The following is a 70,167-nucleotide window of genomic DNA, read 5'->3' on the forward strand; positions in this document are numbered from 1 at the left end:
ATACCAGGCTCTCAGCAAGTCTCTGCACACCAACCACAAGCTTTCCGTACACTGGGGTCATTAACCTTCCTCCTGCTGTGGGCTCCTGGGAGAGGTGGTGGGCATGTAAGCACTTAAAACTCAGACCTGGTTCAGCCCTCCCCTTTCCACAGCTACAGCAGCTCCTGGAGTTGGGGACAGACTGACTGTACAGCCTCTGACAGACCAGTCACATCCTCGGCTTCCCTCAACCTGGGCAAATGCTGAGTTGCCATGGTGACGCTGTAGCCCCTAAGATGCAACGGCTGCAGACAGCATGGGTGGTTGGAGGGCTTGGGGCTGAGGGTGAACAGTCTAGAGCAGGAGGCCAGGCAACTGGGTGGGCTGGGTGGGGGAGGAGGAAAGGGAGGCCTCCTTCAGGCCTGGCTGGTAATTGCTGCTAAGTGAGGGGCTGTCATTGAACCCAACATGTAAGCGGTGAGGGCCCACTCTGCACCCTGTAATTACTGCACCAGACAGCAGTGCCAGCTTGTGTCCTGGAGAAGGGGGCGGTGCGGAGCAGACAGGAAGCTCTCATTCACCTGAGCCAGCCAGCGGGCTGTACCGTGGTGGCCCTCTCTCTCACAGGGGGCCTCCTCAGCCCCTCCTGGCCTGGCTTTCTGCACATCACTGGGTTGGAACAAGAGCACTCTGTAATCCCGACCTCGGAGCTTGCAGAACCCAAGAAGACAGGCAGGAGCCAGATAAGGTAGCTTATGCGGAGGTCCGCAGGGAATCAGGATTCAAGGCTGATCACAGTTCCAGTTCCTTCATGGGCCTCAGGCAGTCATGACTGCTCCTGGGCCTGTCTCCCTGCCAGACTCTCAACTCATAGGAATCCCTCGACAGCAGGGGTGGGCAACAACTCATTTTTGGAAACCAGATTTTACTGGGATGTAGCCACACCCCTTTGTGTCTGTGCCATGCGAGGCTTCTTTCCTGCTTCAAGTTGCAACAGACACCATATGGTCTTCAATGGAAATATTTACTATCTGTCCCTTCCAGAAGTCTGTGGTCCGGCTCATGTTCTGGGCATAACCAAGAGAGCTCTAGTTGCTCCAATTCTACAGAGCCCATTCTGGGTTTTTGCCCAAAGCCACAGACACCACTGCTGTTAGGCACCCTCTGCTGCCAGGGTTTGGGCAGGGGTGGCAGCAGGCAGCACTGGAGCCATAGTGTGGGCCAATAGCGCCACCTGCTGTGAGTGCCTGACGGACATGTACAGGAAAGCTCTATCCTGGGCCCTGGGGCAGAGGGGACCAGCTCTCTGAGGAAGGTGCCAGCCCCTGCCATGGCCCCAGAGAAGGGCACAACTTATCCCACATTCCAGAAACAAGTCCCTCCTGCACAGCCACCTGTAAACTCTTTTCTAGGTCTTGGCCTCTTGGTTCATGACAGTATGTTAAGAGTAAATTCATAGCAATCCATAACATTTTCCTTTTTTTTTTTTTTTAAACAGAGATACAGCCTATAGCACAGAGAAACTAAATCATCTGCTTACAGTAACACAGCGAGTATACCAGACAGAGCCAGAATGCAAATCTAGGTAATGAAATTGGTAAATTCTCCAGAAGACGGTACTGAGCAAAACCCATTTATTTCCTGTGGTGGGTCCACAGTGTGGCCCCAAGGACAGGGTCTGGGGCAGAGGCAAGAGCACAAGCTACAGAAGGCAGAGGGTGAGGCCCCGGGCAGGAGAGGCCAGGCTGCAGGGTTCTCCTGGCTCTCATGCCTCAGGCAACACTTGGCAGTGGAGAAGGAAATCATTATTTCAACTATAAATACATCTACGCTCTGAGGAAGCGCTGTCCAGGTGATGAGGCCCAGCCTCTCCATGGCTCCTTCCCAGATGCCACAGTCCGAAGCTGAGAAACTACTGCACCTCTGAAGTTCACCCTGGCTCTCGGAACCAGGGCAACCGTGAAGACAGGCCCCAGGCTCCCTTCACTGACAGCTCAGGTCCTGGGTGAGCTGGGCTAAGCTCAACTGGGACAAGCAAGAGCCTCAGAGGCCCCAGCAAGTCCCCCTCCCACCAGGGTCCTACGGGTGATCTGAGGCCACCACTTGCAGCTGCTCTGAGGAACCAGTTGGGCCCCCAGTCCCTGCCAAGAGTCCCTGCCAGCAGCGCTGACAGCAGCGTGGCCTGCTTCCACAGCTCCCGGGCTGGTCACTGTTGCCCCTGGGTCACAAAATACTCCTCCTCCTCTTCTTCCTGTGGGCTGCTCCGGAGCAGCAGCTCTAGGTCAGCGCTGGAGCCTAGGCCCTTTATGGGCTTAGGGCCACTTTCACCTTGGGGCAGACACACCAGTTACTGGCCTTGTAACCTTCTCTGGAGATGGCCCTATACCCTCCCAAGGTGGCAGCACCATCCGGCTCATGTCCCAAGCTACAGCAACAGTGGGCGAGAGGCGGCTGGATGGTGGGACAGCCATGGGGAGGCCACTTTACCTCTGGAATGCAGGGCCTTCAGGGCCACGTGCAGGGAGATGCCGGAGAGGCAGAGGGCAAAGCCCAGCCAGTTCAGGAGACTGATCTGATCACCCAGCAGGTGAGCTGCCAAGAGCAGGGTGCACACTTCCTGTGGGTAGGGGCGGGACATGGGGTCAGAACCTGGCTCTGTGGCCAGGAGGGCAGGGTTCTGTGTACACTGAGGCCCAAGCCAGGCCAGCTGACCTGACAGGCAGAAGTTGGGGACCTCTGTCTGTGCCCAGTCCCTGGCTTGCTGTTACTGAGATGCAGATGCACAGGTGCTTCTCACACTCTCTCAGCAAAAGCGGAAGGCCAACCACCCTTGACTGGATGGCACAGGTGACCCCAGGAGTAAGGGAGTCTGCTGTTGCTGGGTACCCACAGATGGACAGCCCTCAGCACGGCTTCGGTAAGACCTGCCAGATGACACTTAACACCCAAATATTTATTTTGGGTGTCACTGCTCCAGCCTGGTATCTACCAAGCCAGAGGGAAGTTCCTCTGCAAACCTGCTCCATGTGCCCAGCTCTCGATGCTGGGGCTTACCACTGACCAACCCTGAGTGCTCCAGGCCACTGCCACATAAGCCGAGCTGCCAGACGAACACAATGCAGGCACACCTCAGCCTGGTGACCTGAGGCCTGGCCTGCATCCCCAGCCGTCTGCACTGGTGGGGGACGATCATGGCATACCCAGGACCACCCTCTCAGGTGCAGAAATAGGGACAGAGCTGCTAGAAGCCCTCACAGGGCTCCCTTCAGGGAAGGCCTGGGGTCACTTCCTAGTGTGTACCTTAAAGATGCCGGCGATGGACAGAGTGAGGCTGGACGTTCTGGAGACCAAGAGGAACTCAGAGAAGCCCAAACCAAAGGCCAGAATCCCGCCAAGGAGGAGGCTCCCAAGGACCCGCAGGAGCAGGCCCGTGTCCTGGAAGCGGAAGATTTTCTCAGAGGTGGACAAATGGAGACCTGAAAGCAACAGGGAGAGAGTGGGAGGCCAGGGCCCAGGCAGCCTGGCTGGCCCTACTCAGTAGCTACTGTGCTTCTTCAGCATGACATGGCGGGGTGGGGGTGGGGGTGGGGGCGAGGTGCTTGCTGTGTATCTGAGGTGGGAGAAAAATGGGGGATTTAAAATAGTTCCCCACAGATGGCCTGAGACTCAGGGACCAAAGTGGCTACTGCAGAGCCCAGAGAAATACGTGTCCATGATCAGAAGAGGGAGGAATTGAACCCGAAGCCTGAGGTAGAGGCTGAAAATATAGGAATGCAAAATGTATGAATGCAGGGCGTTCACCTTTATGTGATGTGAGACATGTGTGTACACACGTGTGTGTACACACACACACACACACACACACACACACACACACACACACGGATGGAACCTAGGGCCTCATGCTAGACATACGCTCTGCCACTGAGCTACACAGTCCAGCCCACATATGAGTCTTGCCACTATAAAGCTATGTGTGGACTTGAGTGGAATGATGTCCCCTTTTTGGCTCCTGGTTTCCCCACTGACAGAACGACATGACTGGGACTAGATTGTCATTTCTCCAACAAGCAGTCTAATCTAATGAACCTAGCTCAAAAAATAAAAACAAAACAGAACAGCCCAACCACCCTCCAAAACAAACAAAACCCAGAAAAAAAAAACCCAGAGCTGAGCGTGGTGGTGCATGCCGGTGACCGCTGAGCCTGGGAGTGGGGACAGATGACTGGCTAAACATCGGCTACGTGTAAAGCTCAAGGCCAGCCTGGGCTACACAAAACCCACCCCAAACCACACATCTGTAAATTCAGGGTAGAGCTGCACCCCTTGCTAGAGGGCACACCACACAACACGACAATCTTTGCTTCAGTTTTGGGGAGCTGTGGCCCCTCCTTAAAGAGCTCCCGGGCTATTGCCACAGTGAGGCCCAATGGTGTGTCCGTGTAGGTAAGGGCAGTATTCATCGGGCACAGTACACACTAGTGAGGACTGAGGGCAGACAAGACCTTTGGGGGTCTGGGACAAGGAGCGGGCACAGAAATTCGACAGCGGCGTGCCCCAGGCCAGCAGCCTGGCGACAAGGGCCATCTTGTTTGGTGCTGGGCTCAGCAGTACTGCAAAGGCAGTGGCAAATTGAAGGGAATTCGGGGAAGAGCAACATAAGTAATGAAGGCGCTTGGGGGATTAATTTACCAGAGAAGATTAAAGGAGCTAAATCCATGCAGCTTTGCTAAGTGGCGGCAACCAGGGGCTTTTGGATGAGGTTTGCAGAGCGGGGGAACTCTGAGGATGCCTGGGGAGGGGCATGTGTGGTGTTTGCTACGAGGGGCATAATGAAGGAACGGGGAGAGGTTTTAAAGCAGAAAAGCATGAGGCTCCACACACAAGTTTCCTGGACAACGGGGTTGCAGAATAATTTTCTCAGGGAGGCTGGAGACGCTTCGCTGCTTGAAACTTAAATGGATGTGGGATGGAATTTTCTGTAATGGCCCTGAGGACAGTTGGGACTCTAAGAAGGAAGGTAAACAGCGGACGAAGACTAATCCCAAGCACTGGGGGGAAGCCGGCCAGCTGCACCCTGGCCACTTTGTACAGCCCGCTGGCCTGGCTGCTGCTCTGGGAGTCACAGGAAATGGGACAATTGTCCATGTACCCAGGCTGTTCCCCAACGCCAGCCCTGGAAGTGGCCACTCTGCCCATGCTTCCTTAACATACATGGCTGAGCCTCTTGCCCTGCTTCCCAGGGTGTCCTGGTGTTATGAGTTCACCCACCTACCGCTCAACCCCTACCGGCCCCCCTTTCCGACCCAGGCACTCCACCTGGGACAGACCCTCACTCTGTGTCTTGGGAGGAGAGTCACACACTGCACTGTGTGACAGTGGGCCCAGCCTCCTGATGCCAGATTGCTGGGCTCCTAGCCTAGCTGGCTTATAAGCTATGGGACTTCAGGTGAGCTTTCACCCTTCGCCCTTCCTCCAGTTCTTTCTCCTGCAGGTTAGGGAGCACGACCCTCCTCCACATCTGGTTATGGGGGATGATCAGCTGATGCATTAAAATGTCAGAAACAGCTCCCCTGCCTCTGGGGCAGTCCACACCCTCCGCACTGACTCCTTGTATTTCACCCATCATTTCTCTGCACCCCTGTCCCACATTCTGTGTGTCTATCTAGTCCCACAGCTTCTGGGGAGGCCTGAGCTCTGATCAGTGCAACCTCTGTGGCTAGCCTGTGTTGAGCTCAGAGCAGTAATGCTGGCCCTGCCGTCCTACGGTGCCCAGAGGTAGACGACGGAGCATACCTTCAAATATGGCAAAGAGAGGGAAGAGCCCCAGGAACATGAGTGGCTGCAGGTGGAACATGGTGTCGATGGGATTCTGCAGGCCTGCGGGACAGGGCGTGGGAAGTTGTGAGGCCTGGGCTGCTGGCGTGTGTTTGCCCAGCCCCCAACCCTCCCCAGGAGCTCACCCAGATCAGCTTTCTGCAGAAGCATCTGTGTAAGGGTCCAGCGGATGCCGCCGATGAATGAAGCCCCCAGCACCAAGGCGAAGCCCTCCACATTGAACTGCGTGGACTTGTAGGTAAACATGAAGAGGCCCCCAGCAATGAGAAGGACCACCAGTACCAGCGCTGCACGCTGGAAGGGAAACAGCGCAGCTCGATCAGGGCTCAAGTCACACGCTAGGAGCGGAACAGCGCAGCTTGCCGGGGAGCTCCGGGCTCAAGCACATGCCACATTTAGAACCGGGGATCGGTAGGCACGCTTCTATACCTCACCACCTCCAAAGGTCCTAGCCCACTGAGGGACACAAGGCTGACATGCAGCTGCTATGTTCCTATTGTCATGCTTGATTTGAAACACTTAAATACCCCCACCAACACACAAGGCCCACTGGATTGCTCCTTAGGAACCCCAGGGCCCCGGGCCCCTGCTGACGCTACTGCACTTGTTTCTGAATCTTCTTGCCATCACCCATATCTAGGTCCTCTCCCTGAGAAAGGTGTTCCAGAGACCCGGGCCAGCAGTCTCCTGTCACAGGGTAACAAGCCACTGCTCAGACTTCCTCTTTCACCCTGGGCATCTGCAGTGACAGGAAGGCGGGCAGGGATGTGGGGCTCACCAGCTCCTCCAGCTTGAAGATCAGAGAGAAGATCAGGATAAAGAGCACGGCAGAGGATTTGGTCATTGTGTACCTGGAGCAGAGCAGATACCCACAATACACAGCTGTAGACCCCACCTCAGGACAACCAGGCTCCAGAAACCAAAGGGAGCCAGCCAGTGGGGTCTGTGCCAATATGCGACCTTCATGGGAAGAAGTCTGTAGGAGGCCTGACTGTCCCTGGGGGACGAGCTGTGGGTCTGATGCCAAGTTTATTCAGTTCTGTTCTTTACTTGGCTGTTGGCAGAGACCAGGCTACAGCAGGATGAGCAAGACTTGGACAAAGAGAAGTGAGGGACTGCACTCTCTGAAGCGAGGGATCAGAGCTGCGACTGGACCAGCTGGCTCTGACAGGCAGTGCTCCAGGGCCTGGTCCTCCTCTCTGCTGCCTGCACCCCCACCCCCTGCGCCAGGCAATTGTGACTGCTCTGTCTACTGTCCTGGCTTCCCCTTGCTGCCTGGCAGGCAGGTGCAGCCTATCTTTCTGCACCGGGCTTACGAAAGAGCTGGAGGCTTCCTGGAGTGCTGCTGGGTGCCAGGGAGGGGCTGAGAGGGAACAAGGGCCGGTCCCAGGGAGTGGGGGAGTAGTTGGACCACTGCTGGCTACAGAGACTGTCAGCTGGATAGAGCAAGTGATCTTGGCCTTGGGTGGGGGTGCGGGGCGTGGCCAGTACTCACAGTGACACAGTTATATAGAGGAAGCTCCAGTTGGACAGGCCCACGTCAAGTGCCGTTGCCAGTGCTGTGGGGATAAGGAACACTCAGCCAGGGCAGCTGGTTGGCAAACACGTGGAGAGGCACCTAAGGCCCCGCTTGCCCTTCCTATCAACTGAGCAACTCAAGGCTAACACCTGGCCAAAGCATCTATCGTGTCAGGGCTGGAGCTCATCCTGACTGGCTAGGCCTGTTCGTCTCCTTCACTAAGTAAGTTAAAGGGTTCTAGACTAGAGTACAAACCTGATCCTGGCAAACTGCTCATGGGGCCCCTGGCCCTCCACAACTAGCCCAGCTTGCCAACTCCCCTCCCTTCCTCCCTCCCTCTCTCCCTCCCGCTCCAGCACCAGCAGAGTTCTCAGTTCCCTTTCTGACTTCATGCTCCCAGGGCTGGAAGTTCCCACGCACCCTTCAAGTCCTGACTACCCAGGACTAGTCCTAGAATATCTTTTATCCCAACCCAGCACGGCTACACGGTGAGGCTCCCCTGTTTTGTGCTTGGTGGAGCCCATGTGAGCCAGGAAGGACAGCGATGCTGCCTGCCTTGCTGAGATGCAGCAGTGGGAGAGGGGTGAGGAGGAGAGGGGGTCAGGTAGGGGTGTGTCCTCGAGGCCACGAGGGCTTCTCAGCTCTCTGGACCTACCTGTGGGAGCCACCCTTCTGAGGTAGTCAGTCCAGCTGAGCACCACTCGGGCCCTGTGGCTGGAACACTGAACCAGCGCCCTGGACAGGGCCGAGAAGAGGAAGATGACGGCCAGGTGCAACATTGTCATGAAGAGCGGAAAGTGGAAGCTCTGTGGACCCAAAGCAGACAGCAGGAGTGGAGAGAGACCACATACTACCTCCCCACTGTCACCACACGGTGACCCCGTGGAACAAGGTATGTGAAGGTCACACAGAGAAGTGGCAGCCCAGGGTCTCAATCCCTGCCCAGTTTCATCTCCACCATCCCTGCTAACCACCTGCTTAGCGCATCTGGGACCAATGCCCAGGAAAAGCCACCATGACCCAGTATGGCTGTACCCAGCACAGCCGTCTTCAGGCCAGTCCCTGCACTGGTGAGGTCCCTGTTACCTTTGTCAGCCACTTGTTGTAGAAGGTGATGCCTATGGAGAAGCAGTAGTACAGGAGGACCAGGCCCAGCGTCAGCACTGCCTTCCACACAAAGGCCACGTCGAGGGCCCACCTCCCCATCCGTGGGCCAGCAGGAGCAGGAGCCTCTCTTGAAGATGGTTGGCAGGAAGAAGCAGCAGAGCTGGACCACGGTTTTCAATGGACGGTTGTCCTGGCTGCAAAAGTCTTCTTGACTTCCATGATGTGGAGCAGGCAATGGGCCCCAGATGGAGTCCTTACCTAAGGGTCTGGTGGCCAGAGCCAAGCTGTTCCATGGCTAGCTGGATGCAGAGGTTACAGGTCTCCAGCTCCACTGCTAGAGAGAAAAGGCGGGGGGGGGGGGGGGGGGGGATTGCCTGGTGGCTTGGCTACAGACCAGGTCTGGCCACAGTGAGAATGCAGAAGCCACAGGTCCCACCCCAGTGCAGGTATTTGGGGCTCTGGTGTACATTCAAAGAGTCTTCCACAAGTTCCCACCAAAGTGACCTTTTGACAGATGAATGTGGTCTCATCAGAGCTCGCTTCAGCCCTTCAGAAGCTTCACAAAAGCCAAAGCCCTGCCAGGAGTTCCGAGGTCTAACCTGGTCTAGTCTGTCTCTACCAGTCTGTCCCCAGCACAGAGGGGACAGAGGAATATCACCCCTAGGCCATCCTTCCACCCTTCCTCCATGCAGCCTACTTCCATACAAATTCTCTTCCTCAAGAACCTGTCTGTGACCTGCCAGTCTCTATCTACCTTTTGTAGCAACCGAGACGGGCATGATTCGAGTAGACCTTCTTTTTTCCTTACTAATACTGTGGACAGAACCCAGGGCCTCATGCAAGGGGCCATGCTCCCATCGAGGCACAGCCCTATCCCCGTGGGTAACGCTGTTGTCCCTTGTAAGGCCACACTCCACAAGGGCCTCACACACACCGGGCATCCTCTATTTTCTCCCTTGTTCTGATGACTCCATGACAGAGAGTGGGGGTTGGGAGCGGGATTTCAGGGGACTCACCAGGTCCTTAGGAGCTCATGTGAACCAGGTGTACCTTGCCCTGGCCTTCGACAGCTACTCCCAGAGAGGAGGTACCTGCCAAACCAAACTCCCAGTTGCCAGACAGCCCAGCAACAGCCTGGGTGCGCAGGGCAAGCCTGGCACAGGGAACACTGGGACCATGCGCCTGCCTGGGTGAGCCTCGGCCCACGGTTAGTACACCTGTCCCTTCAAGTGTGCCACAGGTGTTCCCTCCCCACCAAGCTGAAATGCCAGCTCCTCTGGGAGGCTTCCAGAGTCATGGGATCAGACTCCTCCCCCACAGTCTGGACAGACCACTCTGTACTCTGGAACCTGTTATCACATGTCCTCCCTGAAGGCAACCTGGGCTGGCTGTGGGCTTTGCCCAAAGGACTCCTGGACTATGGCTATCTTCAGAGGAGCTTGGAACCCTGGGTGGTGACGTGGAGGAGGCTCCTGGCATTAGGTGAGGAGATACTACAAAGGCCCTGCACATGGAGCTAAGGACTGTCCTGCATGCTGAGCACCTCTGCTATTCACCAAGGCAGAGGATCGGCTACTGACTTCTAGAAACAGTTTCTGCAGGGCTCTGGCCCACACTGAAATTGTTAAGAATACCATGTGTGCTGTCAAAGTGGAACCAAGAGCTCCCATTCTGGAAAACTCTCTTTGCTGACACTGACAGCACTCACACCTCTGGAGCTGCTGGCACGGTAGCGTGAGCTTTCCCCTCATGGTGGGCTCATTCTCGTATCTTCTATACCAAGAGGAACTCACCAGCGGCCTTGCTGTGATGCCAGCACCACTCTGCCAGAAACTGACAGATGAAAACATGTTTTATTTCCCCATCAATCACCTTTGTTTCATACTACAGCTTGGGCACCACTGATTTTCAGATTAATAAAGAGGCTGTTGACTAAAAGGCATGGTGGGTCCAGCGTAGAAGCACTGCCCTACTGGCCTAATGCAGCCTTGCATCTTCACAAACTTTCTTCAGGCTCACATCACTCCAGCATGCAGCCATCTCTGGTCACCATGAGACCCAGAGGCAAATCCAATTGCTGACTGGACCTATTCACCTGGGCCACTAGTCTCAGGCACCTGTTTACATTGCTACACAGTTAGGGATGCAGGGTTGAACCTACTTCAAACAGACTGCAAGGTTCACGTTCTCTCAGTGCTAGAGCTGGCTCTACCGCTTGGCACTGCCGAGCCTTCGTGGGGAAGCCAGTCTTACACACTGCAGCCCATTAGCAAATCCCTATCTCTACACACTGGACGCCAGAAGCATTATGCCCCCAAGTTGTAACAACTGATGTTGTGTTCAGAAATTACTTTCTAGCGCTGGCCTAGCATGTGGAGGGCCTGGGTTGAGTCTCCAGCACTGCAGGAGACAGCCCACGCAGCGTTCCCTGAGAACCATGGCTTCCCCTTCCCAGGCAGTCTCGGGGCATGCTACATGCCACGACAGCCTGTTCCCTTTTCTCTCAACTTACGGATCTGTCTATTTTTGATCAGCTCCTAGTTGTCTGTCTATGGTTCAAGCCCTGTCTTTCCTTCAGAGAGCCTGTCCAGCTCCCAGGCACCATGCAGAAGTCACCTATCCCCAAACAGGAAGCCAAGGCCTCAGCTAGAAAGGACCCAGGAAGCACGCAGCCACTCACTCCACGTGTCATCACTTTGCAGTGGTTTGCCGCACACTGGACATACAGACGTGAAACCCCTAAGGTCCCCATCCTTACTCCATGGTAAGGGAGAACAGCTTCCAATCATACCCCCAAGAAACAGCAGCTACTTTGGAGCAGGGTGGGGTATCGGGGCAGCACCTGGCTGCCTTCTACCTCCTCAGTGGTGACGTGGGTGTGTAGCTCAGTGCTTCAAAGCATAGGCTCTAACATCAAAGACCCGTGAGAACCCCCCCCCCCCAGTAACCCCTGCGTCCACCTACTACTGAGACTCCAGGTTACCTGGCCTGTGTAGACTCAGTTTCTCTGACCATGTGCTGTTGGGACGGGGGAGTCCTTGGCATGAGGACCAGCATTTGGCACTGGCCCACAGTAGGAGCCGGGCCATCACCTGCTACAGCTAAGCTTTCCAATGTCAGGCCCACTCCTTTACCTCAGTCTGTCAGGCTGTTCACCCAGGCAGCGCTGCTCTTCAGGGCCCACATTTCTCCTCTCACGAAACTGACCACTTCCTCCTTGGAGACCTATTGGGTGCAACCTGCCCCAGTCTCTGGAGTCTTCTGTTTTCTGGAGGAGCTGCTTGGCCAGCACCTACTGTCCAACTCAGCCACTAAGAACCCAGCTTCACTCCCATCCCCTTAGAGACTCCTCACTCTGTGAGGGCAGAGGAACCTAACTGCCCTTCAGGCAGCTCCAGCTGGCAGCTCCACCTCCAGGTGCCACGAGCAGCTCACTTAATGCTCCCGAGGAAGGTCTCCGCCTCTGAAGCCTCTTAGAAATAGCCATCCTAACAATTGTATACGTATGCCAAAGGCAATGTCAGTGCAATCATTGCTGTTCCCCGAATTCCTCATGCCCTGCTCTGTCAAGCCCACCTCTAGTTAGTTGTTGCCCTAGCCACTTCTCTTCATGTCTTCTACCACAGTCTAAGCCACAGCTACCATTCACCTATTGCCTGCAGTCCAGAAAGAGCCAGAGACTTGGGTGCTGGTTAGTACTGTCAACCTGGCAGACTCTAGAATCTCCTGGAGACGGACCTTGGAGCATACCAGTAAGGGGTTCTCTTGAGTGGAGACCCATCTGTTTGTGGGCAGGGACTCCTGGACTGCATAGACGGAAAAAGGACACTAGCACGCATTCATGGCTCTCAAGATTCTCCGCTTCCGGACAGTGGATGGGATGCGTCCAGCTGTTTCAAGCTCTTAGTGCCCTGACTTCCTTCCCCACGATGGGCTGGCTGCGCACAGAACTGTGGGGGAAATTTAAGCCTTTCATTCCTTAAGTTGCTTTTGTCGGGGTATTGAACTACAGCAACAGGGAAAGAAACCAAGATAGTTGGCTTCAATAGACTGGAGACTCCTGAGCTGGGTCCGCCAAGTCCACCCTAGACCCTGGTTGCTAGCTGCAAGCTCATGCGCGGCCGTGTGCCCAACACATCAGCCAGTGTCCTCGTCCACCTCGATTACCAGATGCTCTCTGCTCCCGTCCCCTTTCCCCAGGGTCCCCACTGCGCGTGGCACTTCCCACAGCGTGACGACTGTGTTTGCTCACGTGTCCCTGCCGCGCCTACCCGGCACCTTCCGTCAGATTCCCCCAAGACCCGGCCCCTAAGTGCTTGACAAATGCCAGGCGAGCGGACCCAGGGCCACAAGAAGGCTCAGGAAACTGAGGCTCGGGCCCGGCGAGAGCGCAGGGGACCGCCCACCGCACGCCCACTTACCTCCGCCCAGGCGCTCAGTCCCGAGACTCCTGCCGGAAGCTCGACCCGGGCACTGTGCCGGCTGGAGGCGAGACTTCCGCCGGAAGCCGGCGAGGGTGGGCGGAGCCAGAGCATCTCCCTCTCTCACTAGGTAGGTAAGCAGGCCAACGCAGGAATTCAAACACCGTCCCTTTGTATCTTTCCCTAAACTGGCACTAGGAACGAACTCTCTTGAACTCTTTTTTTTCTAGGACCTCAAGCAGCTGGGAAATGACGTGAGAACCATTAAGTTTTAGAGAGACGTCAGACGGTCCTGGCAAAGTAATAATGAACATTTTGTGAAATTACATATGCCTATAAACTTGTGAGAATAGACTGAGTAGGGAAAGGTCATCCAGAGGAGATGGAACCCGAAATGAAGGGGTGAGAAGGACCTAGTCCTACCGGGAGCTCTGGAAAGCAGGTTGCATTGGCCTCACTGGCAATCTGTCACACCCAGATTGGAGTCTATATGTTGGGTGCAGGGCATGTGGGCAAGAGAACGTGCAAGCTGGGGCTGCAGACCCGAGCTGTCCCAGTTCTCTGCTTTTGCTCTTCTGGGCTCTACTAGGACTGGCTGCAAACAGGGATCCTTGCACATGACTTGGCTGGGCTCCTGGCTCCTAGCAGAAGGCTCAAGGCCAGTGTGTAAGCTGTGCTTTGTGCACACTGCTGCTGTAGGCTGCTGCCAGCTGGCATCTCGAAAGCATTAGTTCATTCAATGCTCCCAAGACCTACAATGGTACCCATCGCAGCCCAAGGTCTTGGCTTCATTCAGCCCTCAAGGCCTGTGTTGCATGCACTTTATATGCCTTCTGAAAGCGCCTGTCCTCACCCCCTCCTGACAGTGGCAAGAGGAAGTATCTATTTTCATCACTGCCCTCATTCAAGCCTCCCAGCTACCAAGGCTGCTGATGGGAGCAACAGCTTAAAGCACCAGCTGGAAGGCTGGGCACTAAGTACAGGCAACACACAGGGTGCAGAACATGTCTTTTTTGAAAGGCACAAGTACTCGAGCTGTTCCCTGGCTGTGTCTCTGGCAGGGAAAAGAGGGAGGATGGGTTCTTGGGGGTGTACAGTATGCCTTCCCACGTTGTACCCAGCAGGGCTGAGCAGGAAACACTCTGTCCTGTACCACAATCTGTGAGCATCTTTAGCCAGCAGGTGTGAGCAATCTCTGCATGACAGAGCAGGATAGATGAGGAGGGGAAAGGAAGGGGCTCCTGGAACAAGGCTGGGAGCTCTCCAGATGCTCCTGGGCACTCTGAAATGAAGGCTGCAAGTGACTCCCTACCCTTGGGGCAGGGAACAAGTGCAGAGGAACAGGTGTTGAGAGGAACCAGTCTACATGAAAGAGTATTTATTGAAAACACAGTCACTGACAGGAAGCTCCTGGCTGCTCTCCGGTTACATTCTTAGTTCATGAGAACACTGCATTTCTGCTCTCAAATTTATTTTCCCTTAAACATTCTATCCTAGGACAGGAAGATCTTATATAAATATATATACAGTCTGTATGAGTATGGCCTATAGTAAAGAAAATATATAGTACACTCTTCATTGGGTAGTACCTACCATGCCAGGCTACCAGTACTAAATACCACCATGTTAACATGCGTCCAAGGAGAGAGGCTGTGTGTGTGCTCCAAGTGCTGCAGCACCAGAGAAGGCCATGGCACAGCTGTGGCCCCAGCCGCTTCTTGAAGTCATGGCTAATGGCAGAAACCACGGTGCCAGGAAGGAGATAAAGGGAAGGCAAACTGCCCAGGTTGGGGGCCAACAGGAAAGCAAACACATGGGCCTGTAACTAGGGGCATGGGAACATTCTTCCTCAGCAAGGAAGACAGAAATGGAGGGTGAGCTGGAAGGCCTCAGTCTGACTTTCCCTGCAGCATTCCTGGAGCCTAAGAGAGCAAGCCTCAGGCTGGAAGCCTCTGCCTGGCTAGGATGAGACTGAGTGCTTGGGGAGGAAATTACTACCTTTTTTGATAGCTGGATGGGCAAGAGAGACTGACACCTCTAGAGACTAGAGATGTCAGGACCAAATCCCAGAGGCAGCAGTATCTTGGCACAGGATAAGGTTGGAACGAGCCTTCAGAGGCTTATTAAGCAAAAGCTCAAGGCCCCGCCCTGCCTGAACCACTTGAAAACAGTCACTCCAAGGCTCTCCCCTTCCCCAGGATGCATGTGCCCATGGGCAGCCTTTCCTGGGCCAGCTGCAGCCTGCATGAGTTCTCCAGTAAAACCAGAGAGTAGGCTCAAAAGGAAAGGGGGTGGCCGGCAGTATGTCCAGTTCCAGATGCAGACTCAGGGTGGGAGGCAAGAGCGTCTTGAGTTCACCCCTCCAGGCTCTGTGGTGCTGAGGAGGGCAGCAGGCCCTGACTTCATGACTCCTAGTGGAAGGGACCAAGAGAAGCTCTGGGTCCCAGTGGGTTTGAGGAGCAGTTGCCGCGATCACTATAGAGTTTGTTCAATTGGAGGGCAAGGCACAGGCTGCCAGTGTCTCTCCTGGGCCCCAGTCCCTTCCTGCTCAGCCATAGTGATAGACGAAGTCATAGCTGCTGGGCTCCTTAGGGACTGGTGGTGGTGCCTCGGGGATCTGGATGTTCTCCAAGTCCAGAAGCCGCAGCTTCATCTCCATGCTCAGCAGTGTGTCCAGGTCGCTCTTGGTTAGCTCGCTGGACATGTCCTTCCCCAGGAGGGCGCTGAGTCCATCAATCCAGATGCAGTACTGTGGGCAAGTTGCAAATGTCACACAGTGGCTGCTGTGTGGCTGCAGTGGGACTCAAGGCAGTGCTGTTTGGTACCATTCAGAATATGCCAAACTCAGCGGAGACAAGAACAAGGGCAGCTAGGAGAGGACTGTCACTATCAATGATAGCTTTATAGGGGATTTATGTGAACACTTCAAAAAATAATGCGAAATGTGATCTACAGTGCAATTAAGGAATACAAGAAGATGGAAATCAGTACCAGAACAGTGAGAAGAAATGGGAGCAGAAAACACATACTCAATGAAAAGAGTATGAAGCCCACAGGGACTCAATATTGCCATTTTTGTTTTTGTTTTTTGTTTTAAAGGCCAATTAATGTCTTTGAAAAAGTTTTCAAGGGAAGCACAAAAGAATTGGCATTTCCTGCATGATGGAACATGCTTATAACATCCAAGTACTTGGGAGATTATAGGCAGGAGGATCGGGGTTCAAGGCTAGCCTCAGCTACAGGAAGTCTGAGACCAGCTTCAAGCTGCATGAGACCCTGTCTCAGAAAAACAAAGCAAGTAACAACAAAAATTAAGCCAGCTCTAAGAATGCAAGGGTATCGCTTCTTGGCCTTTTGGCTAAGATCAAGTGTAGAATGCAAGGGTATCGCAGAGGCTATGCCCTGCCAGCCCTCTGCTGCTGTCTTCGTTTTCTGTGCTCTGCTCACTGGGCTTTGCTGGGACCACTGGCCCCAGTACTGCTCCTCCTGAAGCCTAACTCCAGGAGCTCAACAACAGGCTCTCATATCTGCAATTTAACTGAGTCTGGCACTCACATCTTCCTGGGCTATAGGTGAACTGGGATCCTCTTGTTGGGTGGAGCAGCTCCAACTGGCTCCACAGCCTAGATTGAGTCTGCTCCATGTAACTGGGATTCAACTCCCCTGGGAGATGTGATATCAAGATTGCAAAGAAGAAAACCACCCCCATGCTGGGCCTAACTTAATAACTGCTAGCTGCTCCTAAGGAGCGAGGGGAAAGGCTGGTGTGGTGGTGCACATCTTTAATTCCAGCCATGGGGAGCAGGGGAAAGAAGAGCTCTGTGAATTCAAGGCCAGCCTGGTCTACATATCACACACAAAAGAGTAAGGTGGAAAGGCCCACGAACTTGGTGATCCATTGTAGCTCCCTGCCTTCAGAGGGACACTACTGTGCTGGCCACACCTCCTCTCCAACGAAGAGCCGCACCCAGTGAGGGCACTCCTGTTGAAAGCAGTGTAGTACAATGCTTACCTCATATTTATTAGGAGCAATAAAATTCAACGTCTCATCAGGATCATACAGGATGGAGAAGGCCAATTCCAACACCTCCTACGGAAAAAAAGTCCGAGTGACCTGGAGCAGTGATCAGTTATGACATCACCAAGGTCCCTAGGCATGTGCTCAGGTGTGGCTGGACCCAAGGGCAGTGTAACTGACCTTAACTCACCTACTTCCTGCCATAGTCACACCTAGAATGTGGTGGTAGTTATTTAAATTTGGAACTGTGATGCTGGTGCCTGCCTGGATCCCTGCACTCCAGAGGTTGAGGAACCAAGGTGAGTCTGGGCTACATGGGAAGACCCATGCTACTCAAGAAATCAAACAAACAAAAATGATTGCAGCAAAGTATTTTCAACACTCAGAACCATGAATGCCAGGACTGTATACCAGTCTATGTTTTTATCTTATATCCCAAGATGATTGGTTTCCTCTATATTGGCACAAAAAAGTCCTGAGAGAACCGGGTGTGGTGATGCACGCCTGTAATCCCAGCACGCTGGGAGGCAGAGGCAGGCGGATCTCTGTGAGCTCAAGGCCAGCCTGGTCTACAAAGAGAGTCCAGGACAGCCAAGGCTACACAGAGAAACCCTGTCTAAAAAATCAAAAAAACTAAACAACTCCAGCAAAGACAAACTGCTGACGAGCTGAGGCAACTGGAGCATCAAGAGAAGAACTGCAGTACAGCAAGTCACAAGTGCCTGGCTAACCCGTGTGCTCAGAGAATACAAAAAACAAAACAGAGACTTTGTATGAGACCAGCAAACAACTCACTGCTCTAGAAGCAGGTACAGAAGTCTCTCTTCTCCACACACTGCCCCAGGGGGAAGCAAACAGGACACGAAGGCAGGCTTCTTCCTTGAGAAGTGGCTCGGCTCATTAGTGAACAGAATTCCCTAGTTTGCAGACCTTAACCTCTGAGCAGAGAGTCTGCTGATATGACAGTACAGCACCCCGCTGTTATGGGCCTCTTGACAGCCCCAGTACCATCTAGGGTATGGTCATGCCAGGGCAAGGTCAAACCCAAAGCAAATCAAACCTCTAGGTCCCTGTGCCAATTTGCAGATCTGGGACAGAAGAAAAGCACAGAGAGATAGTCAGCAAAACTCAGACTCTGGGAAATGACCGCATAAGCAACATGGTCTATTAGACTAATAAACTGCAAAGATGGGAAGATGGAGGGGAAATGCATAAATGTAGAACCTGGAGAGAGGCATATACCACAGCCAGCAAGCCCACCAGAAGTGATTTAAAACTGGGTACAATGTGTGCATGGATGTACATATGGCATTTATAAGACAGCAGGTGGACATATGAAGGTGAATGGAATATTTTATATTAAATAATGGCCTTGTATCTTCTGCTGTGTGTGTTAATGTGACTCCGTGGTATGTCACTTTGGATCTTTCAAAGTCATAAGGAGAAATGAGTGGCAGAATTTGCCAGGGTTGCTGAGGCTGGTGAGATGTGCACTGCTACCTAGTTATTGTTATAGTATTTAATGCTCTTGATACTGAGTGTAAGAGTAATTTAAAGTGGGAAGAGTCATGTGCACATAGAACCTGTGTCTGCAGCTACCACAGGCAGGTGCTGGGGCTCAGGACAGCCTCTCCACTCACCTTGTTCTGCTTCAGGGCACTCTTCTCTTTCATGTGGGGACAGTCTTTCCCAGTGACAATGGCCTTAATATCTGCAACAGGAACTGAAAAACAATGGGAATTAACATCTGGAAGCGGATGCTGCAAGCTGGTTGTCACTGGCCTCAATGCTGGAAGGGAAGTCCAGGGCAGAGTGCCAGGATGTGGCAGCTCTCAGGCCCCAGGTCCCTCCCAGCTTAGGCAGGTGTGCATGCGGGAACCTGCCCACTCTTCAGCCTCTTTCTGTCAACCCTGGCTGTGTCATGGGTGCTACTTTGGTTCATCTCTTCAAGGAGTAGAGCTCTGGGCAACCCTCCTACTTCTCTTTCCAATAGTGAAGGTGACAAAAAGGACAAGGCAGGCAGCAGTGCAGCTAACAGGAAGCTGCTACTGCTAGAGGATCTTTAGCAGGTGAGGAAACAAAGGACGCATGCCTGAGACCAAGCACTAGTCTGACACAGCCAGGACCAGCACTCAGGGGTCATGATGCACAGAGACATGCACCTACTTTTCTCCTGCAAGGATTCGAATGTCACCTCCCCTTGAGGGTTGTCATCCAAGTCGCCATAATGTAGGACCTTGTGGTTCAGTGCCAAGCGGCAGTGCCAGAACCGCTCTGGAATATAAGGACAGCAAGCAGGTGAGGTATGGGAGTGCTGGGCAAAGGGGTACCCTGCAGAGCCACCCAGGCAGGCTCCCTCACCTTGCCGCCGCCGGTTCCCGATTTTTCGGAAGCTGCTGCCCTCGCACAGCCGGTTCAGGCGCTGTTGCTTAATCAGCTCCAGGATCTCAGGCTGGATCTTCTCCCGAAGCTCCCTGTGGGCACACCCACCCACATGAGCTCAAGACCATGGGACAGCGATAGGGCTGGAGCAGGCCGCTGCCCTCTCGGGCCTACCAGCTAACACTTACACAATTGGAGGGGACTGGAAGTCATCCTGGCTCATCCTCTCAGACTGGCGCAGCCGCAGAATCTCTGAGTAGCTCAGGCTACGAAGTTTGCTCTTGAACTGATCCAAGGAGTTGGGTTTAGAGGGCAGAGCCCGGGTGATCTGCTCTCGGACGACTTGCATAACCTGGGCAAACAAGGCAGCCACAGGCCACTCTGAAAATGGATAGGCCAGCTCGAGACTAAGGCTCTCCCTCACCCAGTGTCTCAAGCAGAGCAGGCATCACAGAGTCCTGACTTTCTAGTGGGCACGTCAGGTCACATGAAGGACAGTGACAGGTGTTTCATTTTTCACACATTTCAAGAAGCAGGGAACGAATTCTGAGCTCAACTCTTTTTTTTCCCCCGACATGGTTTCTCTGTGTAGCCTTGGCTGTCCTGGACTCGCATTGTAGACCAGGCTGGTCTCAAATTCACAGGGATCCACCTGCCTCTGCCTCCCAAGTGCTGGGATTAAAGGCGTGCGCCACCACCGCCCGGCAGTGAGCTCAACTCTTAAATGCTCAATCCTTCACCTATTCTTTCAGCAAGATAGAATGTGCCAAGGGCTCCATGGCCCTCATCATCAGAGAGGAGAGCTCCGTCCTGTACATAATGCCATGAAGAACAGGAGCTGCAACACTGAAGGCAGGCACAGTGTCCAGCAGACAAGGGTGTTAAAATGTGACGGTTTCCCTAAAACAATTGTTAGAGAAGAAAGGAGGGTGCCTGCCCTCCCATTGTACAGGAGGTACAATCCTCCACAGGAAAGAAAACTCTCAGAAAGACTAATGAACATGCACGCATGCACACGCGCGCACGCACACACATGAGCACGCTCGCACACACATGTGCACGCATACACATGCACACGCGCGCACACACGCGTACACATACACACAAAATTCTTCTTTAGACTTTCCAAGGTTTGTTTGATTTTCTTGAGACAAGGTCTTGCTCTGCAGGCCGGGCTGTCCTAGAATTCAGGCCCCACCGGCCTCACACACAGGCACCATGCCAGTCCACCTCAAAACCCTGAGCTCCTGGACTGTCAGCTGTGAGGACCTAGCACACTGCTCCACTCTGGGGCACTCAGAGCACCGAGGCCTGAGATGCACCTCGATGTGCACAGCACGCATGACACCTTTCCTGCCTTGCTGACACTGGCTAGTCATAGAGATCACTTGCCACCCTGAGGCCATGACAGGTACAGCTCTCCCATTGGCTATTTCCCTGACCCCTGTGGAGGACAGTGACAGGTGTCAGCTTCCTCAGGCCCGCCCAGCTCGAGGTTATAGAGGGAAACTCAGGCTCTCAAGTACTTTGACCTTGTGAGAGTACTACTGCCCAGGCTGGCTTTTCAGCTCAGGGATTCCCCAGGCGCTGGCCAGCTGTCAGAGGCTGTCTCGTGATGGTCTTCCACCAGCCTCCAAGTGGCTCGGCAGCACTGACCTTGTTGAAGTCCTCAGCTGTTGCCCTCATTTCCTTCCAGGTCTTGTTCAGCAGCTGGATACAGATTCCAAAGAGCTCTTCAAAGGCTCGGTCGTGGGTGAAGAACATCGGGTGGTAGTCATTGCGCCCTTCATTTGCTGTGAAGAAGAAAGGGAAAGCGTGAAGGCCCTGCCCTCAGGCGCTCAGGGCACCCATCTGCCAACTCTGAATTCTCTGCACTCAAGTCCTGAGGACAAAGAAATCAGGCCACAGACTATAGCCATCAAGAGCATGAAGGGGCTTTCCTTATGCCCTTAGCTCACTCCCCACTGTTAGAAACTCAGCGAGGCCCTTACACACAGCCCCAGGGAGCTTCAGAGACACCTCAAATCACTGGATCAGACAAGACAGCAGCATGATCACCACAGACAGAGTGAGCTGGACCGTGAGCTCATGGGTGATTAAGAATATCGCTAGCCCTGCCTAAGGCCTTCCAGTCCCCCATGACACCTAGCTGTCCATCATCTCTAGCTGGAGGCTGGCTGACAAGACAGGACAGGTGCAGACTTACGGAGCTCCCCGACCTGCAGAATCTCACAGAGCATCTTGGTGAGCTCAATGGCACTGCGGCCGAAGGGACATTCATGCTTGTCCTCCCGGCTACTGTTTTCCAACACAATCTACAAGCAGAGAGGAGGCGGGGGTTGAGGGGAGGCAGGCATGGATGGGCACCAGGAGTGGGGGGCTGCCCCTGCCTTTACCCGGATGTAAGTATCCTGGTGGACTTTGGCCAGGTACAGCATGTTGTCCAAAGCCAGCATTCCAGGAGGAGTCTGGGTGAAGTCCAAGGCTGGGTTGATATGGTTCTGGAGAAAGCAGGAGCCCAGTGTGAACTTGGGTGGAATGACCTGGGGGGGGCATCCTCTGGCCCTAGCTTGTCTGAGTTCCTGGAGCATCAGACTAAGGCTGCCTCAGTACACAACCCAGCACCAAGCAGGCCAGCACTGAGTAGGTACACAGTAGTTAAACTAGTCTCACTCCCAGATGAGTCACGTTTGATTAGACACTAGTCATGGCAGCTTTGTGAAGAGCAAGCTGCATTGGTGAGTTGATTCACACAGGCTCTGGGTGTCACCCCATCCTCTCCACTGTTGGACAGGGAGGGGAATGAAGGATGGAGGCTAAACTTTAACAACAGGCGTGGGGAGGCACACCACTAAGATGAGAACAGAGCACCAGAGCTAGGTCCACTCCAGGCATAAGGTTCCCTCTCCCTGTGCCCAGCCTGGCTCCCTGGGATCTGGTTTGTATGCCCAGGTGATGTACGCCCACCAAGTGGCTACTGCCAAAGCAAGCCGAGCACAAAGACCCCACTTTTTTCTGTCGGCTATTCCAGGGCTACCACTGTGAAGGGAGAGCTGCCAGGGCTGGGAGGAGTCACTCTGGTACTTACAGTAAACCCCAGCATCTTATAGTCCTTGGTGTACATGGCTTTGCGTTTTTCAGTCCCACTCCCGGGGACATTGTTAGGGTCGGACTCTGCGTCGAATGCAATCCTCCTCAGTTCAAATATAATGTCTCGTTGAGCCTGGGAGGTGTAATGCAATAGGCAGGTCAGTTAGCTAGCCAAGGGAAGCAAGGAAGAGAAACACTGGCATGTGCTCCCAAGCCAGTCTCTTGGGAGGGACCAGTAGTAGGACAGAAGGACAGAAAAGGGCTTTGTCCCAAGTCCTCAGGAGATGCAGCCCACACTGGTTTTGACAGGGCCAATACAGACCACTTCACACAGTACTCACTCCCAGCACACACTGATGGTGGAACGAGCACAACCATGAAGAAACAGCACAGCTTACAGCAGGGAGGCCCCCTAGCACCTGCCTGGTCATTGGGATCCATCTTAGTCATCATTCTTTCTTCCAGAAGGTTAAAGGTCAGGACTTGAAGGACATAGAGCTGATGGGCCATTTCTGTTTTGATTGGTCGATTCCCTCTGATCACGTGCTAGGAAAAGCAAAGGCAGAAGCAGGGTTCAGTGGACTGTCTTCCTGAAGAGCCGTATCCATGGGGTGAGGGGAAGTACAAGCACATTGGACAGGGGATCGCATCCTCCCGGCCACAGAACCTGCATGTTCTTGAAGGGGCTGGAGCGGAAGGGGGCTCAACTTGGCCAGAGTAGATTCATGGAGGTCTTCCTTTTCACTCATGGGTAGGGGAGGTGGAATAGAGAATGAAGGCTTAACATCAGACACCAGAGGTAGGGAGGCTTGCCATCAAGGAGAGAACAGGCCACTGGAGCAAGACCCACCCAGGCTTGCACCTTACAGGACTAAGGCCAAGGCAATAGTGAGTGCATGGAGAAGAACCACTGGTAACAGGCTTTAGAATGGATCACTTTAAAGGATATGGAGCCACCTATGAAGGCCACTTGGCTTTCCTATGCACCCCATACCACCCTCCCCACTCCTTCCTCTCCTCTCCTCTCCCCACATACAGGCCTCTATCCTCCAAACCATGCCCGTACTCATCCTTTAACCATCCCCTCTCTCCTCACTGTTGGCTCATCAGCTCCCTGATTACCCTACCCCATCTTCTCTCTCTCTTTCTCCCTGCCAGTCTTGGCTAATCAGTTTGGGTGTCACATGTGGGTCTCTCAACCTGCCCTTACCCCCACAACACCCTGCTTTTCCTTCTTGCTCCCTGGACTTCTCAGCCAATACCCCTGCCCTCACCCTGAATCCTGTCACTCTGGGTCCTTGTCCAGCTTCTACAATGTCCTACCTGCGTCCTTCAGGTCTCTCAGCGTTTGACAGATCCCCATGCGCAGGGTCGCTAGCATAGCACAGAGTGCTATGGCAGCATGGGACGGACTTCTTTGTGCAAGCCCACACTAGCACTGACTCTGCAAAGCTCCGCTAACTTGACCCCACCCACATCTGCTTTGACTCTAGACCAGTCTTTTGGGACCTATGCAGTACAAATTGATGGTCCTAGGCTGACATGGCTGGTGAACACTGGCCAGGTCCAAACTGTAGTATGTTGTGTCTATGACACACAAGACCTGGAATGAACATATCTGTGGTATACGGAAATGTTTTTAGTCATGTGTTAAATACACCAGGCATGAAGCTTCCTTTCCCCTATTCCTGTAGCACTGCTGATGGAACATCTCAAAGTCCATGGCAGACTTGAGCTGTATCTCCCCCAGCTGAGCTGATCCTGGACCTCATCCTCAGTTGTTGACCTCAGGCGGTCGGCTTTCTCTACATCTCTGCTGCCCAGTAGAGTTGCCAAAGTCACACACACAAAGGGATGAATCCCACTGAAAGGAAAGACAGCCATTCAGGCCCAGTCAACCCTCTCTGGACAGAACTTCCATAACACGTGCAGAGCCAGAGAGGCCAGCTGCCCTCAGACCACTACTGGGATGTCTCCTACCCTCCAGCTCCTGCAGACACATGCACACCCTCTCTCTCCAGTATGTCTTTTGCTATCTCAAGCCCAGGCATCCCCTCACCCCCCAAGCTCATGCTCTCCCATACAGGGAGAGGCTCGGCTGCTCTGCTTCCTGTCTGCTTTATATCTCTCCTCTTCCACCTTGCCCCAAACTCCTCCTCAACTGCTGTCTCCTCACCTCCCGCTGCCTGTATGTGCATCTCTAGTCCTTCCTCCTCGCCCCTCCATCATTCACAAGATGGCTACGAAGAGAGGTGAGTGTCAACATGCTCTTGGGTTTTGCTCACCAACCAGTAATGGCTGTAGTTCTCTGGCTTCACTAGAAAGCACGCTTAGACAGGTGCCAGCAAATCAGGTAAGTCCTCGGGCTCAGCTGTCTGTGCTGTGGGATCCTCTTCTGATCCACCAAACTAAGCCTCAAACATGGTAGATGTTCCCCAAGAAGTGGCTCGCCACGCCCACAGAGGGTGCCTGGGCAGCTGTTCTAGAGCTCCACAGCAACCCATGCGAGCCTGTGTACTTGCCACCATGCAATTGCTGGAAGGGAACAGGGGTTGCAGCGACTTGGGGACCTAGTCACACAAGGTGAAGCCAGCAGACTCTGCAGGTTTTCTAAGAGCTCTTTTAGAGCTCTGTCACCTTATACACACACACACACATACACACACACACACACACACACACACACACACACACACACACACACTGTGTGTGTCTCTCAAAAACACTCATACCTACATACGCACATCTCCTGTCCACAAATGCCATGCACCCTGCCAGGCATGGTCTATGTATAAGCTCCTTCAGGCCTCACACCCAGCTAAGTAAATCAAAGCCAGGGATTTGGGGTCAACTGCTCAAGATCAAAGCAGACTGGAAAATGGCCAAGGCCCACTGTCAGCATCAAATCTTTCACGCTTGACTCTGATGTTTCGCTTATTACCTTCACTGCTGTTTCTGGGTTTTCCCGTTTTTGATAACTAATAAACTCTTCCTTTTAGGCCTGATCTTGGCTCCTGTCCCCACCCCCACTAGCTGCCTTCCCATATCCCACATCACCACTGTGGTAACAAGGACAAGAATAAAGTCCCCTTCCCAGACTTCTCTCCAGTCCATCAGCAACCCGCAGCTCCTGCAGCGTGGTCCATGGTGGCCTAGAAGTTACACCTCTACCAACATTCTGAATCTCAGCTGTGCTGGGGAAGGAGACTACAGCCTGATCTGACCTGGCCCTCAGCACCTTGCACTACTGGCCTCAGTGGTCAGCCTGGGGGTCTTGCCTAGGTGCCTGACCTTTACAGCTCCTCCCTGCAAAGCAGATCCTACTAGTCCTGCCCTCCCTCTCCTGGCCATAGCTGTGTTGAGCCCCTCCTGTTAAGAGCAAGCACACTGCCCTCTGCATACTCCAGGTTTCAGACCACTCTGAGCTGTTGCTAGCATTCCTTTGCATTTATTTAACAGTTCTGAAGTGGTAACAAGCAGTAGAGATGGCTTTCATCTCTTCTCCCTGGAGGAGCTGCAATCTCTTGGGGGCCCTGGGGATGGCTTCCCAGAGGCAACTTGGCTTAGTGGAGTCCAAGAAAAGGCTCAGGTTTCAGCCCTGTTAGTGAGCCTGCGTTGTGTCCCACCCTCAACACCAATAGTCATGGCCTCTCCTTGGAATGGTGATGACCAGCAGCATTAGGAACAAGCATTAGCACAAGCAGTCACTGGGAACTCACGTTCAGGATTATGGACCGAAGATGCTTCTGTGCGAAGGCGTTGGCCATGTCCTAGGGAGGGAAACCAACAAATGTCAGTAAGGCAGGTGGCACCTGTGACTGCTGTCAGGGATGGTTTCCTCACAGCCATGAACATTTTCCTTTCAAATGAAAAATGAAGAAATCCATTGACCATCAGATGTATTTTACCCTAAAAATGTCCCTGCTTTTTTGTCATGTGTACAAACGAACTCAGACAGTTTCCCTTCTTACGGGCACAATAAGCTTCATGTCTTCACAGGGGACTTGGATTGCCTGAGGACGAGACACATGTGCTACAAGGATGCTGGAGATGGACACTGCACGCAGAGCACATAGCAATACATGCACCATTCCAGGCAGATGGCCACAGCTGAAGAACCCTGCGCGGATGCCTGGTCACTTGTGACTGGCTTACAGAGTGATGTGTGCCTTTGGGGAGTCTTTCCACAGTGGATTCACTTTTCCCATCATATTTGGCTCAAACTTCGACAGTAAAATTTTATTTATTAAGTATCCAGGAATAAACTATTCTAATAGATGAGTTCTCCACAGAGATTTTTTTGAGGATCTCATCAGCACCATTTGACCATCTTTTAAAAAGACACAGGAGGGACTAAAGTGATTATCATTCAAGCTTTTCCCAAGCTTTCTGGGGATCACTCTGCCGTGACACTGTCACTCTGAGGAGATGTTGAAATTTTACCTACACAAAATGGTCCCTATCAGGATGCTTCTAATTTTCTGACAGCTTTTTTCGAATTTTCAGTCTCTTCCTTCCACTGTCAGCAGCCTGTCTTAATGATGTTAGTGACAGTGACTCCCTTCTAAGCTGCTGCCTTCGACCACCTGTATTGATAGCAGTAAGTTAGCAGGCCTGAGGGTGCTGTTACTTTCCTGTGATGTCTCTCCTATTTCTAAACCTCTACTCATGTTCCAAATGTCTGGCCAGAGCATCTGGGTTTATTGTGAAGCCCTGAGCATATCCTGGCTGGAAAAGGACAATTCAGGTAGGCATCTACCAGCAGACTAGAAGTAAAATATGAAACTCCTCGATGACCTTTTTCTTGGTGCTGGGGTGGGAAGCACACACCCTCCTTCATGTGCTTAAAAGGAGGCCTCACCAAAGCTCCCTCTAAACAAGAATAAGCACCCATTCTTTTGAATCTTAAAAAAAAAATGTGTTTTGACTCTCTCTCTCTCTCTCTCTCTCTCTCTCTCTCTCTCTCTCTCTCTCTCTCTCTCTCTCTCTCTCTCTGTGTGTGTGTGTGTGTGTGTGTGTACAGTTCCTGAGGAGGCCAGAAGAGGGTGTCAGATCCCCTGGAACCAGAGTTAGAGACAATTGTGAATTTCCATGTGGGTGCTGGGAACTGAACCTGGGTCCTCTCTTCAGCCCCCAAACTCTATTTTGTAAATGGTTTAACTCTTCCCATTATGTATTTAGGACAGTCCAGAGAGTCTGGAAACCCTCACCACAGCTTTGGCTGCCAGGAGGTGCCATATTCTTGGTATCATATGGAAGAAAGCCAGGCTGTGCCTGCACTGACTCACACAAAGGCATCGTGAGGGAAAGCCTGGCCACTCTCCCAGACTGGGCGTCCCTCAGTCCTTCCATGACTCTCACCTACGGTGCCTTTCTAGCATTCCAGTATGACAGACATATGCTACCTTTCCAGGGCCCTGGTTCCCTGAGCAGCCAGCCCAGCCCATATGCTTCCTGCCCAGCTTTGACCTCCCCACCGGGAAGAGCCAGGCCTTCTGCAACAGCAGTGCTACTTACAGTGACGGGCAGGTCTAGAGGGTTAAGGTGCTTGTCCTGCCAGCAGAAAGCAAAAAGCACAGAGAGAAGCAGACAGGATGAGCTTTCAGCTTATGGTTAAACGAGGACAGGAAGAGAGATGGTCACAGAGCCACACCATCCAGACAGATAAGACAGACAGACTACGATGCTTCTGCTCCTCCCTCTAGTAAAGGACCTCCCAAGATCCTGTGCATAACCCCACCGTGACACTGATAGAGACTCAGAAAGCCTTACTTCTGTATACTATGTTGCTTTTAACAGAGATCTAGTGTGGCTGGGTTGGAAGGGTGCTTAGAAGTTGTTTAATCTGGTCCTTTAACTTCATAGAAAGAAGAACTCAGACTGGAAGCTGATACATTTGCCCAGCCAGAGGAAGGACAAGCATTCTGTCCATGTCCTCCACTCAGGTCAGCACCTGCCCCAGCAGCCAGCTTCCAGGTCCTACACTGTAACACAGGGGTCTCATGTGTCCCAATGGCCTCGCTGTGAGTGAGTGATCAGTGCAGATGCTGTAACTCCCAACATTATAGATCAGGAACTAAAGGTGGGACAGCGAGAGCTGCCAGGACTGCATGCACCACACAACTGGTAACAGAGGAAGGCAGCTGAGGATGTGGACCAGAGACGACCACACCATGAAGTTAGTACTAAGTCCCATCGCCTTTAGACCACAATAGTGGCACAGGGGCTCCCCTTCCCACTTCTCTAACCCAGGAATTAGCAAACTATAGGCATATTGGGTGTGTTGTTTGACTGGGGACAGCAGTACCACTGTTGGTCTCTTGTCTGAAGCTGCTTTTGCTTACAACAGCAGATATTGAAGGGTTGCCACAAGAAGTGAACACCACTTACTTTCTGGCCCTTTATAACCCTGCTCTCAGCCAGGGAGCATCAGGTCCTCACCTCCCAGTGCCTTCCTGGGCTTCCTCATCAAAATCAACCTGCTGGATTCTGGCCAGGGAAGATTAGGAGGGAACTCTGGGAGCTCAGCTAGAACTCTGTTCTCTCCCCTGCAGAGAAGGCACTATGGCAGTTCTCTTAGAAAAGCCCAGCTGGGTGTGGTGGCGCACACCTTTAATCCCAGCACTCGGGAGGCAGAGGCAGGTGGATTGCTGTGAGTTCGAGGCCAGCCTGGTCTACAAAGTGATTCCAGGACAGCCAAGGCTACACAGAGAGACCTTGTCTTCAAAAACCAAAAACAAACAAACAAACAAAACAAAACAAAACAAAGAAAAAAAGAAAAGCCCAGAGGGCCAGGTGTGGTGGCACAGGACTGTAATCCCAGGACTCGGGAGGCAGAGGCAGGCGGATTGCTGTGAGTTCGAGGCCAGCCTGGTCTACAAAGCGAGTCCAGGATAGCCAAGGCTACACAGAGAAACCCTGTCTCTGGGGAAAACAAGAAAAGAAAAAGAGCCCAGGGAAACCAGGGAAAGATTGGAAAGGCAGCCACACACCTGTCGCTTGTCTTCGGGGGCCTTCAGGAACAACGCGTTAATCAGAGCGATGGCATAGGTTTGGATCTCCTGGTTGGAGCTGTGTCAACAGAGAGAGGCAGGAGGATCAGAGGACTAAAGAGCAAGATGCTGCTGCTCACACACAGCTTAAAGCACTCACAGATTGTGATCAAACAGCAACCTGGGGCTAAGTCAGAAAAGCATTTCAAGCAGGTGCACACTTGACCCCATGATTCCATGGAAGGGATTTATCCAAGACAGCAATCAGAAAGCTATGCATGACAAGGTGTTACACCAGAGTGCTATTAAAAGGACAGAAATGTTAAGTAATCCAAATGCTCTTGCTAGGGCTGCTTAATATGCAAGATTCCTAAGGGCCTCCTAAAAATCATGCTATGGAGTGAAGATTATTAACCTGGGACTTGGGGATGGGTTTAGAGTATCTGTGAAGCCCAGATATGGTCAGCGTCTAGCTGGCTGTGTGGACGCTCCCAAGGAGAGGGAAGCTTAGGTGACACTGGATTCCCACAGGTATCTGTGATGCAGAAAAGGGTTAGGAGCATGGTTGTACAAGAGCCTGATATGCGAAAATTCTCATGATGCATTATTCAGCCAGGAAAAAAAGTAACACACACACACATCAAGGTCTAAATTTGGGCAAAAATATGCAAAGGAAATGCCTAGAGGGACATTCAATTTAATGTCCCAGACAGAACAGTGGTTCTGTCTGGAGTGAAATAACGAGCAAATAATGTACTACTGCTGTTTTTCCATATTTCCAAAGTTCTGACTACAAATTTATCTTACTTTAAGTAAATAAAACAACTACAAGCATTTCCCTGGAGTTTTATAATGCTGACAGTTGGGGCTCCCACCTATTGTGAGTGTCTCCTGTGGCTTTCCTCCAGAAGACTAAGCTTCCTGGTCAAGCAGGTCCATGGCTGAGCATATGTGCACTGGTGACAATGTAGGCTAAATATTCATAGGAAATGTCACATTCCTTTACTGTTCTCAGGGAGGCAGCTGAGATCACCTCCAACTCAAAGATGAGGAAAGAGGAGCAAGGTCGCCAGGGCCAAGAAATCCCTGTACACAGTCTGTCATCGCCGTCTCACCCTGCCGTTTCAAATACAAAAGTTGGGGTTGAGGAATTCTTTAAAAGTGACAAGGTGACGCCAAGTGTGGTGGCACACACCTGTTATTCCAAAATCTGAGGTAGAAGAGAGAAGATCCTGAGTCCAAGGCCAGCCTGGACAGCAAGAGACCCACTCCTCCCCTCAAAACAACACTGACAAGGTGAGGTCAGTGCACAAAGAAGTCACGTGCTTTCTTTTTAATTAGATTAATGGGGGAATAGGTTAGGAGCACTTCTGGGTTGTACTGTCCAGTTTTTATGTCAACATGACACAAGCTAAAGTCATCTGAGGAAGGAACCTCAATTGAGAAAATGCCTCCATAAGATTGGGCTGTACATAAGCCTGTAGGGAATTTTCTTATTATTAATGGGGGAGGACACAGCCCATTGTAGGTGGTGACATCCTTGGGCCAGTGGTCCTGGGTTCTACAAGAAAGCAGGCTGAGCAAGTCATGAGGAACAAGCCAGTAAGCAGCACCCATCCATGGTCTCTGCATCAGCTCCTGCCTCCAGGTTCCTGTCCTGCTGGAGTTCTTGTCCTGACTCCCTTTAGAGATGGACAGTGACGTAAAAATATAAGCAAAAATAAATAAATAAATAAATAAATAAATAAATCCTATACTCTCCAACTTGCTTTTGATCGTGGTGTTCTGTCACTGCAACAGAAACCTTGACAGGACAGGAGGTGGGGTACTGCAGTGACAGAGCTGCCCATGACAGGACAGGAGTTGGGGTACTGCAGGGACAGAGTTGCCCATGACAGGACAGGAGGTGGGGTACTGCAGTGACAGAGCTGCCCATGACAGGACAGGAGGTGGAGTACTGCAGGGACAGAGTTGCCCATGACAGGACAGGAGGTGGGGTACTGCAGGGACAGAGTTGCTCATGACAGGACAGGAGGTGGGGTACTGCAGGGACAGAGTTGCTCATGACAGGACAGGAGGTGGGGCACTGCAGGGACAGAGCTGCCCATGTGCTCTGGGAGGACCCAAGGGCAAGAACGCTGAGAGCAGCACAGATGATGACAACCTGGCTGTGAAGTCTCCGAGGGAAGCAAAGACTCTACCAGCCCATTGTGCAAAGACTGCCCAGCTGGAGCGGGAAGATCATCTGTGATCAGCAAGAGACAGAACAACAAAAGTGAAACCTCTGTCTTACTGGGACAACCGATGCTGGTCAGCTGGGCCTGAGAAATCAGTAGTGATTAAGAAGAGACCAGCATCTTTGAGGAGAAATCTTCTGAGATCGTTCAGACTGTCACTGTGCCCTGGTTCTTCCCTCTTAAAATAAAAAAGTATTTATTTTGACAAGAGCCCAGAGTTGAGACTTTAAACTTAAAAAAAAAAAAAAAAAAAGATTTGAGAATTTTAAATAGACTTTAGATTTTTAAAGAGATTGGAGTAAAAAAATAAGATTCATTTATTCACTGTTTATACAGTATTTTGCCTGCATGCCGTAAGAGGGCACCAGACCTCATCTACGGCTGTGAGCCACCATGTGGTTGCTGGGAATTGGAAGAAAAGCCAGTACTCTTAACCTCTGAGCCATATCTCCAGCCCAAAACTGGATATTTTTTAAATTAATTTATTCAGATTACAACTAAATTGTTATCCCATCACTTGTATCCACTCGTTCCTCCCTCCATCCCACCCCCACCCTATTCCCCTCCCCTAGGTCTATGACCAAGGGGGACCTCCTCCCCCACTATATGGTCATAGGCTATCAAGTCTCACCTTGGTGGCCTGCTTATTCTTTGAGTGTCACCAGGGCTCCCCAGCAAGGGGACGTCGTCAAATATGGGGCACCAGAGTTCATGTCAGAGTTAGACCCTGCTCTCTACCCAACTGTGGAGAATGTCCTGTCCATTGGCTAGATCCGAGTAGGGAAAACTGGATATTTTTAAAAGGATTACTTTCAAAGTGATTGAATTTTGTAGGGCTGTGGGATCTTTTCAGTTTGTATGGTTCAGACTGTGATGTCTTTATTAATGTGTGACCTTGAGGTGAATAAAAAAGGAAAAGTTGTGGCTTCACAGTGATGATGTGTCTGTGTAATTAGCTGACAAGGGGTCAGTTATACTGACCAGTTTTATGTCTATTTGACACAAGCTAAACTCATCTGAGAGAAAGGAGCCCCAACTGAAAAAATGCCTTCATTTGACTAGACGGTAAACAAGCCTGTTGAGCACTTCCTTAATTAGTGACTGATATGGGAGGGCCCAGCCTATGGTGGTGTTGCCACTCTTAGGATGGTGGTGCTGTGTGAAGCCACATTTGCCTTGCATCTGGTAGGCTATTCTGGAGATCTGCATCTTCAGGGTCCCATAGGGGATCTGGTCCTATTCCAATCAAGTCCAACAAGCAGGAAACAGTGAGAATCAGTGTCAATCAACAGTGTTATTACCCTTCCTTGGGGGCAGTTTAACCCCTACAATCATGTGGACTGGCTCCAAGTAGTGCCTGTGTGGCACCTGTTTTTACTGCAGGCTAAAAATCATGTCCTGATAAGGTAAGCTTGCAATTTGGGTTAGGTGTTGCTCTGGGCTGGCCATCATGCTAGTATTTAAATCTCCTTTGAGCCACATAGGCATGGAAAGTGGGGATGACTTACACATCTACAGATGGGGAAACAGAAGACAAAAGACTCAAGTAGTGTAAGGCCAAACCCTAGCTTGCCACAGCCTGGATCTGAGCTGGCATCCCAGACTCACAGGAGCCCACATTTCTTGCTGTTGCCACAATGTTGACTTAGTGAAGTGACCACCCAACAAACCAAGTTTCCACATAAATCAGGAAAGAGGTTCAAAGTGGCTGAGTCCTTGTTCCCAGAGAGCTCAGAACTTCAAATGGGAAATATGTGATATATATTGATGCATGTGTGTGTGAGCGAGTGTGTGTACATGAGTGAGTGTGTGTACACACGTGCACAAACAAGACTATCAGGCCCGTAGAGGAGGGGAGTGTCTAACCCTCTTGCCAGCTGAGATCTGAACTATGAGAGGAATTTCCACAGAGGAGGAGGTGCTGAAGGAATGTGCAGGGCCAGGCAGAACTGTCAGAACAGACTGGCCAAGAGAGGGCGGGGCCCTTACTCACACCTGCAGGTGGGAGATGAGCTGTCCCACGGTGATTTCCTCTGCTATCTTCTGGTACAGGCTCTGGCTGTTTAATACCATGCTCTCTAGGATGGCCAGGGACCGCTGAAGGATGGATACATCGACCATGGGCTGGCTCACGTACCCTGCAATCTAGACCCAGAGAGAGGCACACTGAAAGGGAAGTGTGGAACCAAGGAAACCTCTGATGCTCTCTTCTCAGCATACTGCTCCCATGTGAGCAACAGTGGCCAGGTGATCATAACATCTGGTATATGGCTGTCGTGGCCAGTGGGCCTGGAGTCCCTCAGCATGATGCCTCCAACTTAGTGACAGTATCCACTCAATTGTGTTTCTTCAAAATGTAAGAACTTAGAAAGTGAATCCCTTTCCAAATGGGGGTTCAGCAAGAGGTAGACCTACTGATTGTATCCTTATCTTATTTTATCTCCACCTCCTTCCCTAACTCCCTACAGAAAGTTAGACCATCAGATTTGGAGAATCCTTCCGCCCAAACCCTCTTCTCAATTCCCGTTATAATTCCCTCCACAGGCTGTCATTTCACGTTTGCCCAAATGTTTCCAGCATTGGGAAGTTCTCAATGGTTCAAGCCACAGTGCATCTGCTAGTCAGTGAACAGCAGCGTCTTCACTGGGTTTCATTCACTTTTCTGAGTTGTGACTGCCCCTGCTGGTAGCAGAAGGAGGGCCCTTGTACCCCTCCAAGCAGGCTACTTGGAAGATTTGTACAAGGGAAGCACATTTGCAAATGAGATGCAGCTTTCTCTCCGAGCTGGGAAAGCAGGCTGCCCAGCGTCACTGAACCATTCTGCTCTGAGCCCTGTTCTTGGTGCAAGCCTTGAAAGAAGGCATATCGTGAATTGAGATCTTTTCTTGGGCAAGTGACAAGGACCAGGCTATGAAAACTGAGCCACGCCTCCCAGAAGGTGGTCAGGAGGCAAACAAAGAAGCCACTACAAACTGAAGGAGGATGTTCGGCAGGCCAAGGGACATGAATTCATTTTTAATCTGGTGACATTTCCAACACATGATGGGTTTATCAAGTAAGAACCTCTGTAAATTAAGGAGCATCTGTTGAAGTGTAAACCTTTCAGGAGCCCTGGGAAGATCATTGCTGAGGATGAAAAATCCAGCCTCAGGGAACACAAGGCAGATTCCTGCCAGAGACAGCAGGCTGCGCAGCCTACTCTCGCCTTACGCCCAGAGAACTGACAGGGAGAGGGAGGAGACATTTAACGTTGGAGGCCTCACCTGCTTAATAAAGGTGATTGAAACCATGTCCCAGGAGACAATGCCATGGTCCATGAGCTCTAAGAAGGCAGTCAGGGTGAATGCCAGCATCTCACTGTAGCTGAGACATGTGCGACACACACAAAATACAGAGATTCAGATCCAGGGAGCGCAAGTGTGAAGGCAGCTACAAAAGGGACAGATCTCAGTAAACACCCATGGGAAACCTGTGGAAGACACACTCAGCCTGAAGCATGCCTAGGCAGGTGCTGAGCAGATGCAGCCCAGGTACCTACACTAGAAAGCTGGTGGGCTGCAGGCACCTAGGCTTGTCTTCTCCATCTTGTTTTATCTCTGTTAGTCTACTATCTATCTCCCACAACAAAGACTTTTGAAAACTGATGCTTGCAGGAGGACCAAAGAGAGCTTGTATCTCACGTTAATCTTTAGGCCAAGAGGCAGCAGTGCGAGGGAGACACTACAGGTGTGGCTAGGCGTTCAGTTTCCATCTGAGCAGTTGCCATGCTTGCTTTAGCTTCCCCAGCTCTAGCCTCCTCTTCTGTAAAATTGAGTTAGTCTCACAGCATTAGTCTCACAGGGCTGTGGTGAGGGCAAGCTGATGAGGTCTGCAGCGCCCTTACAATAATGTGGTGTAAGGATTAAACGTCTGCCTTTTGTCTCTCCTTACAGGTTTAATCATTCATGCAGTGGCACGGTGCTCTACAGTTAACAAGCCAGAGCTTGGTTTGCCAGTGGTAATAGCACTGCTCACAGAACCCTGAGCAGAGCATTATCCCCTCACAGCGAAGGAGACTAAGGTTGGTCTGCCTCAGCCAAGACTCTCCCAATGGCAGCCAGAGGCTTCAGCTTTGGTGCAGCTGGAAGATCCAAGATTTTAAAACAAATACCTAGGATTAGCCGCTTGGCTTGGCTGACAGTTTCGGGAGCTGATTCACCGCTTGTGAGATTTCTCACTTCCTGCCTGCAGCTTAGGCTCCACAGGCTTAGGTGGAGACCTGGGCAGCTGCCACTCACTACTGATCACAGCTTCCCACCACAGCCACCTAAGCCTGGAGGGCAGTAGAGGTGCTGAGGGGTAGTGCCAAGTCCTGAGCTCCTTCTTGACAGTGTGGGGGAGGGAGGTGGCAAATGGGAGAAACCTGCATGCACACCAGGGGAGAAGAGGGTACCAGGAAGGGCAGACAGGGTGCCTAAAGAAGACCACAAATAGTTCCCATCTCTTCCCCGACCCTCAGACCAAGCATTTCCCATACATTTATTGAGTCTGCTGTGTACCAACTTCCTTCCTGATGTCTAGGGCCCCTGCTTTCACTACTCACCAAGCACGGCACTGAGTCTCAACCCACCAGAGTCCTCTAGACTCCTGGTCCAACTGACAGCACAGACGTGAGAACAGGAGCTCTGCAGGTCACAGGACGATGCTGGTGATACTCACTGAGACAGAAGCTTGGTTCCACTCTCCACGAGCCTTGTCAGCATAACGATGCCATCCATGTTGATGAACTCGGTGGCAAAAGTGACGTCAGCCGAGAGCTTAGCCAGCTCCTTCATGGCATCCAGCCGGGTCTCCATACTGGATGACTGGGTCCTTTCCATTAGCTGGCGGGCAGCCCGGGACTGTGAAGCCAGGGACAAAAGAGATGCCATCTGCTCCTGCAGCAGGTTACTACTGTGGGCTCGCAGCCGAGCCCCAGGCAGAGTTAGGCTTTCACATGGCTTAGGAAGTGCTAAATAAATGTTTACAGGACCAGTAAGAGAGTTCCCAGCATGCCGAGACTGGTCTGTAGTCAGTATACTTTCTGTAACCATTTGGCCTATGGATTTATTTTAACAATTACATTTGGCTGGGTAGTGATGGCTCATGCCTTTAATCCCAGCACTCGGGAGGCAAAGGCAGGTGGGTCTCTGTGAGTTCAAGGCCAGCCTGGTTGGCAGAACAAGTTCCAGGACAGCCAGGGCTACAGAGAGAAAACCCTGTCTCAAAAACAAATAAAAATTACAGGAAAAGCATTACATTTATTTATTTTGTGTGTGTGCATGCCATAGCCTGAGGGTGAAATCAGAGCGTAAATTACAGGAGTAGGTTCTTTCCTTCCACCATGTAGGTCCAAGGGATAGAACTCAGGGCATCAGGCTTGGCACCAAGTGTCTTAACTCAGTGAGCCATCTTGCTGGCCCCTAATCTGCAGATTTATTTTTTTAAATTCCTACCAAGAAAATAAAGAAAGCTGGAATGCAGGAGCATTTTATAGACCTTGGTATGAAGCGGAGCAGGGACAGCAGCCAGAAAGGCTGTCTCTGGAGGGACACTGACATTTGGACTGGAAGCTCCTCAGGAATGGAGAGAGGTGAGTAAGATGCTGAGACTCACAGGACTGGGTCTGAACCTGACTTAGCTACTTTTTCAGTTTCACAAGGGGTCAAGTTGGACCCAGGAGTCCAGTTGACCCCTGCTGCTCACAGTGGGCCAAGCTCAGGTCCACATAGAAAGGTCTCATCCCTGTTGGGGTCCTGACCTCAGAGTCCAGAGGATTCTGCTGGGTTGACTCAGTGCCATGCTGGGAGAGTAGTGAAAGCAGGGGCCCTAGACATCAGAAAGGAAGTCAGCGCACACCAGACCTGGTCATTATGGGAAGTGCTTGACCTGAGGAGAGTCAGGGAAGAGATGGGAAATGGGAACTGAACAAGTCCCCAGCAGCAGATGAGGTTAACAGGGAGCTTTCTACTGAAGAACACTACCTGCCAACTGGGGGTTTCCACTAAAAAGCCAAGCCCCGCCCCTGTCAGATGCTGAGGGCCCTGCCCTAGAATTTAATCTGATGGCCCCGAAAGAGCCCCTTTAATTCTAAAGTGTGATAAGCTTGACAATTAAACCTTTCAAAGTTCTAGATCACCCTTCCCCAAAGGAATCATGCTGGTGAAACAGAAGGATGGAGGAGCTAGAAGCCTCGATTATGAACAGCTTCACGGACATGATGGCTGGTGAGGTAGATGCCTCGCACCGGGAGGCTTGCCTCCGCAGCCTGGCAAATCGCTGCCGCCCTGTCCGCTCATCGCTCCTGATCTTAGTACCACACAGTCAGACTCCAGCTCATTGTTTGTCATGCCCTGCTTGGAACAGAACATTCTCTCTGGAAAGGAGCAGGAGGAGCCCAGTGCCCTGGGCCTGCCAGTCTGCTCAGTGTCAGGGAAGGTCTGGCTACCCCTCCCTGCCTCTCTAACTGTTACAAAGAGGGACCCGCACCTGTTCAGGGTTCTCAGTGGCACACAGATTCTCCTAATCCCACAGTGGAGGAAGGCTGATTGAGAAAAGGTCACCTATGAGACAATCTGCAGATCACCAGTCTGCATTGTGCTTAGAAACTTCCAGTCCAAATGTCAGTGTCCCTCCAGAGACAGCCTTTCCGGCTGCTGCCCCTGCTCCACTTCATACCAAGGTCTATAAAGCTTCCCCAGACTGTCACATGAAATTAGCAGAGCCTGGTGTGTGTTTGCAAGGAGATGGGAGGTTGAGGTCCTTACGATGAAAAGCCCCTTCAGGAGAAGAGGGAGGTGAACAAGATGCTAAGTAAAATGGCTGAGACTCACAGGCCTGCGACTCACAGGTCTGAACCTAGCTTAGCCACTTTTTCAGTTTCACAAGTGGCAAGAATCTCAACCCTAGTAGTCAGTCTCACTGTCTGTAAAATGGGCTGTCAAGAGTGCGTCCCTCTTGGTTCTTTGGTTTAATGAAACACAAGGCAGTGCTGGACAGCACTCTTCTACACATGCCCTCCGCAGTCAAGCTGGCCTTCCCTCAACAAGAAAACATGGCCTTAATTTGCCACAACTGTGACAAAGGCTAAGCCTGGCGATCATCTCTGGCAGGCCTGCTTCCTACCCTGATGCAGAGTGAACCCTTACCCCCTTTCCTGCACCTTCACCCTCTTATCCATCTGAACGCATCCATGGGACACATGAAAAACTGCAAAGAAAGGAGCCTCAGGCTGAAGAGCGGGGGACAGGGACAAGAGAACCTTTCACTTCTTTGCCAAATTTCACAAGTTTTGAACACATTAATGTGTTTTACCTATTTCTCAAACATCTTTTGGATGTCACATCTCCCAAGCTCCTGTTCTCCCTCTGCACCCTTTCAGGCCGAGCTCCCCCGATGCAGTAGCAGACGTAAACTGTGCCCTCAGCTCTCACTCAAAACACCTGGATGCTCACGCTCCTGTGAGACCTGGTGCTGTGGAGCTGTGGTGGTCTGTACCTCTGACGACCCTGCTCGCTCGCTCCCTGCCCCCCCACGCCCTGCGCTCACTACCAATGCAGGCCACACCTTCCTCTCTGCCGCTCTCTGCTTGAGGCCCTTCACACCCTTCCACTACCCACACCCCCCTCTTTGTGGTTTTGAGACAGGGTCTCTATAGCTTAGATTGGTCTTGACCAGCCCGTAGCTGAAGATGACTTTGAATTCACAACCCTCCTGCCTCTGCCTCCCAAATGCTGTGATCCCAGGCCTGTGATGCTACTTTTTACTCCCTTTCTGGTTGCTTCCTTTAGTCACCATTAAGGGTGCTTATACAGGATGAGAGGATCCCTCTGAGTTCCACCTCTTTCCCACACTCAGCCCTCTGCCTCATTCACCAAGGTTATCTCTTAAGTCTTCCTCATGTCTGTCAATCCTGCCATTCCACTGCCTTTGCTGGGACGTCATCCTTACCAATCTCAGAGACCACTCTCTCACCAGTCTCCCTTGCCTGCCTCTGGATGTGACCTTACTAACACTCAAATGGAAACACAGGCACATTCCTCATGGATTCCACTTCTTTCTGAGTAAAGAGTGAACCCATGGGTGGCCTTTCTGGAAAGGAGCATGCTGAGATCGGTGGTCCCTCTTAGACTCTGAACTCCAACAGTCAGTCTGCTGCTGCTGCTCATGAGCTGCCAACCAAGCTGAGGGTAAGAGATTTCTTCACGATTTCTGTAGACTCAAACCTCTACAACAGAGTCCATCCCACCACAGGTACTCAGATGTGCTGGGTGGACTGGAATACCTACCGGAGAGACAGCCAGCTGTAAGATTGTCCCATTCTTAATGTCACTTCGGGTCTGGGTAGCAAAGAATAAAACAAGACAATGTTAAAACAGCACATGGAGATGAATCAGTAAGGACTTGTGGTCATCTTAACAGTGTAATTGGCTCGTATCTGCAGATGAGTCAACTAGCAGTGAACCAAAGATACATGTGAGTGGGGTGGGGGAGGGTTTGCTTTGAACACTGGGGCCTTTTTTTCTTGCGGGGGCCCCTAAGCATTCTGGATAGCAGGTACTTCCATGGTCCGCCCACTGCAGAAAGCACATTCTCCATCTAGAGGGGATTTTAACATGCAAGAGATGTGCCCAGGTGACAGGCAGCTACTGTGCCATCTGTACATCCACAGACTTTGGTATCTGGGGCTTTAGGGGCCACTCCCCATGGACACTGAGGGACAACTGTAGCATACTGAGACTCTTCTGCAGCCAGGCCACTTCCTGCCTGTTCCTTTTGAAGAGATCCTAAGGTTCTCCTCAAGAGCTCTGGGTCTTGAAGCAAGAGCTGCCTCAGGCAATGGGGCTGATGTGTAACATGTTGCCTAAAGGGCAACTCTGTAAACCAGGAAATGGAGCCACCTGGACAGCAAGAAGCTAGAAAGTGACTCCTCCCTGGCAGGTCACTTGTAAGCAAAGCTTGCCCTGCCCTTGGCTACCCTGTACTCGCCTGCTCGGTGACATAGAGCTGCGGCCCATCTGCATAGCGGAGTGTGTAGTACTCAGGGTTTGGCAGTGACCACCTGAAAGAAAACAGTATACCCTGTGTGCTTCTTCTCTGGCTTGTCCAGAGCAGCAACAAAATGGTTTTCACGAGTTGCTCAGAGACTAGCCAGCCTGTCTGGAGCACAATGGAATCCAAACAAAGCTTTGGGCCAAGCCCCTGAGACAGGACCCCTCTACCCTTGGTGAGGGTCAGCACCCCAGAAGAAGGTGAGAGGGGTGTGGGTCTTACATCCTATAGGGCACTCCTGGGCCCAGGAATAAATATCTCAGGGGCCTCGGGGACAGACTCATCAGCTGTCCCTCCTTGGTAAGACAACAACCCAGCCCAGCTGGACACCCTCTGTACAGGTTCCTTCGGGGCTGAGCAGCCTCCCTCAGCCTTAGCTGTCACTGTGGAAAGGAAGTCATTTCAACATACCCATCACACACTTCCTTGATGATGGATGCCAGAGGCCGTTTCTGAAAGAGAGGGGAGGAGATCCTTCACCATGTGCTATGGAACCACTCGGCTGTGAGGAGGAGGAGGCCTTTGCCAAGCCACAGTGACTACCCTCCTGAGGAGAACCTGGGCTCAGCCTTCCTGTGGATGCCCTTCCTCACAGTACGAGTGGCCTCCCTCCACTATGGGCCTGACCCTCACCTTACAGCTCTGCCTCTCCCAGCAGGAGCATACCTGGTCGATTTCAAGGAGCTGGGCGTTAGCACCTGGCCATTCAATAGCCACTTTAACAATGTCCGATGGAGGAGGCATTGTTCCCAGTGGGCCTTACGTCAAGACACAGACACAGCTGCCTGGAGAGAGAACCGAAAAGAAGGAAAGGTCAGCATCTACCTTCCTTTTCATTCTCACTGTCCACTTTGGAGGTCTGAAGGCAGCATCTGAGTGACGCATGGAACTACTCAGCATGCAGTTTTCAAGTTCACGCCACAGCCTCTCCTTGTGCTGTCTCCTTAGATTCAGTCAGCAGGAGAAACGGGACAAACCTCTCTATCATCGGCAGCTCAGGCAGCAGCAAGATCTGCCAGTGTGACAGTCAGTGTGAGGGGTCAACAGGATGGGGTGAGAGCAGAGCTGGCTGAGTGTAAATTCCCATCTTGAAGCCTCGGAAAGAGAGAAGCACATGCTCTGAAGCAGAGAAGAATAGACAGTCTTTTCTTGGTTGAATGGTTAGCTGAAGGGGCCAGGCCATTTCTGCTCAGCAGTCACACTCACAAGATCCCAGTGTCAGCAGGGCCCAGCAGCGCTCCCTCACCCCCCACCCCCCCCCCCACCTGCTGCTGCCACTCCTGCCCCTTCAAAGGACACAATGTGGAACCTCCTCCCTGTGGGATAATGTGGAGTCCTGAAAAAAAAAAAAAAAACGGGGAAGAGAACCGAGGCAGGAAATGCTATTTTGGTCCCCAGGGCCAAGGGTGAGGGCTGCCAGGGGCTCAAACACAAGCAGTAAGGATGATCTCACACAAAGACCCCTCCACAGGGCAGGGCTGTGAAAGTGCATCTGAGCCCTGCCCCCACTGCTCTTCAAAATAAAGGGGGAATAAATCATCTGGGGCAAGTCTGGGAGAGGGGCTCATGTGACTGGTATCCTAGGCAACTCTGGTGGCTTAGTGGTATTCCGGGCAGCACTGCAGCTCTCTCTCCAAGGTCTGAGGAAGGCAGTCACTCTGCTGATAGAGTATTTCAATGTCTATTTACACGTCTTGCCTGCAGGTTCAGGAGCGGGCGCTCTCTTAATGAAAAAGACCTCTTGCCTCCTCAAGGTTCAGCCCCTCGCCTGCAGTTCATGCCTGGCTAATGGGGACCACCCGCCTCTGTTAGCGTGTGCGGCACCACTGTTGCTAAGCTGTTAATCGTGTGTGCTATCAATTTTCCAGCCCCAACACATGCCAGTTCTCACAGCCTTGTGGGCACAAACCTCTCTAGTGAAAAGGGGAGAAGTGTGTCCTCTACACCCCCCGCAGAGAAAAGAAGCTTACTCGTCTATTTCCCGAGGGGTGGGCTGTGTCAAGAGTCAGCTGTCAAAAACATCAGGGTGTGAAAGTGCACTGACTTCTGCTTCCCAGCAGCCCTCAGGAAGAGGCAGGGCAACACCAGACTTGAAGAAAACAAGAGTAAGACTGGGTCCAGTCCAAGTTGACCCAGCTAGTAAGTAGAGAGGACGGCTGGAGCTTAGAGCCACCAGCTCTTCCCTCTCCCCTGAAAAGCTCTGAATTCCTGTTCGTTAAGTACACAGGGCCTAAGGAAACAGCAGTGGGCGGCTGCCTCTGCAGCTCCTGGCAGAACCTTAATGTGCAGTTTTTATGTACCTAGGCCCACAACAAACCTCTGAAAGGAAACTGGCCCCATGAGGCTAATTCCTGAGGAAGGTTCTTCTCTTTGACAGCAGGGCAAAGCATGCTATGCCAGGGTGGTGCTGTGACCCTGACATCAGGGGATCCATATCTGAGGTGGGGCATCGCTATCACTGGAGGTGGAACTGCAGTGCGGAGGCCGTCCCTAAGAACTGACATGTAATACCCAACTAAGAGCATGGACCCTAAGAATATCTACATATATATGTATATGTATACAGATTATACAAGTAGAAATACACATCTCGCTGAAACCTCTGCCCAGGACAGGGAACACGCTCACCTACTGACTTCACTGCCACCAAGGCGTTGGGCCTGTTTTTGTGCTTCCTATAAATGGAAGTGTACAGTACAGCTTTCTAGACCATTTGTCAGAGGTTCCCCCGACTCCCTGGGGAAATAGCTCAGTGGGTAAAAGCATGCATGCATGTACATGTGCATGCATGCACACAGTACACAGAAGGCACCTTGAAAAGAGCACCAGGTTAGGACACTGTCCCCACTGAAGAAAGAAGGCAGACAAAAAGCCCACGGACTGTTATGGCTCCTGCAAATCCCTTCTTTACCCAAGTCTCTGTCTTCTGTTCTTGAAATGTGAGGGCTAGTTCTAAAGTGTCCTTGAGTTGCAAGTTCATGATTCCTTAAACATGTCAAAGGAAGTTGACCCGAACTTTCTGAATGCCTTCCTAGCACCCCCTTTGAAGGTGAACAAATAAGAGTTGTCGTCACTACTTTGTTTTGGTCTGAAATTACTTGCCCTCATCATGTCATTTATCAAAGCTGATCGCGAATGATTCATCTCAAAACATCTCACCATGTTACAGCAAGAAGCTCTCCAGCCACCCCAGCTACCCAAGGGACAGCAACAGGCCTGCAGTCAGAGGATGCCCTCCCCACGGTCAGGCAGCCTATTGGCGCCGAGTGGCATCCCAGCTGCCACAGCTGAAGGGAAGGAAGTGAACACTCAGCTTTAGTCAAACAAATCTAATTCCATTTCTGAACTTGGAAAAGACACGGACTAAAGAGGCTGGATGACAACAGACATGAGAGCAGTAAGTCATAGCTTCAAGGTGAGGGGCAAGGCCAGCCAAAGCCCCAGGAAAAGCCAAGAGCCTTGCAGAGGAAGCTATCCTGCAGCTGACATAAGGCCAGGACCCAGCAAAGAGAAAAATCCCAAGAGATGGGCAAAGCCTGACCACTTTCTAGACTCCACGGTGACATCTTCTAAATGAAATGCTCTTGTCCTGCAATGACAGCCCTTGCACTGTGCTAGCCCACATTTCTGTCCTGCCAATGACAGCCCTTGCACTGTGCTAGCCCACATTTCTGCTCACTGCAAAGGAAAAGTCCAAGACCAAGACTGGCCCAAGCTTGAAGAAACTATAAGGGAGTGAGACAATGGATGTGTCCAGTGGGCACTTAGCTAAATTCATGAGCAAACCCACTTATGGAGGACCGGTTTGCTTACAGCAGGCCACTTTCAGGGTGACTCTGGGGTCCTCAGACATGGTGCTTGTGTATAGACGGCTTCTGTGTCATTTTATAGCTGATGCCTTAGGAACCCTAAAACCATTCTTCTTTACAGGCAGGAAGGTGAAAGTTGAGAGAAACATCCTCCATCCTACTCATCTGATTGGAAGGGAGAAAAATATGTAGGGGGGAGGGGCAAGAAAAAAGTGAATTATATCAGATCTGGGTCTCAACGATGCCGAAGTTCAGTCTTCCCTCCACACTGCCCTTCCTTTGACGAGGATAACATTAGCTAACAATTACATAACTCGAAGGTACCATTCAAAGTCCCTGCCTCACTCCTTCCTTCATTCAAGTACTGAGGTTCTAAACCAGAGCTCTGAGCTTGCTAAGAGAGAACTCTACACCTCCAGCCCTAATTTAATCTCTCTCTCTCTCTCTCTTTTCTTTCTTTTCAAGACAGGGCTTCTCTGTGTAGGCTTCGCTGTCCTGGACTCACTTTGTAGACCAGGGGTCTCAAACTCACAAAGATCTGCCTGCCTCTGCCTTTCAGAGTGCTGGGATTACAGGCATGCATTGCTACTTTATTTTAAAACAGGGCTTTTATCAAGAAGAGACTTGATACCCTATGAGGGGGAGGAGGTCCCCCTCAGTCACAGTCATAGGGGAGGGGAGTAAGGGGAAAATGGGAGGGAGGGAGGAATGGGAGGATACAAGGGATGGGATAACAATTGAGATGTAATATGAATAAATTAATAAAATATATTTTAAAAAATAAAATAAATAAAACAGGGCTTTCAAAAAGTTGCCCAGGCCTAACTTGTAATCCTCCTGTCTTGGATTCTGGAGTAGCTGAGGTGACAGGCCTATGCCACCTGGTCCACATAGAAACCCTGTACAGGTGTGCTTTCTAGACAAAGGAAGTCAGGGGCACCCTCAGTCACTCACTTGGAATGTTAGAAACTCACATGGAAGAAGACAGCCTTGTATGTGACCATCACAGCTGCTCAGTGGAGACTTCAGGTTTGTGCTCAGAGGCCTATCCAACAGAAAATGGCCCTCCATTTCCGGCTGTTTGAAGCTGGGTTCCCTCATTCTTCCTGCACCTTTCACAAAGTCCCTTCTATTAGCTACCAGAGAGCTCCTATTCAAGCTTCAAAGCCCATGCTGGGTATCACCTCCCATTGGCACTATTATTCCACGTATGTGCACTGTTTGCACGTTCTGTCACATGTCTACTACAGTTATGGAGTCACACACTTCTTCACTAACCCTAACCCTGCAGGAAGGGACCCATGTACACTGAAACCCCATTGCTCTGACTTCAACTCCTGCACACCAGAGCTGGCTTCCAACAGGCAGGTGGCAGGAACTGTTCTCACCAAGTGTGAAAGCCTTGCAGCACAGTATCCCCACACAATTGTGCTTTGAAGACTAACTTAGAACAAGCCAAACTGGAGAATGTAGTTAGGGGAAAACAATCTCTTTTCCCTCCCCTGGAAACCAAGGAGAGAATGGAGCAGGACTTCCCAGACAGGGAGCATTCGGGGATGAAGGATCTCCTTGTAGGGAAGCCCTCTAGCACGTGTCTGCTTACTCTCCATTTTCATTTTAGAAAGGAAGTGGGAAATTAGGTCGAAGCAATTCAATAACATTGCAAAATTCTCAGGGCTATAAATAGCCACTGTTCTACCATTCACTTCAATAGCAATGAGAGCAATGGAGTGTCCCCCTCCTAACCCACAGCCCCTCCCGGGCCCAGTGACTCTCCCACCCTCTACCCCCACTTTCTTTATTCACTACCTCAGGATCTATGGGACTGAACAAGACCCTAGGCCCCTGCACCACAAAGACAAAGACGATCAGGCAAAAACAGAAGAGAGGCCCACACAGATCCAAGAGCTGTGGAAGGACAGCACTAATGCAGTCTCCCAGTAACACAGCCGGAGGAGCGGAACAGTGGCAGGATAGGCCATCCAATTGACCAGTTTCCAAGTGGCTTCTGGAAGGGGTGCATCATCAGGAAAGGCCTCGGGGAGTTTTGTCCATCACTCCTACAGGGAAGCTTCAGGTTGAGGCTGACAGCACAACTGGAATCCAGCTTAGAAAGGAAGACAAGCCCTCCCAGGAGGTGGCGGGGATAAAGGATGCCAGAAGGTTCCCAGCTCTCCCTTGTCCCCAGCTGGTAGGAATTCCTGTGTGTTTTTTGTTCTGTTCTGCTTGCCATGCAGTGGGGGAGGCCTGGTGAATTTGGTTTATGTTTCCTGTGACAGAATGCTGCCTCACCAAAGAGGTAACCAGAGATCACACCTTTTCAATCAAGATCACAATCTCAGTGGAGGCTTCCCCTTGTGAACTTTTCATCTGAAGAATGACTCAGTTTCCCCTAGTTCACTCTCCTTTAACTAGGGTGAGGCCCTGAGGTATAGAAAAGGAAATGCCACAGGATAGGAGGTGAGGGCAACAGATTCATAGAGCTTTGTTTTGACATTTGAACACAGGCCTCACCCAAGTATGGCTAAAAGCCACTATGCAGAGACAAAATATGTGTTAAGTAACTGCCTAGGATCTTTCCCTGAGCTCATTCACCCTGCAACCACCTTGTGGAACATCTGTTCCTAGACAAAAGTGGCTTAAGGGTCTTAGCAGGATATCTAAAGTTGAGCCAGCCCCACAGTGCCCATACTTATCCCCGTGGATGATGTCTACCTCCACCTCTCACCTGTCCCCTTGAAAACCATGCTGGCTCTGAACCTTTGCTGTCCATCAGTTCCAACACCCTGTCCAAATGGCCAACCTCTACCTGCTCAGACAAGCCCTCCCTGTGGCTTCCTCATCCTCAATCAGCAGGTAATGGTGATGTCATCAAGTGGGCTGCCACGTCTTGCTGCACACCTTTACGATTACAGATTTTATAATCCTGCTTCTGAAGTCACCTCTTGTCTGGCAACTGGACACATGGAATACCCCACAGGAGTCAGTATTAACTCGGAAGCACCCCTCCAGCCTACACCCTCTGGATCGAGACCTGTCTTCAGATGCAATCCAGGTGTAGTTCACATACACCATGAGGTCATGAAGAAGGCTCTAGGTCAATGCTTGGCAACCTGTAGCTTGAGACCCCTCTGGGTCTCAATGACCCTTCCACAAGGGTCACCTAAGACCATTCTGCATATCAGATATTTATATTACAAATTTACAGTTATAAATATGTGAATATGAAAATACATTTATGGTTGGGGATCACAGCAACAGGAAGAACTAAATCGTCACTGCTCTAGACAATGGCTCTCCAGACTGGCTATGGTCCCGTTGTTGTTGTCTCTCGCCCCCATAACCCCTACCCCAGCTAGCTGTATCACTGTGGCCTCCCCCCCAAATAATTTTACTGGAGGCTGAGACGAAGACCTTGCTCCAGGAAGGCAAGCAGCCTGAGCACAGGACCTCCAAGTGGCGCACCTACTCTCTACCTGCTGGTGCCCTAGTTTGTAGCACAGCACTCATGTGTCCACAGAATTCCACCCAAAACGCCCTCAGGCTTAACTGTCTTTAAAAGTCATGAACCGTTAGTGACTGCATTATCCACTTCCCAGAACGTGCACAGCCTTGACTGTAATTATGCAGACAGTTGGTTCAGAAAGGGTCAGATATAAGGGGGAACAGAAACTGAGACAGAAAATACAAATAAATCCTAAGAAACTGTTTCTTGGGTCTGAAGAGACTGTTCAGTGGTTGAGAGCACTGGCTGCTCTTGTAGAGGACCTGGGTTCAATTCCCAACACCCACAAGACAGCCTGCGTCTTCAGTTCTAGGGGATCTGACACCCTCCTCTGGCTTCCACAGGCACACATACAGTGTACACAAATACCTGCAGACAAAACACTCTTACACACAAAATAAAAATACATTAAAACTTTAAATGTTTCTGACCAACAGATTAAAATGATTACACAAGGAGGACGAAGCCAGGCTGTGGTGGTGCAAACCTGTGATCCCAGCACTTGGGAGGCAGAAGCAGGGGGATCTCACTGATTTCGAGGCCAGTCTGGTCTACAGAGAGTTCCAGGACAGCCAGATAGCCAGGGCCACACAGAGAAACGCTGAGGAGGGAGGTAGGGGGGAAAGGACAACAAAAAGACCACAAGGAGGACGAGCTTGGACTGGGTACAGCAGGCTAAGAGTGGCCTGGGTTGTCCCCAAAACTCCAGGCTATGGGCTGAACTCCTTGAACAGAGACCATAACAACACAGCATTGTTCTCTGAGAATGAGGCCAAGCCTTTCCTCTAATTTCATAAAGAAAGGAACTGAGGTCCAGATGAACTGGCCAGGTCAGGCTGGGACACCAGTTAGGGACAAAAAAGAAAAAGAAAAAAAAAAAAGGTCCAGTCTCCACTTCTGGATCAGCCCTTTCCTGCCACATGGCCGCAAGCACAAGTGTCTCTGGGCTGAATGTAGAGGCAGGGATGGACCGTTTTCCCGCCTGGACCCTCTCATGCAGCAGTGGCATTGAGCAATTAGGGGCTTGCGTCCTAGAGCAGCTAGACTGCATTTGGATGCCAGGGATTAGAACCAGCCACTCCCTGTAAAAGCTATGTGAACACGAAATGGGATAATGCATGCAAAGCACTCACATAATACCTGGGACAGAGTAAGAAGGCTTCTGTGTGAACTGAGGAAGCTACACACCCTGGAACCGCACACCTTAGCGCTAAGGAGCCCTACCTGCCACACTGTGGTTTGCTATGGGCAAAATAAGAGAACAGGTGTTATAGCTACGGAGAAGAAAAACCCACAAAAAAGTGGCGTTGCTGCCACTATGCCCAGTGGACACTCCTGCTCTGGTTCCATAGCAGGCCAGCATAATGACGGCACAGGATGGTTTCTCAGCCAATTCAATGAGCACTCTCAGCAGGTGAGGAAGTGCCTTTAAGCAGCCAGGCAGGTATGTGAATAAACCAAGTAGCTTCTGCACAGAAGCCCTCATGCTAAGAAGCATTTATCCTGCCTAGCAGTTCAAATTCTGTTTTTGTTTTTGTTTTTTTCTTCAGGGGGTGGGGATCATGCAGCTTGGCCAAGACACTACTTGGCAACTTCTGACACACAAGGGATTCTGGGTCTTCTCACCTTATGTGCTGTCTTGAACACACTCTAGCCATCCTATAGGATATGGTCTTGTCTTTCCAAGTCTACCCTGAGCATCCTGAAGATGAAGACTTACACTGTCCAGTCACCTCAAGGGGCCTAGACCAGGGATAGGCTCAGGGAGAGAGTGCACTCACTCAGTGAGCAACTGCTGAACTGCCTCACCCTGACTGGCATCTCTGAGGTCCTACAGGCCACAGAAGGTTTTCAGCCCTGACCCTGGGACCAGGCCGCAGTAATGCAGGTGGGCTAAGGAGTCATTGGTGACTTGGGCAGAGAACTAACCTTCTTGGCTTTTCTTTTTCCTTTAAGTTGGAGTCTCAATATACTGCCCAGGCTGGTTTTGAATTTCTGTATTCGGGGGTTCTTTCTGCCTAGCCTCTATAGAGCTCCGGCACACCTCCAAACCCAGGACAGGTTTTTAACTTTGTTTGCTTGTGACTCACCTAGGAAGACCTGACCTAGGCATGGAGCATGCTAGAATATGCTGACTACTGGTGCCACTGTTTTTAAAGAGTCTAGTCCTCACATCCTTCATCTCTTAGGAGCATCATAGAACATCATAAAGCTTAAAAAAAAAAAAAATATATATATATATATATATATATATATATATATATATATATATATTTCAAGAGCAACAGACAAGCTGGGGATGGTGGTCCATGCCTTTAATTAGAGGCCAGCCTGGTCTACAGAGTGAGTTCCAGGGCAGGGCTACACAGAGAAACCCTTTCTTGAGCCCCCTCCCCCACCCGTCTCCTTTGTTCAAAAACTGTAGAATGAATCTGGGGAGGTAAAATCTTTCAGGAACTTTGCTATTTTTAATCTGTAAATACGAATAATGATAGTCTCCTCAAAAGACTATCATGCAAATTAAACACCCACACACATACACAGCACTTCACAGCCAAGGCAGCCACCCTAGCCCTGTGGTTACAGACCACTTGACAAATGGCTACAGCTGGGCCTCTGTGAAATGAGAATGGCTGTCTCAAGTGCGAAGTACACAGCAGATTCAGGAAGTTAACACATAAAAAGTCACCAACTCCATTAAGACGACTTTACATTGGTTACGTGAACCATTAATTATATTCTGAAACATACTAAATAAGACATTAATAAATTATCTCACTTGCTTATTTTACATTTTTGGGATGTGGCTGTTGGAAGAGTTAAATTAACAAGTGTGACTTTTTTTTTTTTTTTTTTTTTTTTTTTGGTGGAGAGCCCAGGTTAGCCTCCTTAGTGCCTGACTGTCAGGAAGCATTCCAAAAATGTGGGTTCCATCCCCCACTGATGGGATGTCGTCAGGGGCTGAGACAGCATCCCTTTCCTCTAGACAAGCCCAAACCCTTCGTTCATTCATTTAGGAAATATTTATAGTGCCCGCCCTGCTGAGATGCTGTGGGTGCACGGAGCAACATCAGGTACAGTCTTCTTCCCCGTGGGCATCCCTGCCTGCTCGGACAGGCAGAATAGCAGTAATCAACACTTCGAGACAGTTGCAAAGCTACAGACGTGCACGCGCTGTGGGGAACACCCGTGTTCAGAGGGCCGCCCCAGGGTCCAGAACTCGGGACCCCGGAAGCCTTCTGAAGGAAAACTGGGAGGATTTATAAGTTTACAAGTTTACAAGACTAGACCGTGGGACGGACTCTGAGGGAGGGCAGAGCGAGGGGCAGGGAAGGGATAGAACCAGGCCAGGAGCAGCCTGAGCCCAGCAAGGGCGGCGAAGGACCCGAAGAGGAGGGTGGGGACCGGCACCGGAGCATCCCGGGCATTGCGGTGCTGCGGAAGGAAGCGGGTGAGAGCGGCCTGGACCGAGGCGGGACAGTGAAGAAGGAAAGAAGAGGGTCGGTATCGACGGCAGGGGGATGACCGGGCCGGCGCCATGCCGGGACCTGGAGGTCGAGCAGACGCTGCCCTCGGCCTCAACCCTATTCTCCGGCCCCGGGCCCCCATCCTCAGCCCTTCCGACCCTCGGCCTCAAGCCCCGCGCGCCCCTCACTCACCCGGCGCCCGCCGAGGCCCAGCTCCGCGCCCGCGTCCAGCCGCTGCTCCTCTGGCCTCGTCAGCCCCGCCCTCCTGGGGCCCCGCCCCACGCGGGCCGGCTAGGGCTTATATTGCTCCGCTTTGCCGTCACTCTGAAAATTCTTTCTTCCATTGGGTCGTCTGTCTGTCACTAAAGAGGAGGCGGGTCTAACTGAGGGCGCGGGCTGGAGCGACGCCGGCCGGCCCCGCCCCTCCGAGGAAGGCCTCTTAAAGAGACAGGCTGCCTTTCTTCAGCCGACTATTGGGTCTGTAGGAACGTGATTTCCCAGCAGACACTAGAGGCTGCTCCCCACCCAAACTTTTTTTTCTCTCTCTTTTATTTCTGTACACAACCTAAGGGTGAAAGGGGTTGGGGGCGGGGTCCCTCTGGGTCCTTGCTACACATTGTTGTAAGGAGCAAGCTGTCCTCTGGCGATGCTCAACCTGATCGACTTAACGGTGGGAATCGCTGATTTGGGGAGCTGAGTGGGAGGTGACAGTCGTGTCAGAGGCTATGAGCAGCCGCGGCTGCTCACTACGGAGATGGAGCTAATTATACCGGCACCCAGGGATGACCGTGGGCGCTGAGCAGAGGCAGAGGGGTACAGCTCAGCTGTGCTGTTGGTACGGATCCGTGGGAGGTGGCGTTCGTCACCGCACCTGCGGATATCTAACAAGGCCGGGCACCGCGCCAAGGACTCACTCCTGCCATCTCCCTTAAGGCTCACAGCAGGCTGGTAGAGAGGGCAAGTATGCGATCCCCAGTTGCAGAAGAGACTTGCGGGTGGTGGGGGAGTGGGGGGGTGGTGTCTTAGGGGACCAACTATAAAGCCGGTGACACACAGCAAGACGCTATCTCCCCCATTTGATTCCAGATATTATTTATTTATTTTTTAAAGCATTTCTCCTAGCAAATCCTTACGACAATGCCAGAAGACAGACACTTTGTAATCCATTCTATAAATGGATCACTTAGCAGAGAGACGAAATAATGACCATCTTTTATGTGGTACTTCACTGTCTTTGAAGTATTTCTCTGTGTCTTTACAGGCAGTTCCGCGGGCTCCAACTAGCGTCTTAGAATTGAAGAGGATTGTTATCAGCTGGTGAACAGGGTGGTGCCCAGACAGCAAAGTTACCCTCATGATCACAGAGCTAATAAAGGAATCACAGTGCTAATAAGGGCCCTGCAGGAGCCGGCGGGTCGCACTTCCAACAGGGCCACATACTGAACGCTTCCAGCCACTGTCTCTGCCTTTGTTTTAGGGAAAACTGCTGTGGATAAAAGCATGTGGCCATGTTCCAATACAGCTTTATTCCAGAACATAGTGTAGCCACCTTTGTCTACCTTGCTGGACTCCAAGGCCCTTCACTGCTCTAAGGGAGGGAGCCTCAAAGGACCCTGTCAGTGTCATTCTGTTACCGTTTATTGTCAGCCATAGTGGTGTGAGCATCTTCATTGTTGTTGTAGGTTGTTTTTCTTTGCTTGCTTGCTTCTTTTGAAACAGAGTGTTGCTGAACATTTAAGCAAATGCGTTTCCCCCCCCCCAGCCCCATTAAGGCACCAATGACAAACCAAAGTGCTTCCCCCGCCCCGTGCCCCCCTGCCGCCCCCCCCCATCAAGTCCAACCGATGGGTTCTGTTCGTTGATGAGCCTCTTAGTTTGCCTTCTATTGCTGTAATAAAACATCATGGCCAAAGGCAACTTGGGCAGGAAAGCATTTACTTGGCTTACACCTCTACAGTCCATCACTGAGGGAAAACAGGCAGGAATTCAAGGCAAGGACTGAAACAGAGGCCAAGGCAGAATGCTTCCTGGGTGAGCCACTTTCCTATACAGGCCAGGATCACTTGCTCAGGAGTAACGCAGCCCACATCAACCAGCCATCAAGAAGAGGCTCCACAGATTTGTGTCGGCCCGTCTAATGGGAACATTTTCTCAAGTGAGGTGTTCTCTTCCCAGATGAGCCTAGCTGGTGTGGAGTTGACAAAGCCTAACTAGTGCAGGGGCTGAGGGATTATTTACAGAAGTGTGGGGGACCCCAACAACTACACCACCAGAAAGCCTCCTCGCCTCAGCACAGATGATGGCTTCCCCATGGCTGCACAGTTAAGAGTCCCCTCCTCAGCCCACTTCCTACTCTCTCGTCTAGAGCCTGCAGAGACCGCAAGGTCATGTGCAACTACAACAAAGTCCCACAAGTGGCTGAGAAGTCTACCACTCTCATGATGGGCTTCAGCGAGCCTCCTGCCTTGAGCTAGCCCATGTCTTCGCTGCCACATAAAAGCATGTCAGGCCCTGTCCTCTGCCCTTTTTCTAGTGCCATGGGATGTTCCGCACTTCCTCTGCTGGCAACATCCCCTCGTACCCTCTGCCTCCCCAGTGACTCCAGCTCTTGAGCACCCATCTTTCCCCTGAACCCTCAGGGTACTTACTCGGCAGCCTTTAATATCATTTAGGATAGAACCTGCTGGAAAGCAAGCTCTCTGTGGCCAGTGACTTGGTGGGATTTGCCAGCTGTCCACCAGTGACCCTTCTGCCTGCTTCTGTAGTTACATGTCTGGCCCACCCTCACTCCATGACTCACTTCCTAACTTCATGTGTGACAAAGACCAACAGCCGGCTGGGCACCTCCTTCTCGGCAGTGGCCGCGAAAGCATGAAACTTCAGACTTTAGGTGTGAAGTCAGCTGGCACGTCCTCCCAATTCATCCTCCTCATGGACTGTACCCAGCCTTGACCCTTCCATCGTCATGATATGCAGGGTAAAGACAGAGCCACCATGTTGAGAGTGCCATGGTCCCCAAATGGTCGCGTAGAGTAGAAGGCTCTCCACTGGCCCAGAACACTCACTTAAGGAAGGTGACTTTTGAGATTAGGTTGGTCTCAGAGTCACCTTGTAGCAGAACATGACCTCAATCTCTCCCTGACCCTCCTGCCTCTACCTCCTAAGTGTGCCACCACATCTGGTTTATGCAAAGCTGGAAATGTGGTGGCGTACTCCCATAACCCCAGAACTCAGGAGGCCTCATCCATGCCAGGAGGGCACTCTACCCACTGAGCCACACGCCCAGCTCTGTCCTAGACTAGTGAGATGACCCTGAACTCACACAGCTCTGAGAGAGAGAGCCTCCTTAACATTTGTGTCTGTGGTCCCTCACCCACCGCTACCCGGTTCTGCCCATACTCAATGGACACTGGTCCCGGGAACAATCACCATGGGGGCTTGCTATTCTGTCTGTGGGTCCTTAGGTGGATGAGATGTAAAGAAGTTTTCCATCCAGGTTGTTTGATTCCAAGGTCAGCTCTTTAAAAATTGACCGATGGAGATAGCAAGATTGCTCAAAGGATAAAGTTGCTTGCCTCTGCACCTAATGGCCTGAGTTCAAGTCCAGGACCCACATTGCGGGGGGGTGGGGGGGACTGATTCCTGCAAATCGTCCTCTGACCTCCACACTGGTGCCCACGGTAAACATGGAGCACCCAATCAATCCATCCATCCTTGTAACAAAAACATTGTCTAGCTGGGGGCATGGCTTAGTTGGTCAAAGGGCTATCTTAAGCCTCTCCGGAAGGCTAGTGGCTAACTCACAGGCTGACAGGAAGCTGCAGAGGCCTGAGACACTTTAAGAGCTCAGGTTGCCAAAATGACTTGCTTCTGTCCCTTTCTCCCACTCCCTGAGCAGAACTTTCTTTGAGCAGAGTTTGGAGTTCCATCAGCCAAGTTTGGGCAATGCTTCCTCCTTTTAGCTGACTGCCTCTGAATGGGCACTCCGCCCAGCACCAAAGCATGCGTTTTTTCTAGGCCTGCTACCCCAGCTCAGTCACTGGGCAGCTGAAGTCAGATTCCCTGTTTGTGGCTAGGGCTGAGCCAGTGGAGCATCTCAGCTGAGGACCACAATACCATGCATCAACCCAACACACTGAGGTAGTGCAGACCTCTCTGCTGTCGCATGTCCCCAGATGAGGCTCTAGATCTTTCTGAGACGATAATAGTACCAGCTTCAACGGATGGCCCTGAGAACACAGTAAATGTGGAGTACTTGTCACGGAGCTTGGTACACACTAGAACCTTAACTAATTATGTTGTCAATTTGTGTGCGTGCATGTATATATGTTTATGTGGCATATACATATGTGCACCTGTGTGTGTGAGTGAATGTGGGAGACAGAACTTGACCCCAGTATCTTCCTGTATTGCTCTCCACATTATTTAACTGTTAGAGGGGGTAGGAGAGATATGTACCATGGCGTGTGTGCACGCAGAAGTCAGAGGATAGCTTTCAGAAGTTGCTTCTCTCCTTCCGCCTTTAATTCCCTTTCAGGGATTAAAACCAAACCCCAGGCTTACTCAGCAGGTGCTTTTACCTGCTGAGCCATCTTGCCAGCCCCCTCCACCTTATCCTTTGAGATAGCATCTCTCTTCTGGCTACAAAAGCTGGCCAGTGAGCTCCAAAGATCTGCCTGTCTTCTACACCCTGCCCTGCCCCCTCCCCAGTGCTAAAGTATAGATGTGTACTGCCATATTAAGCTTTTATAATGCGGGTTGCGCCATCTCCTGAGCCCCAAGCTTTAAACTGTTCAGTGTTTCCTGAGTGAACTGACCCTTGTTCATCAGTTCCCCTACAGTGACATCTGAAACTGGAACACGGGGAAAAGCCCCTCCCAGTTCCTTTATCCCTTTGACCTTCTACTTTTGAACAGTTCATCATCCTCCAACCCCACCCTGTGGCCTCACTTCCCTCCTTGACCCCTTGTCTTCAATTCTGACTCTCCCTCCTCTCCCCTCCCCAGTTACTTCTAGGAGGAATCACAACTCTCCTTAGACCAGGGCCCAATGCTGAATGGGGCCAGAGCAGACTACATCTTTCCAGCTTAAGAAGGCCCTCCCCTTGGGGTTAGCGAGATGGCTCAGAGATTAAGAGCACTGACTGCTCTTCTAGGGGTCCTGAGTTCAATTCCCAGCAACCACATAGTGGCTCACAACCATCTATAATGTGATCTGATGCCCTCTTCTGGCCTGCAGGTGTACATTCAGACAGAGCACTGTATAGATAATAAATAGATAAATCTTACAAACAAAACCGAAAACTAACCAAACCAAACAAAAAACAACAATGATGACAAAAAAGAAGGCCCTCCCCACAGTGGGACAATGTCATTGTGTCATGGGGCTCTGGCCAGCACCTGGAGGCTCCTGGACATCTTCTCAGCTTGGTCTGTGACTCCTCACCTTTAGCTGATGACTTCTTGTTTTCGTGAAGTGAAGGAAAGAAACCATAAAGAAAAAAAAAATCCTTGGGGAGATAGCTTCAAATGTGGCAAACAAGCCCCTGGGCAAAATGTCCTCATTTCTACCACAGACAGAATTCTGCCTAAAAAAGGGCAAGCTTGGATGCAGGCCAAACTCTCCCAAGACAGGGTAAGCAAGTCCTCAAAAGTTCTTACCTCACAAATATGTCTGTCAGATATATTGGGCCAGAAGACTGAAGAAGATGCTCCAACATCATAGAAAGTTTCTGGTGACTGCTCATATAGCAAACTGTCTCTGTCATCTTCTCACTCAGAAAGCTACTAACTTGCACTCCCAGCATACTCAGGTAATCAAGTTTATTCCTTCTCAAGTCTCTGATGGAGTTGAAGACCAGGGAGCTTAGTTTTACAACGAAGCTTAGTTGTTTAGGAGTTAAGATGTTTTTAGGTCTAGATAGATGTTTTAAGTTGATAATGACAAGATGTGATAAAGATTCAGAATTTTAGACGCACCAAGATTGGAAAGATGTTTTCTTCAAGGCTGTCAAATACAAACAGCCAAAACACTAACAATGTAACATTTATATAACTCCTGACTGTGTCATGGTTCTTCTTGCTGTAGGTAGTCTATTGTATATATGTGTAATAATGTAAATGCATATGTAAAAAAATAAAAATGCTTAATTAATAAAAAGAAAAAAGAAAAGGAACAACAACAACAACAAAAACAGAATAGCCTCTCTTCTGTCCCCAGCCCCATAGCCTCCCTGCTCCCTGGCTCCTCAGACCTTACCAGAAATCTCTTCCCCTCCCCACCAGAGCAGGGCAGCTGCTGCCACTCTTACCTACTCCCAACCACTGCTGCCATCACCTGTGCTCAGGATTCATCACTTTCCTCATTGATTCCAAACAAACAAGCAAGCAAACAAACACAAACAACAAAGCAACTTAAGGAAGGAAATGTTTATTTGTCTCACCAGTCAGGGGAGCCTCCCATCATGGTGGCTGTGCTGTGAAATGGCTGGTCACACTACATCCTCCGTCAGGAACCAGAGGGTGATGAACACTGATGCTCAGCTCACTGTCTCCTATCCATTCAGTCTAGGACCCCAGTCCGTGGGATGGTGCCCTTCAGGGTGGCTCTTCCCACCTCTGTTCACTCAGTCTAGAAACTTCCTCACAGATGTGCCCAGAGAAGTGTCTCTTAGGTGAGTCTAGGCCCAGTCAAGTGACAACCAATGGTAACTATTACAGACTTAACCATCCCCAAAGGTCCACGTCCTAACAGGTTCAGTCCTCAACCTGGTGCTGTTAGCACCAGGTGGATGTCTGAAAGAGGTGTGGCATAGGGGAGGTTTGAGGTCACTCAGGGTACGGCCTCAAAGGGGACAGTGGGGCACCAGTTTCTTTCTCTTTATTAGGCCTAGCCATGACTTGAGCAGGCCTCCTTCACCACAAGCTCAGGCCATGATGTACAACATAATCACAGGTCCAAAATGCAGTAGTGCCCACCCCCCCAACACACCACACACACACACACACACACACACACACACACACACACACACACACTATGGCCTGGAATCGTCCAGACTGTGAACTAAGAGAAAACTTGCGTTTTCAAAGTTGATGGTTTTCAATGTTTCTTACCAGCAAAGAACTGACTGATAAACCCTGCCCTGCTTCTTGCCACAGCAACATGCTGGTCATTCCAGCAGCATCCAGGAATTCTGTCAGAGGGACCAGGGTGTGTAGAACATGGTCCTCTGAGCTGTGCCCTTATCTGTGCCTCATTGCAAGGGACTACCGTGAGTAGGGATATAGGCTATTGCTGTTTCACAAAAAGGAGGGGATAAAGGGGACCCTGGGCCCTTGCCTGAGATTCTGGTGGATTCCTATACTTCCCAGCCAACTGTCTGGGATTCTGGCCCAGTTGTCATGGTCTTTTGGGGGATGTGTGTGTCTCAGGAGATGCTAGAATGGACAGACTGGGAAAGGTTAACTGAAGGAGGAAGCCTCCACCAATGGCTATGTGAAAGCCATCATCCATGCTGGGAAAAGATTTTTATGGTTGAGGATACTGTGAGGTTCCCCCAAACTTCTGTAAGCAACCCCCACCCACACTCCGAGGAAGCCCAATACATTCACTGCTGCATTGTACTTTGGTCTGTCCTTGGGGAAATAAAGAGGAGTAAACACTGCTTCCATCGCCCCACCCCCACTCCGAAGGGAATTCTCATGACAGATTGTCTTCAGAGTGAGGGGAGCAGGGCAGAACAAAATCTTTTTTGTTGTTATTGTGACAGGGTCTCATGTGTAGACCAGAATACACTTGATTTCTGGCATCCACCATTCCTGGACTTTATTTTTCATCCCTTTAATTTTTTTAAATATATTTTATTTATTTATTTATTTATTTATTTATGGTTTTTCAAGACAAGGTTACTCTATGTAGCCTTGGCTGTCCTGGAATTCACTTTGTAGGCCAGGCTGGCCTTGAACTCACAGAGATTCGCCAGCTGCTGCTCCCTAGTACTGGGATTAAAGTTCATGAGCCACACAACTGCACAGAGACACCCTTTAATTTTTAAATTTACTTCTTTCTGGTCATATTTGTGTGTGTGTGTGTGTGTGTGTGTGTGTGTGTGTGTGTGTTAGGCAGTCAGTCATGGTTCTATTGCTGTGAAGAGAAGTCGTGACCATGGCAACTCTTTAAGCAATTAATTGGTGCTTGCTTAGAGTTTCAGAGGGTTAGTTTATTGTCATCACGGTAAGGAGCATGGTGGCATGCAGGCAGAAAAATAGTGAGAGTTCTACGTCTGTATATACAGGCAGCAGAAAGAGAGAGACACTGGGCCTGGCTTTATAAGCCATTTTTGTTTTGCTTTGTTTCCTACCTTCCTTCTTTCCTTCCTTTCTTTTTTTCTTTTAGTTTTTGAGACAGGGTTTTTCTGCATAACAGCCCTGGCTGTCCTGTAACTTTCTCTGTAGACTAGGCTGGCCTTGAATTTAACAGAGATCCACCTGCCTCTGCTTCCTGAGTCCTGGGATTACAGGTGTGCACCATCACACCCAGCTTGGGGGCCATTCTTATTCAAACCACCACAGTGTGCGTGCGGTGCGTGCCTGTGTGTGTGTGTGTGTGTGTGTGTGTGTGTGTGTGTGATATGCATGTGTGCATACCACAGTGTACACGTGGAGACCAGAGGACAGCTTTCAGGAGTCTATTTTAAGTTCTAGGACTCAAACTTAGGTCAACAGGCTTGCGCAACAAGCAGTTTTACCTGCAGAGCCATCTTTCTGGTCCCATTTCATACCTTCCAAGACAGGCTGAAGAGCGGAGTCTATGCCAAGCTCCCTCCATGGCCTTCTCCTCTGATCCTCTGATGCACAGTCTGGTAACACTCTCTCTTTTTTTTTTTTTTTTTTACAAATGAAAACCCTGTGACAGCCATTGTTTCCAGCCCGAGTCATTTGGTGGAGAAGAAGCCGCTGTTCAAGCCTGGCTCTGTCTGAGTCCCCGGCCTGAGACTTCTTCTGAGACATCATTACCTTGTCTCCCTTGACACAGCGCTCTGCTTCAGATAGAAAGAGAAGCAAAATGGCTTAAAATGGGCAAATGCAGCCTGGGGAAGAAATTTATGGGGACTTGGTTCTTTGAGCAGGAAGCAAAGGGCACGAGGCAGCCAGCCAGTCTGCTCTGGCTCCCAGAGGCTGGGGTTCACATAACTCATGATAACTTAATTTGGGAAAATTGTTCTTCTGGGAACCAGGGTTTCTGGTGTATTTGTGTGCATGGAAGCAAAGGGAAGGAAGGGCGAGCACTTGGAGACTGTGGGGAGCAGGGAGCTGTCAGCCCCAAGGGGACAAGCTCAGACAGCCTGGAGACACAGCACTGCTGGAACAGGAAGCCTCCCTTTCCAACACTCAGTGTATGTGGGTGTGCTGGTGTATGTGTGTACTGATGTGTGCTGGTGTGTGTTGGTGTGCGTGTGTATCCTGGTGCGTGTGTGTGTGTGTGTGTGTGTGTATACTGATGTGTGCGTACTGATGTGTACTTGTGTATGTGCATGATGGGGTGTGTGTGTACTAGTGTGTGCTGGTGTGTGTGTGTGTACTGATGTGTGCTGGTGTGTGTGTTTGTGCTGGTGTGTGTTGGTATGTGTGTGTGTATCCTGGTGTGTGTGTGTGTGCTGGTGTATGTGTGTGTTGATGTGTGCATGCTAGTGTGTATTGCTGTGTGTGTGCTGGTGTGCGTGTTTTGTGTGAGTGTAGGGAGGAGGCTAGTCAATGAGATTTACACAATTTCCAGCACACATAGTAATGAAAATAATAACGACCACTTACTAGTGTAACTAGAGGTGGAGGGCAGCACCGTTTTAAGGGTTGTGCATTCATTTATTTACTCCTGGGGACTTCCACACTGCATCGTGTTGAACCTTCACCCCGACTCTTTGGATGGGGAATTATTTTTATTGCTCTCATTTTTCACAGGCTTAAGCGGGTGCTCACCGAATTAAGCCATTTGCTTTACAGCTATTTAGTAGCAGATCTGGGGCTTGAACAAGTGAATGCTGACCTTGAGGGTCAGCGCTCTGGAAACCACTCCTCATTGCTTAGGTCTAGAACGCCCCCTGGCATGTCTCCTAGAAACAGCTTCACTCAAGGGACTGAGAGGCTGAGATTTCTCCTTTCTTTTCCCTCCCTCCTTCTCTCCCTTCCTTTCTCCCTTCTTCCCTCCCTCCTTCCCTCCCTCCCTCCCTCCCTTCCTTCCTCCCTTCTTCCCTCCCTCTCTCCCACCCTCCATCCCTTCCTTCCGTCCCTCCTCCTCCCCTCCCTCCCCGACCTTCTCTCTCCTGATTTTTTGAGACAGGGTTTCATGTAACCCAGGTTAGCCTTGAGCTTTTTATGTAGCCAAGGATTACCTTGACTTCTTCATCCCTCTTTGTCCATCTCCCAAACTCAGGTCTCAGAGGTTTTGTTGTTGTTTTTTTTTGTTTTCACTTTTGGAAACAGGGTTTCTCAGTGTCTTGTTGGCTGTCTTGGAGCTGGCCCTGTCTCTGCCTCCTGAGTGCTGGGATCAAAGGCGGGTATCACCGCCCCAGCTTCTCAGAGCCTTTTAGAGTCTTTTATTTTTAATGATTATGTGTATATGTTAGCATGTGGGTATGTACACGTAAGAAGCCAGGAAAGAGAGAGTTGAGGTGCTCCTGAGCTACCTGACCTGGGTGCTGGGGACTGAACTCATGTTTTCTGGAAAAACAGCAGGTGCTTTTAACTATTGGGCCATCACTCCAGCCCCTGGAGATTTCTTAAGCTGTGCTGGTACTCAGTAGTAGACCATTTCAGCGTATAAGAGGCTGTGGACTCTTGTGAGTGGTGCACTTGTCTGGACAGAAGCCCTAGGGTTAGCCCCAGGAACTGATTTGCCAGTCATAAGACTTCAGGTGACAGCAACAACAACAACAAAAATCTTAGTTAATAACATGAAATATTTAGCCGAGTGTGAGGCACAAGGTCCATCAGATCAGGACAGCCCTGAACAGGCGTAGAAGACATAAACAGTGCAAGCCTAGAATCCCAGCTCCTCCAGAGGAGGAGAGTTGCAAAGCAAACCCAAGGCCAGCCTGGGCTACATATAAAGTAAATTCAAGAATGAGGCTGGAGGATCACAAATCCAAGGCTTGCTCAAGCAACTTAGTGAGATCCTGTCTCAAAACCAAAAGTAAGAAGAGGATGGAAGAGACAACAGTGTGGTGCTGTGTTTGCCTAGCATGCCCAAGGCCAGAGGCTCACTTCCTAGCACAAAACAACCAACCCAACAAGCAAGGCTCGATCCCTCAGGGTCCCTGTATCTTACAATCCCTTGTCTTCATCCGAAAAGCAGCACCTGAGGGGCCTGGTCTGTTTCCTTTGCCCCAGCAGACACCTGTAGACATTTTGTTGCAGGGCCTTGGGGGGTGGTGCCTCACGCCTTTAATCCCAGCACTTGAGAGGCAGAGGCAGGCAGATTGCTGTGAGTTCGAGGCCAGCCTGGTCTACAAAGTGAGTTCCAGGACAGCCAAGGCTATACGCAGAGAAACCCTGCCTCGAAAAATGGAAAAGAAGAAGAAGAAGGAGGAGGAGAAAAAGAAGAAGAAGAAGAAGAAGAAGAAGAAGAAGAAGAAGAAGAAGAAGAAGAAGAAGAAGAAGAAGAAGAAGAAGAAGAAGAAGAAGAAGAAGAAGAAGAAGAAGAAGAAGAAGAAGAAGAAGTAGTTTTGTTGCAGTAACTGGGACTTTCCACAATAACTAACTCCCCAAATATTGGGAAATGAAGGAGCCACCACGGAAGGAATGAGAACCCACTGCTCTTATTTGGAGGTCTGTCTTGGCTGGGGACAAGGCCCTGAGACGCTGGTGGATTTTATATAAGAAGCCCTTCCTTCCTGACAGATTGTCTGTTTCTTTTCCACAAGTACCTCTCAAGTGCTCCCTGTGTACGACCTGGGCCACCTGAAGGTAAGCCAAAGCACTCCCATCCTCACACTCACGGCCAGAGTGTGTAAGCAGAGAATGGCAAACTGTGTGTGTGTGTGTGTGTGTGTATGGAGTGTGCATAAATGTGAACAAATGTGTGTCTGTGATTGTGTGTTTGTGAGTGTGGAGTGCAAGTGTGGTGTATGTGTTAGTGTGGGGGGCTGTACAGTGTGTATGTGTCTATGGTGTATGTGCATGTGTGTGTACAGATGTGCAAGACCATGTGTGTGTGTGTGCTGAGGCAGAGGAGGACGCCGAGTGCCCTGTTTTATCTTTCTCCACCTTATCCCCTTGAGAGAAGATCTCTCACTGAACCTGGAGCTGGGCTGGCTAACGTCAGTCTCCTCTCCCACAGCCAGGATCCTCTAGGCACTGAGTGACAGATACACACAGCCTGGTAGCTTCGGGCTGGGAATTCCAGCTCAGACCCTCATGGCTGCAGAGCCTGCCCTTCTCCCCCACTGAGCCATCACCCCAGCCCACTTCATCGTCATTCTGAAGACTAGCAAACAAAAACTACAGCGTTTGCTGCCATAACTGGTTCCAGGGTGGCGATTCGATTCAAGTCCATCTTTTCTCCTCTGCCACCCAGTCTGGCATCCTCTCCTTCTTGGCCACTGCTTCAACACGGGGGGTCCAGACCTTACTCCTCAGGGGTATGAGCCTTTACTGTCCCATGAGTCTAAACTGTCAACCAGCTGAGGAAGTCCCAGGAATGCTCTGGGTCCCCAGAGGAGCTCCCGAGCACCAAGCACCACAAAGTGGCATATTCCAACTGGTGTAGTCACTCCTCGCTTAGCTTGCTAGTCCTACAGCATGAAAGACCCCATATGGCCACTTACTAATCCTGCATCTGCTACTTGTTCCTAAGATACAGCAGCACATACTGGCACAGGATTTGCTTCCATGCTGGACAGGACAACCCTACTCCCAAAGATGCTGTCTTGGCACCTCAGATGCTGCCAGGAGATTGTATTTGGAGATGGTGTACATACTCACTACTCAAAGTGTGTGTATGTGTATAAAGCCTGTATATGGATGTGTAGATGTGCATACATGTTTGTGTATGTGCATATGTCTGTGTGTGCATATGCATATTTCTATGCTATGTATGTATATCCGTCCATGTATATATGTATACACATATGTATATGTCTGTGTTTATGTATATGTATATTTCTGCATTTGTAAATGTGTGTGTGTGTGTGTGACAGTGCAGAGGTTTCTCCATTTTGTACTTTTGCTGTGGCCATTTTAGGCTTAAGTAGAATTTGATCTCCTTGAGAATCCTGTGGAAAATTACCCAACTCTATTCTAGGAAGCTGAAGTCAAGATGGCCCGGCTAATTTATTTTAGCTTTTGCTAAACTGCCTGCTTGTACAAATCTACCTCTCCAACTAACTCCCTATCTTAGCTTCTGTTAAACTGCTTGCTTGTGCAAACCTCCCACTATAGTTGCTGAGCAAGATACTAGGCTGTAGCTTTTGCCTTAAAAAAAACTCTTTAGTCAAGCCAGGCGTGGTGGCACACATGTTTAATCCCACCACTCGGGAGGCAGAGGCAGGTGGATCACTGTGAATTCAAGGCTAGCCTGGTCTACAAAGTGAGTCTAGGACAGTCAAGGCTACATAGAGAAACCCTGTCTCAAAAGACTAAAAAACAAAACAAAACACCACCACCACCAACAACAACAACAAAAACTCTTTAATCTAAAGACTTGGCATTACCCTTGCATCCTGAGTACCTGAGTGTAGTCCCAGCCAGCTGGAATAAAGACTTTCAATTGGCTACTCACTGTGCCTGGTGGGCTTCCCATAACATGTGTTCATGTACATATATGTGCACGTCTATAAGTGTGTATGTGTGTGCATGTGTCCTTACAGGGCCTCAACTACACCACTGGGAGCCTGTTTGACAGGTAGAATCTGCATTCTAACAAGCTCTCTGGGTGGTCTATGTAAGAGGAACTGGGGTTCCTGGTCAAGCTGAAGTGATGGCCACAGGGCAGAGTAGTGTGAGGAGGGGCTAACAGTGGGCAGAAGCTGGACTCAGGGGGCCTGCAGGCTGGAGCAGCATGCAAGCTTAGGTATGTTTTTATTTGGTTGGTTGACTCTGAGATGGTTCTCACTATGTATCCTTGGCTGGCCTGGAGCTTGCTGTGTTAACCAGGCTGACCTCAAACTCACAGAGATCTGCCTGCCTGTTCCTCCTGAGTGCTGGCCTGGCCAACGAAGTTTCTCAAGCTTGTGACACCTTGCTTCTGAGCAGAATGCCCTCAGTCCCCTGTGGGCAATTGTTTGAGGATGGTTCCTTTGTGTTGTTTTCCAAGTCACTTTAAGTTTAATTTTTATTTCCTCAGATACAAGGGTGATCTAATAGTGTAGTTTTTACTCTTAATTTACAACCTATGAGCATATGGTTGGTAGGTCTTTCCTTCTTTTTATATTAGACTGTAGCAAAAAAGATTGTCAAATATCCAGTTTATTGGCTTTTGCAAGATTTTCCTCATGCTCAAGTACATAATACATTTTGATAAATATTTCATGCATGTTTATAGATCCTGTGTCCAAAGAAAAAAATTTAATTTGTTTGAATTTGTAGATTTCCTTTTAATTCTCGGTGTTTATCTTCTCTCTCAGGCCACTGATTTTATTTTATTTTATTTTATTTTATTTTATTTTATTTTATTTTATTTTATTTTTCAGGCCACTGATTTTAAAGAGGCTCACTGGAGTCCCAGCTGAGGGCACATTTGATATTCCTCCACACTCCCTCTCTTTCTCTTTCCTTTCTCTCCTCTGTTTCTTCTTCTCATCCTTCCCCCCTCTCTCTTTTACCCTCCTTCCTTCCATTTAAAAAAATGTTATTTATTGCAGTATTGGGGCTAAGCCATGGCCAGTTCCTGGTTGTAGCGAAGACGGACAAGCTCATCTCTCTTTACTTCGACTTGAAGCTGCAGTGGAGGCGACGAAGCAGCTTTCCTCTGCCACAGCCGGCTTCTCCCCTCTCCCCAAGCCTCCATTTCATTGCTCTGGATCCCAAATCCTCCCTAATGAGCTTCCTGCAGGTTGACCTCTGTTTCCAGGTCTCTCTCCTAGAGAGTACGATGGGAAGAGATCCTTAATCTTGGAGCATGCTTGCGTGGGTGAGAAATGTCGTAACATGGGAACTTATTTCCTGATAGCTCAGGATACAGCATACGTGCACGTGCGTGCAAGAAGGAGACCTAGAGACAAAGCAAGTGTGCAAGAGCTTAACATGTGGCCAACACAAATAGTGCATACGTAGGCATTTATTGTCCTGTCTTGCATTCTCTAGGGTTTTAACATCTCGCAAAATCTGAAAGTGAAAACTAAAGCTTTCTCTATTTTTTAATAAGTGTTCCAGTGGGAACAAAATTAGACTATTCAGGCTTCCTTACCTGAGACCTCTTTGTTATTTTTAATCAGTTTTTGTTTTTCTAATTCAGTTTTTAAGTGTTAGGATTCAGGCTTGGTCACAGCTCGCAGATTTTTTTTTTTTAATATTATGTTCTCATTGTTATTCATTAGAAGTAATTTCTAATTTTGACTTTGATTTCCTTTAACTGCATGGATAATTACGCCAGCGAGCTTTGGATATTTGAGTCTACAGGGCCTCTGCTAGCGGTGAGGTTTTTGTTTGCTGTCTGACTCTTCTTTGCTTGGTCAGCTCTGGTCGTACTGCACTGGGGTCTAGGGAATGGCTTGGAGGATTCTGTAGTGCTTCTGCCTTTTGGAATACAGTGGAATCCTGGCCTCGGATCCCGGGGAATGGCTGCCTGAACGGACACTTACTGTACTTGTCCTTCTGTTCAAAACCAGCTAACAAGGATTGCAGAGGAGGCTCACCAGCTAGAGAAGAGCCCTGGCTCCGGAGGACCCTAGATTCAATCCCCAGCATGGGTCAGGTGGTCCACAACTGTTCATAACGTTTGTTCCAGGGCATCCGGCATCTTCTCCTGGTCTCCTTGGACACTGCAAGGATATGGTGAACATACTCATGGATGCATGCAGGCATGAATGCAGGCAGACACTCTTACACATAAAATGAATAAATCCATTTTGGTTAGATTATTTTATATATTTTGTGTATATGGATGGCTGTTTGCTTGTGTATATATCAGTGCACCACATACACACCTGGTGTGCCTGGTCCCAGAAGAGGCCAGAAGAGGACATCAGATTTCCTGAAACTGGAGTTGTGGATGGTTGTGAGCTACTATCTAAGTGTTGGAAATCAAACTCAGGTCCTCTGGAAGAGCAGCCAGTGCTCTTAACTGCTGAGCCATCTATCAAGCCCCTCAATAAATAAATCTCTTTTTTGTTTTTTGTTGTTTTTTGTTTGTTTGGTTTTTTGTTGTTGTTGTTGTTTTGTTTTTTGAGACAGAGTCTCTCTGTGTAGCCTTGGCTGTCCTAGACTCACTTTGTAGACCAGGCTGGTCTTGAACTCACAGCGATCCGCCTGCCTCTGCCTGCCGAGTGCTGGGATTAAAGATGTGTGCCACCATGCCCAGCCTAATAAATCTTAAGGAAAAAAACAAAAAAACAAATAGATGTTGAGCTTCTGTGAGCCTAGCTGCTTCAGGAGTACAGGGTAGCTGTGAAATCCAGTCCATCCATTGTGTACCTACCTTCTCCTCTGAACCCCTATGACAGTTCTCAGACCAGAAGTGTGGAGTACGAGAGTGAGAGTGAGAAGAAAAGCAATGAAATCAGGGAGCATTTGACTTACAGAATTCAAAGGACCACGCCCCCCCCCCAAACCCGGGAGATGCTGCATCTACCCAGCTGTGCTTTCTTTGAGTTACAGCCTTCAAAGACTATGAGAATAAGTTAGTGTGTGGTCCTTTAGTCCCTGGGAAAATGCTGGCCTTTGCAGCATGGAGACCAGAAGGGTGAAGCCAAAACAACTGAGCCATCTATTACTGAAGATGCTCCCAGCAGCTCAGTGTGGGCCTCAAAGAGCCAGCAAGGAAAATATAGGTACCTTTAGGCAAGCCTGGAAGTGGAAAGAGAAAGAGCCAGTATATCACAGAGAACAGCGGAAGACAGAGAAAACAACCCGATTTGAAAACAATGACATCACAATATGAAGGTGCTGTAGACAGACAATGCACACACAGGCTGGCCCTTGCTTGCTCACACACACACAGGAAGTAGGCATGTGTCTGAACCTCCTTTGCAGGCTAAGAATGTCAAGTAATGAGTCAAAGGGGAGGGTGGTGGATGTTGAAATCTGACCTGGAACCAAATGTAGAAAATAAACCAAACACAGATGAAAAGGTCAAATGGTTGGAGACTGTGAGGGAAGATGGGAGGGGCTTAAAGGAGCGATGCAGACAGCAGAGTTAAGTGCACAGTGGAGTCACAACCCTGAATATATTACTATTAATGAAGCTAACAGAATGTCTGCAATGATTAAATGAATACTGCAGGACATTTTCCATGAATTCTTTTCAGTAAAGACTTGACCTGCAAGCCGGGCAGTGATGGCACACGACTTTAATCCCAGCACTTGGGAGGCAGAGGCAGGTGGATCACTGTGAGTTCGAAGCCAGCCTGGTCTACAAAGCGAGTCCAGGACAGCTAAGGCTAACACAGAGAAACCCTGTCTCAAAAAACCAAAATAAATAAAATAAATAAATAAATAAATAAAAGACTTGACCCGCAGATATGAAAAACCAACTAAATTCCAAACAGAACTTAGAATAATGCCCACTTTTATGCTTGTCCACCCCCAAGTGACAAAGAGTACACGTGTGTGGGAAACCCACCAGTGTCCAGGGAGTGATGCCCAGACAGTAACAGTGAGGCAGACACCGGGCTTCTGTGCATCACGGCGGAAGCACTTGGTGGTGTGGTAACATGGAGACTTCGGGCCATTGAGAAGGCTCAGTGGGTAACAGTGCTGGCTACCAAGCCTGACAACCTGAACCTGATCCCCCCAAGACCCACAAAGTGGAAGGAAAGAACTGACCCATGAGAATTGCCCTCTGACCTCCACACAACTACCATTGCACACCTACCACCATCCCCTGTGTAAATAAATAACTGTTTAAAATTGTATAAGACACATCTATAGTCTTCTGAGAGAGGGATGTGAGGAGAAGCTTGGACAGGTGAGAGTGCTGATGGATGCTAGCCTAGTATTGGGGGGAGGGGAGGGTGGACATAGAAAATTACAGTTTTGAAATCTCTGGAGTTTGGGGAAATGGGGGTGTAAGTGAGTTATAAATGAGCCATCTTAAGGTGGGGAAATAAAGTCAGATGGGTTCCTTCCCAGCAGGATGACTCACAGACCATGGCTGTGGCTTTCAAAAAGCCAGAAGAGAGAAGAAACGAAAGAAGAGAGGAAAACGCCCACAAGTGGGGTGGGAAAGCATAGGGAGATTCAAGAACAGAGCAAAGCAGTAAGGACCCTAAGTTAAAACAGAAGCATATGCCAGGCGTGGTGGCGCGTGCCTTTAATCCCAGCACTTGGGAGGCAGAGGCAGGGGGATCACTGTGAGTTCAAGGCCAGCCTGGTCTACAAAGTGAGTCCAGGACAGCCAAGGCTACACAGGGAAACCCTGGCTGTTCAGCTCCTTATTAACCAGAGGCGATGAGGAACAATTTTTGTTTTGTTTTGTTTTCTAAGACAGGGTTTCTCTGTGTAGCCTTGGCTGTCCTGGACTCACTTTGTAGACCAGGCTGGCCTCGAACTCACAGCGATCCGCCTGCCTCTGCCTCCCGA

The 70,167-nt window shown here is 50.5% G+C and overlaps 2 protein-coding genes across 3 annotated transcripts; both read right to left on the reverse strand.

The window, feature by feature from the left end:
* Positions 1–1,715: 1,715 nt before the first annotated feature.
* On the reverse strand, positions 1,716–8,637 carry Slc35c2 (solute carrier family 35 member C2). The gene is made up of 9 exons (XM_051143804.1): positions 8,423–8,637; positions 7,992–8,142; positions 7,313–7,376; positions 6,596–6,668; positions 5,943–6,111; positions 5,776–5,859; positions 3,280–3,455; positions 2,467–2,596; positions 1,716–2,307 (listed from the first exon to the last, which is right to left on the reverse strand). Exons 1-9 carry the CDS (start codon positions 8,540–8,542, stop codon positions 2,186–2,188), a joined length of 1,089 nt encoding a protein of 362 aa, XP_050999761.1. The 5' UTR covers positions 8,543–8,637; the 3' UTR covers positions 1,716–2,185.
* A 5,589-nt stretch (positions 8,638–14,226) lies between these two features.
* Elmo2 (engulfment and cell motility 2) lies at positions 14,227–51,699 on the reverse strand. 2 transcript variants are annotated; one of them, XM_051143805.1, is made up of 21 exons: positions 51,626–51,699; positions 41,319–41,437; positions 41,064–41,104; positions 40,590–40,662; positions 39,890–39,940; positions 36,282–36,463; positions 34,847–34,946; positions 33,577–33,728; positions 29,347–29,425; positions 26,074–26,124; positions 22,778–22,900; positions 22,353–22,487; positions 21,661–21,765; positions 21,471–21,579; positions 20,921–21,057; positions 19,453–19,616; positions 19,244–19,356; positions 19,049–19,156; positions 18,523–18,605; positions 16,877–16,954; positions 14,228–15,613 (listed from the first exon to the last, which is right to left on the reverse strand). In XM_051143805.1, the coding sequence occupies exons 2-21, from the start codon at positions 41,394–41,396 to the stop codon at positions 15,413–15,415; spliced, it is 2,163 nt and encodes a 720-aa protein (XP_050999762.1). In that variant the 5' UTR covers positions 41,397–41,437; positions 51,626–51,699; the 3' UTR covers positions 14,228–15,412. The 2 variants fall into 2 exon arrangements, with proteins under 2 accessions (XP_050999763.1, XP_050999762.1); XM_051143806.1 differs by lacking the exons at positions 39,890–39,940; positions 40,590–40,662; positions 41,064–41,104; positions 41,319–41,437; positions 51,626–51,699 and having other exon boundaries at positions 14,227–15,613; positions 34,847–35,012; positions 36,282–36,423.
* Positions 51,700–70,167: the final 18,468 nt, after the last annotated feature.

Source organism: Acomys russatus, chromosome 4 (genome assembly GCF_903995435.1).
Source record: "Acomys russatus chromosome 4, mAcoRus1.1, whole genome shotgun sequence".
NCBI lineage: Eukaryota > Metazoa > Chordata > Mammalia > Rodentia > Muridae > Acomys > Acomys russatus.

Coding starts and splice junctions, on each gene's coding strand:
- Slc35c2 (XM_051143804.1), bottom strand. CDS start 8,542: ATGGGGAGGTGGGCCCTCGACGTGGCCTTTGTGTGGAAGGCAGTGCTG. Junction 6,669..7,312: donor CTCTATATAACTGTGTCACT/GTGAGTACTGGC, acceptor GCTCTGCTCCAG/GTACACAATGACCAAATCCT. Junction 3,456..5,775: donor TCTCTTTGCCATATTTGAAG/GTATGCTCCGTC, acceptor TGTTGCTTTCAG/GTCTCCATTTGTCCACCTCT.
- Elmo2 (XM_051143805.1), bottom strand. CDS start 41,396: ATGCCTCCTCCATCGGACATTGTTAAAGTGGCTATTGAATGGCCAGGT. Junction 41,105..41,318: donor AGCTCCTTGAAATCGACCAG/GTATGCTCCTGC, acceptor CCTCTCTTTCAG/AAACGGCCTCTGGCATCCAT. Junction 21,580..21,660: donor ACCAGGATACTTACATCCGG/GTAAAGGCAGGG, acceptor CTCTGCTTGTAG/ATTGTGTTGGAAAACAGTAG.